At 40.1% G+C, this 72,089-nt stretch overlaps 2 protein-coding genes and 1 pseudogene across 6 annotated transcripts; 2 read left to right on the top strand and 1 right to left on the bottom strand.

Moving 5' to 3' along the window:
* Positions 1-19,679: 19,679 nt before the first annotated feature.
* SCGB3A2 (secretoglobin family 3A member 2) lies at positions 19,680-22,711 on the top strand. The gene is made up of 3 exons (XM_055284766.1): positions 19,680-19,827; positions 21,968-22,170; positions 22,549-22,711. Exons 1-3 carry the CDS (start codon positions 19,773-19,775, stop codon positions 22,570-22,572), a joined length of 282 nt encoding a protein of 93 aa, XP_055140741.1. The 5' UTR covers positions 19,680-19,772; the 3' UTR covers positions 22,573-22,711.
* An 8,998-nt stretch (positions 22,712-31,709) lies between these two features.
* On the bottom strand, positions 31,710-48,076 carry C7H5orf46 (chromosome 7 C5orf46 homolog). Of its 5 annotated transcripts, none has more exons than XR_008658885.2 (5): positions 47,970-48,057; positions 43,197-43,341; positions 38,551-38,608; positions 37,098-37,576; positions 31,710-34,176 (listed from the first exon to the last, which is right to left on the bottom strand). XR_008658885.2 is itself a non-coding variant. In XM_055285728.1 (4 exons), the coding sequence occupies exons 1-3, from the start codon at positions 48,037-48,039 to the stop codon at positions 38,560-38,562; spliced, it is 264 nt and encodes an 87-aa protein (XP_055141703.1). In that variant the 5' UTR covers positions 48,040-48,076; the 3' UTR covers positions 31,710-34,176; positions 38,551-38,559. The 5 variants fall into 5 exon arrangements, 2 of the variants coding, with proteins under 2 accessions (XP_055141703.1, XP_055141702.1); XR_008658886.2 differs by having other exon boundaries at positions 37,098-37,233; XR_008658884.2 differs by having other exon boundaries at positions 37,098-38,608.
* A 14,376-nt stretch (positions 48,077-62,452) lies between these two features.
* LOC129485726 (elongation factor 1-gamma-like) lies at positions 62,453-68,903 on the top strand (annotated as a pseudogene).
* Positions 68,904-72,089: the final 3,186 nt, after the last annotated feature.

The raw sequence follows: 72,089 nt of genomic DNA, 5'->3' as shown, positions 1-72,089 counted from the left end.
CAGAGAGCTCCTATCTGTTTATGGCATGGTTGTGATGGTGAGGGATCTCCCTCATGTGCAGAAAGTCAGAAATGGATACTTCCTCAATGACCAGAGGGGCAACTTTGTGGGAGGACCAAAAAGTGAGTGAAGTTTTAAAATTGGAAGACAGGGGAAAGGAGAGTGTTGGAGGTAAATGTTGAATACAAATATATGAACATAAATCTGAATTTAAATAGTAAATGGAATATATTTACATAAATCTGGCACATTCCTGTTAACAATAGCTCGGAACAATCTCTAGTGTACAGTAGCCTTTTTGATCCCCAGTTTGCTTTTCTTGGTTTCAGTTACCCATGGTCAACTGGAGTTCAGAAATATTACATGAAAAATTTCAGAAATATACAATGTCCAGGACATAAACTTAGTTCTGTCCTTTCTAAATGCTTTCCACAATTGTTGATGATAATATGTTGGAATTTCTGGAGTTGGCACTCATGGACTAAGGAATACAGGGAGGGCTGAATAGCAGCCTGTGTCGACCAAAATGTCTGTTGATTTATCAAAATCCTAGTGTGACAGAAGGATCCTGAAGGTCCCCCCCTATACTGCTAAATATTTTGGGGATGCTATGAAATCTCCTAAGATTAGAGGCCTCCAGGTCTTCAAGGTACATCAGCCAATTTCAGTACTTTGTCTTTACTCTTAAATTCTCCATATTCCCAAATCCAATATAAAAGTTTCTAAGCCTGTGAGTTTCCCCATAAACCCAAATTCAATATAAAACGTCCTAAGCCTTCTGCAGCATTTGAGGTAGTATTTCTTTTAGCTGGCTTATCATCTGAGAAGTAAAACAAAAACTAAAAACAATATTTCTTCCTCCTCTTTAAACATATATATTTTTTTCCTTTTTCAATTCATTATTTTCTTCTAGCACAGGATGTGGCGCAAAGATGGCCATCACTAACATTGCCTGTTAGGTTGCTTTTGTTTTGTAAACTGTAGCACAATCCCTGAAATGGCCACAAGAGGGCATTTGTGCACCACTTTGAAAGTTACTCTTGTTCAACATCACATTCCACAAACATTCATAGTTTCCCATGGTTTGAACTTTAATAATTCCACCCTGAAAGAAAGAAAATGAAGCTGAAGTCATATCAGACATAATATAATCCATATTGTCATTCCAAAGATTCCAGATCTCAGGACCTGTGATAGCATAACTCTTTAAAATATTGAAGCATTGTGAATTATTTTAAATATTTCAAAAAAAGAAATGTTTTAAATATTTTAATTAGTGTTGAGGCTTAAGTAGCTGTACTTTTGACTTAGATTATTATAGATTTGACAGTCAAAACCTTAAAATATTGAGACCCATGGGCAAAAATAATGTGTGCATCAACATTTATTGAATTTGATAATTTTTGTGATAGGGTCCCAGAAATTATATGTGAGAAGCTTAATCAGGTTTAAAGTGCTTTGTTTGTTGCAGTTTTAAGTATCTTCTTCTTGAATTAAATCTTAGGTTAAAGAGGCTGTTGGAGTCATATGATGATATTATGGTGCAAAATTAATTACCTTTGCACTAACCTAATAGACTTGGAAAGCATAATGAAGATAATCTCATCCATCCTTATCTATTACAAGAGCCTATTCCACAGTAAATTTGGTATTAGCTAACCTTTATTCGTAGGATTCAATACGGAGCCATTAAACTTTATTTTCTTGTAATTTCTAGTCACATTTCAAACACCTCTCAAATTCAATCCTAAATTCAAATCTATTCTTGCTTCATGATGATAGCCCTCCAAATATCTGAACAATCTCTTAAGGGGTTCTTGGTTTATCTTCTCTCCAGGCTGATGTCACCAAGTTTATTAACTGTCTCTCATATGATCCTTCAAAAGCCTGGATAATCTTCTTATTATGGGTTTGTTGTGAATTAAATATGACCACACATTCTTTGCAATTCCTCCCACCAAGAAGTAGAGTTTATTTTCTCTCCTCTTGGCACTGGGCAGGTCCTATGGCTTCATTTGAATAATAGAATGTGGCTGAAGAGATGCCATGTGTCTTTTGAGGCTAAACATTAGGACATCTAGGGTTTTAATTTTCATATCTTGGAATGCATTTTCCTGGAACTCATGAATTACCAAGATGCTTTGCAAACTGCCCCCACTGAGCTCATAGCCAAAGCCAATCACAAATGCCAGTATTCTGGCTCTCCAGCCATCCCAGTGCCCCAGTAAACATCAATCAATGAAACAGATGAAGCAACCATATGGTATTTTTAAAGAATCATGAAAAAAGTACACTGTGCTTGTTTTGAGCCACTGAATTTTGGAGTATTTTGTTATATAGCATTAGACAACTGAGAAGTCCAGGTTGCAAATGATCTCACTGGGTTGAGTTCAGATCTAAATAGAATGTGTTGACTGTGACTAATAACCTGTAAAATAGATTTTTTTCTTATTTGATTTTGATGGCACATTTTCATAGTAACAGATTTTTTAAGCCGTGCTTTCATAACCTGTGATATTTGAAATGATTTCTGAGACCAGACCTGTTGTTGCTTATGTTGACTTAAAAAGAAAGACCATTGAAATGGAGCCTGTGACTTTTTCCCCAGTTCCTCAGTTTTTTCTGACAGCCAAAAAATAAATCCTGAATTTTTCTAGACTTGATGGAATGACAAACATGATTTCATTAATACAATACTTAACTGTAAACCAAGGGTTTGCACATACATCATCTCAATTAATCCACACAAACATATATGGCAGCATTAATAATCCTTTAACACACACTGAAGTATTTGTGAGTGATAGGACATTGGCTAGCAATTTACTCTCCAATGGTTCTGAAAAAAAGAGTTCTATGTACTGTATTCAAATCTTTTCTGTAAGCTTGAAATTGGCTCAAATTTAAAACCTTATACCAAAAAAAATCTTATAATTTGTTCACTGGATGCAGTGATTATCCATTCTCCTGCTTCTATTCTGTGTACAAGCTAAAGAAAGGTAAAATTCTTTAAAGAGAAATTATAAATTAAACTCCCCAAACATCACTCAAACTTAAAGTGCTGAGAAGTAGTGTTCATGAGCTTGGTGATGGTGGCTGCTGTGACTGAGGTTACAATTATGAAGCTGGAGAGCTAAAAGTAAAGACAGAGAGGGGATAATAATAATAATAGTCTAACGTGTCTTGGGTGTTCATTCCCAGGTACTAATTTTTGTAAGCATTTTGCATATGTTAACTTATTACTTATAGCACCCTTAGAAGGAAGAAAGTTTGTTAGCCCAACTATAAAATAGTTGATAAAACTGAAGCCCAGCTAGGTAAATAACTTCCCCATTGGAAAAGCTGCGCCATGAATACAGACAGGCTGGCTTCAGCACCTGTGCTCTTTGTCACTGAACGAAGAACAAGGGCACTCAAAGCACAAAAGAGCAGCCTCAACCCTAGAAAGATGTGGAGAAGCTGGAGACAGTGTTTAGCAAACATCAAACTTGTCAGGAGCCCACACACCTCAGTAAAAAGGCCTCCTCCACCCTGTACTGCCAAAAGAATCATAGTGCGTGTTGTTAAAACAAACTAAATATGGCCTGAGAAAGCCTCCATACTTCCATATTTGAGTCCTTGTGGATGAACTATAACCACCTTAGTAGGTAGACAAGATTGAAGTATGCTTCTGTAACAATAACTGCGTCTCAGCCAATCCCAGAAGCTATACTTAACCACTCATACGCCGCTGACTGTTCAAACTATGCTCAAATAAGGCATGCACCAAGCTGTAACCAATCCATCTGTTTCTGTACCTCACCTCTGTTTTTTTATATATCACTTTCCTTTTATTGTTCTGACCATGAGGCATCCCTGGAGTCACTCTGAATCTGCTTTGATTCTGGAGGCTGCCCAATTTTTTTATCTTTTTTTTCCCTTGCTCAATTAAACTCTGTTAAATTTAATTTGTCTAAAGTTTTCTTTTAACAGATCTGGTGTCAGAGTGAGATTAAAAGTAAAACTCCAGCAACCCCCAGGAACACCAGGTGACCAGGCGAGGTACCTGAGGAGCCTATTGCGCTCACTGCTCTCTTGATTGTAGCTGGGGGTCATGGGTGAGTTTGCTCTCAGATTCTGAGCTCCACCAACTTGTGTTCTGAGCTCTATGTGTTTATTTGAGCAATAGTTAGGTTGGACTGAGTCCAGGATTGAACTGGATTTGATAATTAACTGAATTGGATTCAATTAGAGGTCTCAGGCCTCAGGAAGGTACCTTATTTTTAAAATGGGATCATTTGAATCCAAAGAGTCTGGGACTCCACCTTCCGGGACCCCATGTAAATTTCATGTATAAAAATTATGGACCCAGAACATGTGTATTTTTAGAAAAATGGATTAACCGCACTAGAGAAAACTTAGAATTAAAATGGCCACAATGGGGAAGTTTTAATTTCGATAAAATTATTTGTGAGGCACATTAGAAAAAGGGGGATCAAAAGCCCCACGAAAACAGTGGGACATATTCTTTCATTGGTATGCAGAGGCCTCTAAAAGACGACATGAATCAAAAATTGCTTCCTTAAAAGATTCTTTGCAAAAAACAAATGAAAAGCTTAAGCAACAGACCAAGAATGTGATGAAAGAGGACTGTACTCTGACAGAACTAACCTCAATGATTCCTTCTCTTTATGCATCTCTACCTACATAGTCTGAGTCCACTAACCTTTTTTGGTAAATTACCATTTCACCCTGAAGATGATGAAAAAAAAGAAATCAGACAAATGCCCTACAAAGTGAGACCTTCTGACCAGCCGGTCCTGCCTGCTGTAACTATTTTCACTCCATGGTCCAAAACTAAGCTTAGAGCCATTGTGAAGGACTTCCTTGATCCAAGGGAAAATCCTCAAAACTTTACTGAGGAATTTAGAATCCTCATGGGAGCTTACAATCCAGGACTTCCTGACCTTTATCAAGTTATTCACATGATGCTGGGGCCTGGTGAATCTTGGGAATGGATGGCAGCAGCAGACTGCGACAAACCTGAGGCGGATATTAAAGACACCTCCAAAAGTTCTTCATGAGAAGGACAAAAAGTAGCTATAAAAATTGGTAAATACCCTTTAAATTTAATTCCTAAAATTTGTCCACAAAAAAACTGATTGGCCCATCGTACAATCTTGTAAACAAAAAAAGGATGAACCAGTTTCAGATTACAGAACTCACTTAGAAACACTGTGAAACATGTAGGGCTCAAAGTATAGCAAGGAGTATTTCCTGCAGGGACTGAAATGGCGTTTACTGCTCTGTTCATACATGGACTCCATCCTGAACTCAACAGTTTGATTAGAACACATAAACTGGAATAGGAAGTTACAGGAATGACTGAATTGGTGGTCTTAACTGAACATTTGGAGATGACTCCAGAGCAAGAAAAAACTCAAAAGGCTAACAAACTTTTGACCCTTCAACTACAATAGTTACAGGGGCTGGGAGCAAAGGTACCAAAGGGACCTTCTCATTCTTATTTTAAATCACAGCCAAAAGGACCTAGAACAAGAAGTTCTTTACCCCAAGATGTCTGCCTTCATTGCGGACAATCAGGGCACTTGAAAAGAGATTGTCTGCTTTTATTTCAGTATGCCAATAAGCATCCCTTTAGGCCGACTGCTTCCACCCTAAAAAGAACCCTAGAGACCTCAGCCTTTCTGACAAAAATCAACGTTGATGAGGCTCCAAGGAATTCTCTGGTAAATTTCTCCCTATAATACCTTTAAATAAACATGGAGAAACAAAGGTTAAATAAATGGAGAGTCATGTACTGTCATGGTGGATACCAGAGCTACCCTACCTACCATAAACTCCACTTCAATAAGCCAACAAATCCCTTGGAGTAAAAAGCTCATTCCTGTGGTGGGGGTTTCAAATCAAGTACAAGAGGATCTCTTATCTGAACCCATCCAATTAACTTTGGGGCCTTTTCATAATAACACACTTTTTACCGTGTGATACTGCTCCAGTAAATTGGCTACGGCGAGATTTACTTTCAAAACTAAAAGGGCACAAGCAATTTTCCTTGCTCCTTTCAAATAGCTTCTCCTGAAAATTCTCACGGTAGTACTTGTAATCAGAGGCCAAGGGTTTTAATCTTTATATTTTTTCTAGAGGCTTTCCAAGTTATTATGGCTTGTATTACCAGGGTAACAGTAAAAATGAGATCCTCTTTAAATCAGGCCACTTTACAGAGCACTGTGATCCTTAACCGCTCTCACTCTCTTAACAAGGACTATGACCGATTTGACCCTAAGACTGTTGAACTGCTTATATTGTCTGAACCTTCACTTGGTTAATTTGGTTCAGTTCATTTTCACAAGAATTCCTGTTAAGAAGTAGGGCTTGGTATTTTGGTATAATCCTCTTCCTAGTCCTAATAATTGTCCCCCTGGTGCACTGTATTCTCTCAAGTCCTAAATGTCTCGTATGTGGCTATCCATTGAGAGTTAAATGGTCTCACTCCAACTGTGTCAGCAACAACATAAAGAAACATTCAGCTGGTACAAAACTGCGACTTGTAAATTTCATACTGACATTAAAGAAGACTTGTGAATTCCGTAATGAGACTGAAGAAGTCTTTCATGATGGTGATAGAGAATGGTGTCAATTCCTAAAGTTTGGTCAATCTCTCTAAATGGAGAGGCCGACCAAAAATGGGGAATTGTTAGATGGAACTAAATATGGCCTGAGAAAGCCTCTGTAACTCCATATTTGAGTCCTTGTGGATGAACTGTATCCTACCTTAGTGGGTAGATAAGATTGAAAACCTAACTTAGGAATATGCTTCTATAGCAACAGCTGAGTCTCAGCCCATCCCATCAGCCATACTTCAACCACTCATATGCTGCTGACTGTTCAAACTGTGTTCAAATAAGGCATACACTAAGCTGTAACAAGCCAGCTGTTTCTGAACCTCACTTCTTTTTTCTCTAAGCCACTTTCCTTTTTTTTAATCTATAAATTTGCTCTGATCACCAGGTATCCCTGGAGTCGTTCTGCATCTGCTGTGATTCTGGAGGCTGTCCAATTCATTAATCTTTTTTTCCTTGCTCAGTTAAACTCTTTTGAATTTAATTTGTCTCAAGTTTTCTTTTAACAATGTAGATATTTAGCAATGGGGAAATGATTTGTAGCCAAGACACTAATCCTGGACCTATAACTTGGCAAAGTACAACATGAACTTTTGTTCTTCTTTGAGTTGCACCCACATGATGGATGTGTAGTCTGGCATTTTTTTGGAAGGGTGTAGAGCTCACATATACAAGACATTAGGGCGAAGGTCAAAGCCTGACTGATTACACTGGTAAAGATGCAAGAAGACATCTTTAGATTTAGCCAGTTTATTACTTAGATAGATATCAAAAGAGTCAACCAAAAGTGCCAAGCCCCTGTCATTCATATTCCACACATCAGAAAAGACCACACCCAAACAAAAGGGCCCAATAACTGCACTGGGAACTGCTGCTGCTGAGGAGCGAATGGTAGACTGCAGCTAAAAGGTTTTGGATCAGTAATGGGTGGGGCCAGAGTCTTCCCGGACACTGAAAAATCTTCCTGTCTTGTCTTACACTAATCTGCTTTATAATCCCCATGAGCAGATACTCCTGCTTGAGAATCCATATTTCTTCCCAGTGATCAAGTCATTCCAGATCAAGGACAAAGCTCATCAGTCAATCAGAGTTTAGAGTTTTGGAGCCACACTCTCCCATCTAACTCATCTTATACACTCTTGGCTTGTCTGATTGTAAACTAAACATTGTTCGATAACTGTCATGGGCAGATGCTATGCATGAAGAGTGGTGGGCATAGAAAAGTGAAAGACACTGTCCCATGCAGCTTTCTTGGCATACTTTATTGTCTCTGTTTGTTTTCTAAAATAAGCCTTTGTGAATTCTAGTGTTATTGCTCATCTCTCTGCCTATCAAATATTTGAATTCAAGAACCATTTGAATTCACGAGGCCTTCAGTGAAAAATCCAGCCCACATTGATAGTTTATCTCCCCTTCGAGTACTCTCTAGATTTTGCTTTGTTTCTCTCTTGATTTATTTGTCATTCTGTGTTTCATCCTCCCAGGCTTACATTCCATTTGAATTTCCCTGCAACAACTAGAAAGTGGCTAAAGGTTAACCAGTATCATTAGATGATACAGATTTCCACTAAACAGGATTCAATCAATATGGAAAGCAGCGTTGATAAAAAGAATCAAATTCTGTAAAATATTTAAAAAGATTTATTCTGAGCCAAATATGTGTGACCACAGCTCATGACACAGCCCCAGGAGATTCTAAGAACATATGCCCAAGGTGGCCTGTCTATGGTATGGCTTTATACAATTTAAGGAGACATAAGACATTCATGAATACATGTAAGACATATGTTGGTTTGATCCGGAAAGGTGGGACAACTCAAGGGTTGGGGAGAGGTGAGCTTCCAGGTCTTAGATTCAAATATTTTCTCTGGCAATTGGTTGAGAGTTTATCTAAATACTTGGAATCAATAGAAGGGAGTGTCTGGGTTAAGATAATAGGTTGTGGAGACCAAGGTTCTTATTATGCAGATGAAGTCTCCAGGTAGGAGGCTTCTGAGAGAATATATTGTAAAGGTTTCTTATCAGACTTCTCTCCTGGATCAGGAAAAAGACCTGGAAAGAGAAAAGGATTCTCTACAGAATGTGTATTTTTTCCACAAGAGACAGCTCTGCAGGGTCATTTCAAAATATACCAAAGAAATATATTTTGGGATAAAATACTTCAATTTTTTTCAGGGGCTGCTGTCTGTCATGTTGGTATCTCATTGCTAAAATGAGTCTGTTTTATAGGTCTGAAGGCCTCTGTTTTAATGTTAATGCTGGTCAGCTGTGCCTAAATTCCAACAGGAGGAAGGTATAATGAGGCTTGTCCAACCCTCACTTTCCATAATGGCCAGAAATAGTGTTTCAGGTTTACTTTAGAATGCCCTTGGCCAAGAGGAGGGGTACATTCACTTAGCTGTGGGGCTTAGAATGTTATTTTCGGTTTACAAGAGTTAGAAACAGATTGTTTTGCCTTTCTCCAAATTTTGTGAGACTGATGTAATGAGCTGTGACTTTTGGCTATATTTCATATGCTTGTGTTTGTAAAAGTAAGTTTAAGACTCTTCCCCTTTGTAATGTAGGCCTAGGTGGAGGCCCCAGTGGACCATGCCTTTTGCAGAAAATAAAAGAGAGAAAATGAACTCTACTTCAAAGTCTCCAAAGTCACTTCTCAAACACTGTCTCCTTTTCACCTGGAAGGAAGGCTATTAGTGATACAGGATCTTTTGCTCCTTAATTCAGCTAAGATCTAGGTTCCTATCACATGACCAGGAAAATTTAGGCACACAGACACATTGAAAGGTGAAGAGAGTGGAATTTTTTTAAAAAAAGTTCTCAGCCAGGCACAGTGGCTCACGTCTGTAATCCCAGCACTTTGGGAGGCCAAGGTGAGCGGATCATGAGGTCAGGAGTTTGGGACCAGCCTGACCAACATAGTGAAACCCCGTCTCTACTAAAAAAATACAAAAATTAGGCCAGCACAGTGGCTCATGCCTGAAATCCCAGCACTTTGGGAAGCCGAGGCATGCAGATCACAAGATCAGGAGTTTGAGACCAACCTCACCAACCCTGTCTCTACTAAAAAGTACAAAAATTAGCCGGGCATGGTGGCGGGTGCCTGTAATCTCAGCTACTTGGGAGGCTGAGGCAGGAGAATCGCCTGAACCTGGGAGGCAGAAGTTGCAGTGAGCCAAGATCGCACCACTGCATCCCAGCCTGGGCAACAGAGCGAGATTCTGTCTCAAAAAAAAAATAAAAATAAAAAAAGTTCTCAGCAAGGGAGTCCTGCCAACAGGCTCCCACCTCAAAGACTGAATACCAGGCCACCATGCATGAGCTGAAGAGGCCAGGCTCCTTCCCCCTGCATAAGGCATGAATCCCTGGTGGCTCCACCCCATTCTCCCAGTGTGGAGGTGGGCCCCCAGTCCATTGCAGGCATGCCCAGTCAAGGCCCTGGACAGGTTCCTTAATCTTCACAAAAGCATCTGATGTAAACACCTGTGGGTGGGTCAGATATTCTCTGGGAATCCTCCCCCTTATCTGCCTTCTGCGTCTATCATTCCCCCATCTAAAGAAGTACATCTAATTGCCATTAGAGTAAGGATAAGGATAAGGATGAAGACCAATCTTAACTGCTCCCTGCTGACAGAAGGCGCTGTTTGGGGACAGTCAGATCTCCCTCAGAGGCCTCTCTAAGGGTCCCTGGTACAAGGGGCCATCGTCCAAGTCTGAAGTTGCATGACCTTTTGGAGTTTGATGGCCTGGAAGTGAGAAGAGACAAACCAAGTTATTAGAAAACATGTATCAAAATGAAGCAAGAGAGATGGCTAACGACAGCTCAAAAATCTGGAGGCCTTTTACTGGTTTGCACAGGGAGAAGGAGGCCAGAAGCCTGACTGGTAAAGAAATAACAAACTTGGCCAGGCGCAGTGGCTCATGCCCGTAATCCCAGCACTTTGGGAGGCTGAGGGGGGTGATCACGAGGTCAGGAGATCAAGATCATCCTGGCTAACACAGTGAAACCCCGTCTCTATTAAAAATACAAAAAAATTAGCCAGGCGTGGTGGCAGGTACCTGTAGTCCCAGCTACTCGGGAGACTGAGGCAGGAGAATGGTGTGAACCTGGGAGATGGAGCTTGCAGCGAGCTGAGATCACCCCACTGTGCTCCAGCCTGGGCAACAGAGCAAGACTCCATCTCAAAATAAATAAATAAATAAATAAATAAATAATAAATAAATACAAGAAATAACAAACTTTTACCTTTTTGTCAGCATGTCAGCCTTCTGGGTTCCTTTCCTCTGAGCCTAATCCTAAACCAACCAGTTTAAGGTTTGGGAAATTAACTTCTCCCAGTTTGGAGCATGCATCAGAGGGGAGTGTCCTATAGTACAAAGACACAATTACCTATCAGTGAAGAGAGGGCAGAGGAAGAAAAAGGAAAAAATAAGTGTTTTTTTTCCAGAGGAGTCCCAGAGGTTCAGAATGCATTCAAAAGGGTACAGAGTGAAGATGAATGGCTACTCATCTAGAAAGAGGGGAGCAAGGCATCCCAGATTGCTTTCCCTTCCTATTGAATATCTGGGGTACATGAGGGAGAGAAAGTGAGGTGTCCATTTTTTTTCTTCATCCTTATAACCCCGAGTCGTGGCAACCATGACAGGCTGCTCCCCACAGGTGTCAGAGCAGTTTTCACCCGTGTTAAGGGGGGCCTAGAGAGTGGGAATATCTGCTCTTACCCACATATGCCCTATCTCCCATGCCATCAGTAGCCTTTGAGTTCCGTAGGCCTCATTTATGCCATAGATACTAGCATGGCCTTTATCCATAAAATGGGAGACTTGGCTTAATTGGCAGGAATTAGTCATGTTCACCTGCACTGTGCCTTTTAACTACCATTAACTGCCTCTGAATCTCTCAGATCTAGTTTTCTTTTCTAGGGCTTTGACTCAGAGCTTGGAATTGAGTTTGGGACAAAAATGTGTCTCAGGATGGGTTGCATGAACTTCTTATCATAAACCAAATGCTAAGGTGAAGCTGTGGAATTGAGTTCTCCTCCAACAAGGGAGAGAAAAGGATGTCCTGTGACATGCCCAGATAACTGGTAGCAATAGTTATGCTTGCTAAGATTTGGGTACATAGTGCTTGGCTTTGGTTAGCTCCCTTGGTCTTACTTTCCCAAAAAGGAAACCTCTGGGTTACAGGCACCCTTTTTATTCCCTTCACCTGGCAGGATTTGCTGGATCATTGCTCAGAATTAAAATGTTGATTCAGATTTTTGCATTACCAATCCCTTTTGTTCCTTCTGAGCTGCAGTTGGAGATTGTTGGTTGGCTCACTGGAATAAACAGCATTAGTCTAAAATGTAGGCAAAAACTTAAAAACAACTAATAAGTTTAGAATTTAATGACAAATGTATGATAAGTTTTGAAACAAAATTTGTCTCTCTCAAGTCTTCCTTTTTGTTAAAAAGCAAATCATAATAAGACTGAGTTGTTTGCAAATTAGACTTGAGTCTTATACTTGGACTGATTATTTGCATAAACTGCAACAAGAATAATTATTTTTACATAGACCTTTTATACTGGCTTTGATGGAACCCTGTTCCACAAGGAATCTCAGACAGGACTTTCTAAAGCCAAGTTCAGCCATGAGTTTTTACCCTCAAATAACTGTGACTTGGATAAACTTTCTTCTTGAGGTCCCAAGAGCATAGGGTTCCTGGGCCTGTTACAAATTAATATTCTTTAATCACTTCAGGTTAGAAAACCTGTACGGGGACTGTGTTGACAAGATATGAAGCCAGTTTTCCCAAGGGCTTTGATCGGCTCTGCAAGTTGAGTCTGGCTCCTTAAAGGGATGCATACCCTTCTAGTCAAAGCCTTGGTGAAACAACCAGTTTCTCCAATTGAGTCCAATTGCAAAAGAAAATGGATTCTTATTGCATGGATGGAAACAACTATATTGCTGTAAGTTAAGAATCCTCACAACTAGTTTCTAAATTCTGGAGACGTCAAAGCAGAGAGATAGAGACAAACATGCTCCAAATTTTGTTCACAGGAATATAACTTACTCAATTATTCAAGGCTGTAAATAGCTCAAAATAAATTCCCTTGATTCTGAAAAACAAAAGAAGGATCAGCAATATTCCAAGCAAAAGTCAAAAAGATTACTTCAGTTTTCTATTAGTTCAATCCATTCAGTTAACTCTTGTTTTGCTTGAACATTTCAGCTCTTCATGAGTCTCGTACATTTTTCCTTTATTCCAATGTCAAAATCTCCAAAGTTATCAGAAAGCTGCATTTGAGAGCACCTGTCAAAGTTCTATAGCTGATTATAAACCATCTTTTTAAGAGGATCAACACAAGACAACAATTGTCTGTGAATAACAAAATGTCCAGGGTGATTACAATCAGAAACATGGTTGACAAAAAAATGTGATTGTCTCTGTGGCTTACAATAACTTAGTGTAACAAACGTAATTGTGATTGATAACATATACTGAGACATTATAATTTTAGAATCCCATACAGTTTTGGAACATATATTAATATATTCCATAAAATATAACCTGAAGAAGATTAAACATCATTTTGGAAATCCCATGTACCTAAACATGTCACGTAATCCTGTTTACCTCTCTTCTGGATTCTCCCAGGGCTCTCAGCAGCACCTAAAAACTAGGTGTTAGGAAAGATAATTTTGAAACTGAAGTTTGATTTTGGGAAGCCTGATAAATCTTAGAGGTTTAAAACACTTGATGTTATGAAATAGAATTCCAGATTTCCACTAGTTATTTATTTTGCCAAAATCATGACTCAGAAATTTTTTAAAAACCAAAAAAAATTTATAACCTTTTTGAATTTCGTCAATCTTTGCAACAGAATTCCTTTTGCAAGATTAATTTTATAGAAACCTTCCATAACTTGTTTAAACTGTTAGCTCTATCTTATCTAATTCAAAACAATCCTTTAACCTTAGGCAAAAATTTACATTTTGATGACATCTGCATTTTACTAATAATCTTTAAGGCTGTTTTTATTTCTCAAAGATTAAGTTCATGTGAACCAAAAGGTACCACTGCTTTTATCTTTCCTTTAAAAAATATTTTGTCTAAGTGTTTATCCTTCTTTAAGTCAATTAATTAGAGCTCTTTTTATAGACATCACACACACAACTACATAGACAGGCAGAAGATCCAGTAGCTATAAGATTTTTCATTTGCCAATATCCTAATTGGATTACAGGCCTCTGGGTAGAGCCCTTTAAGAGCAAGGCTAGGAAAGCATGCAGTTTCTAGGGGCTAATAAACAGGTATGAGTGGAAGACAAAACAGATTTTGAGAGGGATCCATCTACCTCTAAATCCTGGGGCTCTGTGAGAAAAACAGAGGTTTCTCCCAAAGTGAAATTCAAGGTACCTCTTCTGTTTTTCCCAAGAAGTCACAGGCCATAAGAAATTATCTTAGGGCCTCTCATGCAAGCATTAAGACTGGCAACACAAAATGGAGAAAAATAGTTTAGTCAACGAAGAAGAATCCTTTTTCTGGCAAAACAAGATACAAGAAGAGAAAAACATAAAGGCCTTTTAACTATACCTATAACTTGGATGTCCACTTTTAATTAAGCTGAGCGCTCTTTAAGAAAATCCTTTTAAATCCTGTATTACCTGACTTTAGCCACACCAAATGGCCAATTTTCAGGTTTCCAAACTTTACTAAAGGTAACCTCGCAGGTGCTCAGAGAAAGGAAAATTCAAGACAGTTCACTGAGGGAAAGAAAATCAACAAATGGCAAAGGTCACACAGATATCAAACCAGAAAGGACTCATTCCCCAAGCCAGGATTTAACCCGGGTGCCATTGTAGAATGATGGAGACTAAAAAAAAGCATTGCCATGAGGTTACAGGTCATGCTCACAAGGATGTAAGACAAGATGGAGGCTTGTAGCAAAGTTTGCTACTGATAGAAAGGCAAAGCACATCAGATTGGCTACAGCTTATGAACAACTTCAAAAATTCTTTCTCATAATTAAAACTTTACAGAGAATATAAATAGTGACAGCTGGGGTCCTGGCCTAGTAAAATATCATCTAAAAGGAAGATAAAAAGCCTTTCACATAACTCTTGACCCATTGGAAAGAAGAAAAAAAAACCCAACTAAAAGTGCAGGGCTGTGTTAACTGCTGACAGCGTTGAGAAAAGGAAAAAAAAAAAAAAAAAAAACCCTCAAAGTGCAGGGTTGGAAAGATGCCTAAGGGAAAAAGCTCTTATTCTTATGCAAATGGATTTCTCCAAGAGGGAGAGAAACTTAATTGCTGTTTCTTCCCTGGGCTTCACATGGAGCTGGATCCCTCAGCCAGGAGAGGGGAAGACACTGTGGATGTGTGGCTAGGAACACTGGCCAGCCTGCCACACGTGGCCTTTGGGCCATGAGCCCCAGTCTCATCCGGAAGGGGAGTGGGGCAGAGAGCTGCTGCTCACCTGTTCATTCCAAATAAATTAGGAAAATGTCATAGAAAGCCTGGCTTGGACTGAGGTTGATATCACCAGCCACCAAGAGTGATGGCAGGGTGGGGGACAGTTTCCTTTATCCTCAGAAGAAGCCTGAGGGAAGAAAGACTCTGAGACAAAAGGGAAACAATACCCCTACTTCCCCTTCTTGCCTGGGGACTAGAATGTCTTTGTAGGACTAACAAATTAGCCATAAGATTAGAAATTATGGTTTAGCAGTCATGTACCTGGAGGTTACAAGATTCTGATTCTCCCCAAATTGCCCGTGGGGATAACATCACTATTGTAAAACCTGGGATCAGTGCTTGAGATATTTTGCTGACCCTGCACTTGATGGATCAGTTGGCACCACCCAGATGGATAAACTGGCTCATCTGATCTTGTAGCCCCACCCAGGAGTTGATTCAGTGCAACAGGGCAGCTTCACCTCTCTGTGGTTTCATCTCCAACCTAACCGATCAGCACTCCTGACTCACTGGCCCCTCACCCACCAAGTTATCCTTAAAAACTCTGATCCTTGAATGCCTGAGGAGACTGATTTCAGTAATACTAAAACTCCAGTCTCCTCCACAGCCAGCTCTAAGTGAATAACTCTTTCTCTATTGCAATTCCCCTGTCTTCATACATTGGCTCTGTCTAGGCAGCAGGCAAAGTGAATCTGTTGAGTGGTTACAGTAACAATACCATAACAAAGGCATAAGAAAAGGCTACATGGCTGTTTTAAAATGTAGGTTCTATTCTTCTTCTTGTGAACAGATCGGGAGTTGACTGCCGTTGAAAAGAGATTTTAGTGTGCTCAGATCCCAGTACAAGGGGCCATGACACACCATGGGGCTGGAGGCACACGGGAAGCACCAGGGTTATTCAAGAGACAGATGGAGTGGAGGAAAATGTGAGCAGGAGTCTTTATTGTGGTTTCTGAAGGAAGACAGGAGAGGTGGGGTAAGCAGGTTTTAAATGGGCTAGTTTGAATAATTTTGGTGGGCTCTGGGGTCTTGGGGCTGTCCCTAGTTGGTCATGGGATGATTAAGGCATGGGAATAATGGCCCACAGTGCACAAGCCCAATAGAGGTCGTTGGGGCTTTGGGCTCTGGATTGGTTAATTTGCATATGAAAGGCATCCTCCTGGTGATATCTCTAGGAATTAGCTAGTCCTGGGAAGGGCAGTCCTTTCAAGGTCAGCAAGGCCCCAAGGGGTCAAAACACCAAAAATACAGAATTAAAAGACACGATTAATACAATGGCTCAAAACATAGGAAGCACAGAAGTGAACAAATCCAAGTCTGTTTTCAATTCTGAGCATATCCCCAATCCACTTGTTGTCTATCACAGCTTTCTATTTGCTTCTTCACAGCACTAACCACTAGTGTTTTCTGTTTGTTTACCTGTTTCTTGCCTGTGTATCTCACTACATTGTCAGCTCCAGGAAGGCAAGGAATTTGCTTGCCTGGTTTTCTGCACTAGTCCTAATTGCTGACACAGTGCCTAGCACACAATGGATACTCAATAAACATTTGTTGAACAAATGAGTGAAAACAATAGTGCTTGATGGTTATGTGTGTATGTATTTGCGTATACACACAACATACATACTAGTGTTCATATATGTATACATATGTGGACATTTGTGGGTGCTTTTGAGTTGATGTTTTTCATGTAGGTTCCAGTCAAGACTGCATGCCTGGCTGACTGCTAGATAGACCCAACAGAAATCTATTTGCCCAGGGGTCTCAGAAATCTCCTGGAAAGAACTTGCCCTCTAGGACCAGCAGAGAAGCCTGATTCAGTACCAATCATTTCAGAGGTTAAAAGAGAGAAGGATTTCTGCATGTATAATGCTATATTTCACCTGGGGAGGCCTCAGTCCTATCTGTCATGGATTTATAACTTGGCATTTATAAGACAGAAGTCAGTTTAGAAACTGGAAAACCTGTTTTTTATTGAAAGCACTACAACATTTTAGGATGCTGTGTCAGTCAGAGTCCAGCCAAAAAGTTGAAACCATACCAAGTGACCACATAGAAAGAATTCAAAATGGAGGGTAATTTACAAAATGCTAGAAATGCAGTTAAAGCAACCAAGCAGAAGATGAGTCAATTATGAGATTAGAAAATGCAGAAAGTTGTTACTCCTTCTAGATCAGGAAGGACAGTGATGAGAAGGTGGGATCTAGGAGCTGGGGCCATGCAGTAAAAGCTGGAACAATGTTGGCCTGCGTGGCACAGGGGGAACCACAGATAAAGGACCTTTCTGAAAGAAGATGAGCCTTGGAGAGGGTACAGCCACTACCCAAGATAGCTCCTGAACTGGAGAGAGGGAGACATATCCCATCTCCTTTTCTCTCTCTCTCCACTCTTTCACCTGTGCCTTCCACTGGCTTAACTTAATCAGATGCAGCTGGCAAGGAAGCCTGGAAACCACATTTTAAAAAGTCAGCTTTCTATAATACAGAGCCAGGAATGAAAGTGAAGAGAAAGGATTTAAAAGCAAGCAAACAAATTTTAGGGCAGCACTGGTTTAGTATTCCAAAAGAGACCATAATAAAAAACTAAAGGGTGGCATTGTGGCAGGCTGGATCTCCATAAGCAACGAAGTCTCCATAAGCCCTTTGCTGTAATGATGAATGTGTAAGTTAAACATTGAAGAACTGGAGAAACTGGTGCCTGAGTAGGAGAGCTGGAACGCAGAAACAAACCCGTTAAGACCCTACCTGGGCTTTCTCATCCTCAAACCTGATTGAGTGATAAAAGCATTCATGCACATATGAACCATACCAAGACCCATGTAAAATTAAGAAACTTTCCAGCTTGCAGACCACTAGTTAAAGATTAGATTTAGGCTGAGTAGAAATACTCCTGCATGTAGGCATAGAGCTTGAAATTCATTTATATATGCTAAAGGAAAAACTCATAACTTTTAGTTGGTCTGGTAAATTACTCCAACCTTCTCCCTATGGTTGGTTACAAAAATAAACTCTCTTCTTTCCCAGTTCACCTGTATCTCATTATTGGAGCATGAGAGCAAGCAGCTGGACCCTGTTCCTCTGGCAATGGCGTCAATCTTACCACCACTCAGGCACACAACCTTGGCTCTTTGAGGGGCTTGGTATATTAATATCACTGGCATCAGTGGGAATATGTAGGAGAAACGGAAGCAGTACTGGTAGAGAAAGAAGGAGAAGCGGCAGGATTGAGGTGCATGGCAGGCATTCATGGTGTCTTTCATGTAGTTTATAAAGTAGTTTATAAAGTAGCAGAAAGATAAAGAAATGACAGTTACAACATGGTAACATAAAAATTAGTAAAATGTGACATAAATTCGATATTAATTTTGGTTTGGCACAGCAGAATGCTCTGTCTGCATAATTTTATTAGATCCTTATTACAGTACCACACCCTCAGATGAGGATAAATAAAGCCCCAACCTCTGGCCTTGCATCTTAAGGTGTGTTTTCTCAAAATTTTCTGGGTTCCACTTTGGTGGTGGGGATGGCTGGAGCCAGCAGTACCACGTGGCTGGGGAGCCCTGAGCTGGTCCTGTGACCATATGGACTCTGCTTTCTATTTCACCCCTTCATGGTTCTTTCTTACTCTCTTCCTTGCAAGTTGGGCCCACTCGATGCCCCAAAGAACTCCAGGACTTGTGCTCACAACTGAAGTTGTCCTGAGGTCTTGTGGCTGAACCCTGGATCCAGAAAGACAGCCTTGGAGACAAATTACTACGCCTGTAGCCAGCACCTTATAATTATGTATTTTTGAATGATTTTATCGGATTTGATTGCCAAAGAATCTTGCAAAAACAATTTTTGCCCCAAGCTACACAGCTTATGGTTGGTCATGTTATTTATGTTCCCATTTTAGATGACAGGACCAATATCCTGGATTAAAAATGTCAAATCCAAGATTACATAAATAATGAAAATTAAATCCCAGGTTTTTCAAAAGGCACTCTGATTTTAGATCTTAAGCCTATTATTCTATTCAAAGGCTCAGAGAAGACATGCTCTGAACATACTCAAAATAACTGACACTGGAAAAGGTAACAGAGGTGTGAAACTCTTGCCATAGTAGATGTGTGAGTGGGCTGGGGGCAGGTGAATTCCAGAGAAATGTGGCACTAAATGTCATTAAGCTGACTCTGTATTATACCAGGGTGGCCTCCAGATTGCTTTCACAACTGGGTAGTTCATTAGCTAATGTGATTCTCCAAACTTTAAATGAGTAGAAAACTGGAGGAAAATATAGAAAACTAGAGGAAAACACTCCTTCGAATCCCAATATAAATTCTTCACTTCTTTTCAATGTTCTTCCAGGACAAGGATTCTTTGGGCTCTTTGCCTTCCACTTTTATTTCTGTGCAAGGGTTTATGCAAGAGGTACTTGAGAATGCTATGCTGTAGAGCTTTGTTTCTCACCGGAACACAAGGGAAAGCGGAAACCCCTCCAAATTGTTTAGTGAGAAAACATAACCTTTATCCCTTTCTTTGGTGGGGTGAGTCAAGTGGTAGGGACTAGAATTCAGGTCTTCAATGGGCCTATAAATATGTGTGTGCAAAAGCAGCCATCACACTTTGTATGGCAAGTGGAACCACTGGCTTGGTGGATTTTGCTAGATTTTTCTGATTTTTAAACTCCTGAAAAATATCCCAGATAACTGTCATGAAGCTGGTAACTATCTTCTTGCTGGTGACCATCAGCCTTTGTAGTTACTCTGGTAAGTAACTGGAATACATCTGGAATATGTGATATTTCTTTACTTTTCTATTAATAAGAGCACAACTAGTAAGCCTTGCCTCACTGACAGTGGAATATGGTGGTAGGAATTTTATTTTTTTTATTTTATTTTTAACTGACACATAATAATTGCACATATTTGCAGGGCTGGAAGAAGTTTTGGAACCACAGAAAATGGTGATGTTGGAAAGTATTTCAGATCCCCACCATCTAAGCTCTAGCCCAATATAAGTATTCTAATACATCCTACATAGGAAGTTAGCCAACTTCCACGGAGGGTCAACAAAGCACATTTCATTGCTGGATATTGGTCACCATTGGTTTTTCTTGTTTTCCTCAATTTTGGGTTAAAATTTGACTTTATAATTTCTTTTGTGCTTTTGAACTGTATGGAGTCATTCTTGCTATCATCTCCAGTTACCCAATTTGCTAGCTTGGTTCTCCTGAGATAGCTACATTCATCTGTTTATCCACTCAATGGATATTTATTGAATGGCTACAATTTGTTGGGCACTGGGTAAGCATTGGAAGATTTAGACATGAAGCAGTCATAAATATTGTTCTTAAGGTGCTAGTCTGGTAGGGTAGATAAGGCTTCTACCAAAGTTACTGTAATTGTAGACTACTGTAAATGCACTGTGAGATATCCAGATAGAACTCTTAGTGTATTGGTGGGTGATGAGTTTAATTTTCAGGTAAGGGTATAGAAGCTGGTTTCTTGGAGGAGAATGGGAACTGATTTATTTTTTTGGAAGGAGTCTTTGTAACTATCAGGAAGACAGTTTGGGTACATGGGAAAAAGAGATTTCATAATAGCCACTGCTCATTGAGAGAACAGAAGTCTTTGAAGATCTTCTCCCAGGAAGCTGTAAATACATACAGAGAAGATATTAACCAAAATGTCTGAAATAAGAAGTATGGAGATTAATAATGAAAAATTGATCACTGCCCACACCTACACTGGCAACTTTGGCTTGTGATGTTTATTGAATTTCTGAAGGAATTTGTAACTTCACCAGTTTTGGATATTTCAGTTTTCTCTAGCGTCCAGGGACAGGTATCTATGGGCAAAGATGGCAGCAGAAAGGAGGTGGGGAAAAGAAATATCACCCCCTCTGGGTGAGAATTTTGGAAGGACAATAGGTGATTGAAAATGAAAAAATATATATACAGGCTCCATTTTAATAATTTGAAAGGGGAAATAATAGGTTTCCAAAGGAAAATAAACTATGGCAGGTCTTAGCCAGTAGGAAGATGTGTGTTCTTACATGTGTGCTCACATGCTTGTGTGCATTTATATATCTGCACATGTTTTTGTAAAAAATATATCGTACATGTTTTCCTCAATCTCTACTTTTTCCCACCATTCATCTTCTATGGGAAAGTTATCTTCCTAAAGGAAAAGATATAAAATGTAATTTTCCTATGTAAAAGCCTTGATAGCGCCCCACTGCCCTCAGGAAAAAAAAATCCAAACTCCTTTGTGTGACATCCAACACTTTAAAAAATCTGACTTCATTCAACTTTTGCAGCCTCACTCCCTTTATCTTCCATCCTTTGGTCATAACCTATTGGAAATCTGCACTCCAGCCTTCTGGGCAGAAGGCTCACCATCCTGTGTATGCACTTTTATCCTAATATTTCCGTGCCTTTATTGGTCATGTTTCTAAAATGCTTCTCCTCTTCTTTACCTTATGATTCTGACATTTGCCTCAAGACATAGCTCTAACAGCACTTCTGGAAAATTCCTGCAGCACTCTCTCATGTTAGAATTAGTCATCCCTTTCTTGTGTTTCCATGGAGATTTGTCCAATAATGTTAGCATAGCACATGCTACACGGTGGCGTGTACAGATCTTCTATCGCCAACTGGACTGTGTGAAGTCTCTGAATGGGCATCCTTGTCTTGTCTATGTATCTGCACAGACTAGCATAAAGTTGGTGCTCAATTATGTTTGTAGTGTTGAGTTGAATTGGTTGGGAGCAGTTTCTTCGGCTGTGGTTGGGTCCGTTCCCGTCCTTATGTGGAGATTCACTATGGCATCTCTCCTTTAGCCTCAAGGGAGGTCATAATCTGGGCCCGGATGTGCCTGTCTCATCTGGTTTCTCTTTTTCCTGCAGCTACTGCCTTCCTCATCAACAAAGTGCCCCTTCCTGTTGACGAGTTGGCACCTTTACCTCTGGACAACATTCTTCCCTTTATGGATCCATTAAAGCTTCTTCTGAAAACTCTGGGCATTTCTGTTGAGCACCTTGTGGAGGGGCTAAGGAAGTGTGTGAATGAGCTGGGACCAGAGGCTTCTGAAGCTGTGAAGAAACTGCTGGTAACCACAGCTTGGGAGGCTAATCTGCCGAAGGGGAGGCATACTCACCCTGAATGTCTACCTCCTCTTCTTGTCCCTTGTAAATGTGCATTTCCACTTTACTGATTATACTCATAGGAAGTTTTCATGTCCTGGAATCTCAGGAAAAATACGATTTCTACATTTCCAGGAAGGGTTTTTGAATGACAGTGACATGTGTTATAGTTGTGGCATTACCATTTAGCACCTTCGTGATTTTGGATGAGATGTAATCACTCTGAGTTTTTGTTTCCCCATCAGTAAAATGGTGGCCAAACAGGATACTGAAAGTGAATATTTTTTGAAACATGCGAATTACATGTAAGCTGCTCTAATTTTTCTTGTCCTTCTGCCTTTCAGGAGGCGCTATCACACTTGGTGTGACGTCAAGATAAAGAGTGGAGGTGGATGGGGATGGAGGATGACGCTCCTATCCTCCCTGGCTGATACCTGTTCTACCAATTATAGACCAAATGCCCTAAAATGTAGTGACCCGTGAAAAGGACAAATAAAGCAATGAATAGATTTTCAGTCGTCCTATTTTTATTTCTGGGGACTCTATTCAGAAGGACATATCCAGATTAGTTTTCCCTTGATTCACAAACTCAAGAGAGCCTGTTTTTATAAAGAAAACCTGGAATCTTAAGTAAGACGTAATCATTCCTTCTCCTTTCCTTATCTCTAAGTTAAACATCTCTATTTTTCCCAACTGTTTTTTATCTGACAGTGTTTCCAGACCCTTCATTTTCCTATCCCCCATCCTAAATAAATTTTTACATTTAAAAAATGAAAAAATAATTTTCCAAATATTGTCTGATAAGACTAGCGTCTTACTAACTTCATTGGTTTGGCTTCTGTTTCCCTAGAATGCTATTTTTTATTAAGTTTGTAGTTAAGCTATGGCCACTCAATAGCTTTCACCAATCCTTCCACCAAGTTAGGCCTTTACTACATCATCCTTAGGCAAATGGGTGATGAACTATCTTTTCTTTCCTCTACTCTGTCATCTACAGTGATGACATAATTATCTTTCCAAGGAATTTTTCTGGTAATATCATGACAGCCTGTAGAGTAGATTCCAAGCTTCTGAGCATGGCATGCAAGGCTGTTCATGATCTGGCCTTTGGTTACACGTCTGGTCTTATCTACATTCCTTTCTTTGCATGAGCTCTACTCCAGCCACACTGAACAGATAACTAAATCCTTTTCCCTCTAACACTCTTACACCTTAATGAAAAATCAAGTTTCTTCCTACCTAGAATGTCTGCCACCATCGGCCTTCAGACCTGGCCTGTGTCAGTCTTTGGACTGTTTGCTGTCAGATCCATTTCCCACACTTCCCCTGCTCTGCTCTACTCTGCTCTGCTCTGTGTTGAGGGAGGATAGGAGACATGATACTGATTGCTGCAGCTTGCATTTCTCAGGTTCCCAAATCAGCTGACATTTGGGCTCTAGGTTCTGCCCCTGGGAGGTGCAGGCAGTAGATAGGAAGTAGGAAAAGAGGAAAACTATTGTATGACCCTTTCTGGCTCTGTATTAGGGAGAAGTCTTTGGAAATGGCTGTACCAAGTCTGAGGCTCCAGGTCCTGCTAGATAGGCCTGCCTTGGTCCCAGCTTTTGCTGGGTGAGTCCAGCCTCTAGGCTTTGGTTACACCACCTCCTTTCTTTTTCTCTCCAGCTGAAGTTAGTGATTTCCTCCTGTTGTCAGCTTCCGGGTGCCTTACCATCACCTAGTTTACTTTTAGCTCTTCTAATGTCTATTCAATCAATCCTTTGCATTACATTCCTTCTAAGTACTTTGAGTAGTTTCTGTTTCTTAATTGGTTTCTGACTAAGATGATGTTAAATGTTATCTCTAGGGATATTATCTTAATTTCCTACCATTGCTTGACTTGCATTTTTTGGCAACTAAAATAGTTTTCACTCTGTGAAATTTCTTATTTTATTTCCTTATTTTATCTATGCCTATAATGATAGATTAGGTTGCCCAGCTGCAGTAATAAATAATCCCAAATCTCAGTGGCTTACGTGCACAGTGTATGGCTTGTTCCTCACACTATGTGGCCATCTTTGGTTGGCTGTAGCTATGTATGATCAATGTTTTATGAATTCTATAACAGTAGCTGATGGAATAGTCTCTCTTGAGCATTTTGCTTATTGTGTTTACAGGGAAAGAGAACTTGGTGAACAATGAGCTAACTCTTAAAGCTTCTTCTTAAAAGTGAAGTATATGACTTCCAATCATGTTTAATTGGCCAGAGCAAGTCATTTGACCATGTTTGACTCCTTTAGGAAGGGGATGTATAATTATCCTATAGGAAAGAGCAGTGCCAAATATGATTAATGTAATGTAATTGACAACATTACTTGATGACTTCAAAGTAACTGTCACCTTAGATGCCTCTATCGTACTTGCAATTTTCTTTTCTATTGAATTACATGCCATCTTTCCTCCTACCTTAGTTTTCTGTTATTTGACCACTATTTTTCAGTTTCTTTAAATGGCCCTTATTATTTTTGACTTCCCTTGAATGTTGATACCTCCAAAGATACTAAACTTGATTCCCCTTCTATTTTTACTCTGTGTATAACCTTTATTGGAGAATCTTATGTACTACCATGGATGCCAATATAATCTTTGTGTTAGGAACTCTAAAATCAATGGCTACAATCTGTATCTGTTTTTTTTTTAAAGAAGAGATTTAGTTACCTATAAGACACCTCCAAGGGATGCTCTTTTTTAGGTTCAACTCAAACATTTTTACCTGAACTCATTGTCTCGCTTTCAAAACCCACTCCTATGTTCTAATTTGCTATTCAGTTTACAGCACAGATATTTTCATGGTTGCCTGAGACAGAAACTTGGGAATAATCCTAAGTACTCACTGTCATCAGCCTCCTTTCTGATTGGTAAGCAAGCCTTATCAACCCTTTTCACAACTATTGCACACATTTTTCATGATCACCACTGGTACTGTTCCTAAAACTTTCTTTCTTTTCTTTCTTTCTTTCTTTCTTTCTTTCTTTCTTTCTTTCTTTCTTTCTTTCTTTCTTTTCTTTCTTCTTTCTTTCTTTCTTTTTCTTTCTTTCTTCTTCTTCTTCCTTTCTTTCTTTCTTTCTTTCTTTCTTCTCTCTCTCTCTCTGCCTCTCTCTCTCTCTCTTTCTTTCTTTCTTTCCTTTTCTTTTCCTTTTTTTGAAGTGCTATGGTGCCATCACAGCTCACTGCAGCCTGGACCTCCTGGGCTCAGGTGATCCTCCCACCTCAGCCTCCTGAGTAGCTAGGACTATAGGCACATACCATCATGCCTGACTAATATTTTTTTGCATTTTTTTAGATAACATGTTGCCCAGGCTAGTCTTGAACTCCTGGGCTCAAGCGATCCTCCTGCCTCAGCTTCCCAGAGTGCTGGGATTAGAGGCATGAGCCACTGTTCCCAGCTGCAGATCTTGTCATTTCCCTTCAAACTACTGTGTTAATCTAAGTGACTTTTGTGTTCCCAAAGGTCCCCTTCTAATCCATCAGCCACACACAGAAGGAGACTTCCTAAAATACAGAAATTATTCCCCAACTTCAAATTCATCCATAGTTTTTTAATGCCGATTGAAAAAAAAAAAAGAGTCAGACACTACATTAAATCGATAGACACATTAATAATATAAGTTTAAACGTATTTGTTTTCATACTTATTTCAAAGTCTCTTTTCTAGACTGTGAAGTTAAATGGTTAGTGACTGTAATGTACATGTCTGTATCCTCAGCACATCGCACAGAGCCTGAAGATAGTCGGTGTTGGTTCTGTTGAATAAATGGGATTGTTTCTGTTAAGTTGTATCTATTTGGGTTGGTCCCTTTGTTTTGTTCCACCAGTCATATTATTAAGCCATTCATTGCTCTCTCTCCTAGTGTTTTGCATATTTGAGAAGGATGCCTCTCTATGCCTTCACCAAGGTATTAAATGGAAAAGATTGGGGATAAAGTTCTCTGCCACTGTACTCTGAGTAATAGCAGTAATCTGACAATTTACTGGGTTGGAAGGTTTTTTTTCCAGGAGTGTATCAAAGAGAGTGATTAAGAAGGAATCTGGGGACAAATTATGTTTGGGAAGGCAGGCAGAAACTGATGATAAACATTATCATAAAAGTGACAACACCAAATGCTGGTGAGGATGTAGAGAAGCTGGATCACTCACATATTGCTGGTGTGAAAGTAAAACAGTACAGCTACTCTAGTAAAATAGTTTGACATTTTCTTTTTTTTTTTTTTTTTTTTTGAGACGGAGTCTCGCTCCGTCGCCCAGGCTGGAGTGCAGTGGCGCAATCTCGGCTCACTGCAAGCTCCCCCTCCCGGGTTCACGCCATTCTCCTGCCTCAGCCTCTCCGAGTAGCTGGGACTACAGGCGCCCGCCACCATGCCCGGCTAATTTTTTCTATTTTTTAGTAGAGACGGGGTTTCACCATGGTCTCGATCTCCTGACCTCATGATCCGCCCGCCTCGGCCTCCCAAAGTGCTGGGATTACAAGCGTGAGCCACCGCGCCCGGCCGACATTTTCTTAAAAAACTAAACATGCAACTACCATAAAACCCAGCAATTGTACTCTTGGGCATTTATCCCAGAGAAACAAAAACTTATGTTTATGCAAAAACCTGTACACAAATGGTCATAACAATTTTATTTTAGTAGCCAAAAACTGGAAACAACACAGTTGTTCTTCAGTGGATGAATGGATAAATTTTGGATATCTTTGTAAGGAAATACTATTCAACAAAAAAGGAGAACAAACTATTTATATACACAGTAACTTGGATGCATCCTTAGAGAATTATGCTAAGTGAAAAAAAGTCAAACCCCAAAGGTTAAATTCTGTATACTTTTATTTATGTAACATTCTCAAAATGACAAAATTATAGAAATAAAGAACAAATTTGTAATTTCCAGGGGTTAAGGAGAGGGTGGGGGCAGGAAGGAAGTGAGTGTGTATATAAGAGCTGTATGAGAGATGCTTATGAGGACAGAAATGTTCTGTGTTTTACCTGTATCAATGTCAGCATACTGGTTTTGATGTAGTAGCATAGTTTGGCAAGATACTACCATTGGAGGAAACTTGGTAGAAAATATGCTGGATTGCTCTGTATGATTTCTTAAAACTTCATGTGAATCTATAGTTATCTTAAAAAGTTTAAAAATTTGGCTGGGCGCGGTGGCTCACGCTTGTAATCCCAGCACTTTGGGAGGCCGAGGCGGGCGGATCACGAGGTCAGGAGATCGAGACCACGGTGAAACCCCGTCTCTACTAAAACTACAAAAAATTAGCCGGGCGTGGTGGCGGGCGCCTGTAGTCCCAGCTACTCGGAGAGGCTGAGACGGCAGAATGGCGTGAACCCGGGAGGCGGAGCTTGCAGTGAGCCGAGACTGCGCCACTGCACTCCAGCCTGGGCGACAGAGTGAGACTCCGTCTCAAAAAAAAAAAAAAAAAAAAAGTTTAAAAATTATTTTAAAGATCATCAGAATATAGAAATATATAATACACATATAATTATATGGAATATAATTAACATAAGTTATATATAATTATAATATATACAATTATAATTATGTATAACTGTAGTTACATATATGCATATAAGTAACTTTCATTCTCTTCATCCATAAATTCCACAAATTAGAGGAAACCACTGTTCACATTTTGATGTGCTTTTTTCGAGACATTTTCTAAATATTTACAAACATATATGAATGATGCATTGCACATATGAATGACATATGCCTTATTTAAATTGTTATCTATGTGAATATTAATTTAATTTATATAATGTATATTATATTGTTTCTAATATCTAATTATATTTTTTGTTATTATAAAAAGTGCTACAGTGAGCATGCATATTTTGCACATATTTTTGTCTTTATGTATTCAGAAAAACCTTGAAAGTGGAAGTGCAAGGTCCAGAATTATATGATGTCTAAAATTTTGATAACTAGTCGCACATTTCAATTGGGAAGAACAGTTGGTATCTCAGGTGACTGAGGTCGGAGAAGTGTCATTTCCAAAGATGGGATTAGGGACCCAAGACAATGCCTAGGGTATGATCGTTCTCCCTGAGCTAGCTGTAAATCCCTTTATATTATGTGCTGGAGGGTCAAGCCATGCAAGGTATGAACTATATGATTTCTTAGTTTCATGTCTAAGATAGGCAGCACAAACAGACAGGTACGTACAATTTATTTGCTACATTATTTTTTATTTTAGAAAGCAACCAGATGAAGAGCTCACAGGCTATTGAGGCAGATTAAAGACAGCAGAGGGCGCTCGTATGTTATTAGCAAAATCAAGGAAACCATTTGTGTATATATGCAAGGTAGATAATAAGAAATATCAGCACCTTCTATTGCATTAAATTTTTCACTGGGGATTCACAACTAAATGGCAACTACCTGATGCTCCCCCTTTCTAGTAACTACCTCTGACTTCATTTCAAGCATTGTTAAATGGTGCATTCTTTGTTCTGTCCTTAACTGTCTCATTATCAAATGAGAACTTGCTTTCTGATACTGACGATGACCATAATAACAGTTATAGCTATTGGTCATTAATTGTTTCCTCTATATATTTTTGATTCAGCAAATAATTATTGAATATTGGTTGCAGGATCTTTGCTGGACAGGAAGCATACAGTAATAAATTGTCATGACCCATATCTCCATAGATTTTACAGTGTAAAGGGAGAGATAGAAACCACACAAATAAACATGGGTAAAAGGATAATTATAAGTTATGATAATAACAATAAAGGAAAAAAACAGGATCCTAAGAAAGGTAATAGTGACAAGAGGTTTCCTGTTTATTTTAGGTCATGTCTATGGACATGCCGAGTTGGGACTTGAGGTTGAAAGAACCCATCTTAATCAAATAATTTTCTGTGTGGAAGGTACTGAGTGCATGAATATCCTGAGGATAAGGAGAACTTGGCTTCTTCAAAGAAGTGAAACACCGCCTGTGTGTCTGTAGCCCGGGGAGCAGGAGCACAGGGACACAAGCCAAGGTCAAACCATGCATTGGGTGTCATGGTCATGGCCCTGTATTTATCCTTACAGCCCAGGAAAGCCTTGGGAAATTTTGTATCCAATGTTCTCCATATACCTGAGTGGCAACACTGCATATGCAACCATATCCACTTGCATTAGTCAGACTCCTACGAGTCATTCCTGATACTTCCCTCTCCCTGACACGTCGTATTGAACTAATCACCATGTCCTGTCAACCTAATGTCTTAATATTCTCTTGAATCCTTCCACATGGTTCTGTCTGCATTGACCCTCCCTTGCTCAAGAGCTTCTTGGCTGGCTTCTTGCTTTACTCTGGACCCCTCCATCTAGCCTGCACAACAGCCAACTGATATTTTTAAAATGCAGCAATGATCATATGTGTTCCAATGCTCAAAACCCTTTGGTGGCTTTCCATCGTTCTTGGATTTAAGAATAAAATCCTGACCATAACCTATGAGGTCCCATAAGACTTACTTTCTTCCTTCTTATTTGCTTTCCAGCCACGTTGACGTTTCTTCATGGCTAGAGCACAGTATACCTACCACAGGGCTTTTGCAAATGCCATTCACTCAACTATAAATGCCTCTTCTCCTTCATTGCCTTATGAATTTTGTCCTATACAACCACTTCATTATTTCTCTTTTGGGATCTCAGCACATGTCTCCCTTCCTTAGGAACCTTCCCTCACCCAGTTGATACACATTTGTGACAGCTTCCAAGAGAACCATCTTCCTTCCTTCCCGAGCAAGTCTTTCAAAACATAATTATAGGTTTATGTAGGATTATTTGATGATTATTTGTATCTTTGATGATTATTTGTGAGCTCCAAGATTGTTCAGTATTTAAATTGTGTGATTTTGGGAGTATATACATATGTTTGAATTATTTAAGTGTACACTTTAAATGCATGCAGTTTTTGTTCATTAGTTAGAAGTTTAGAAAATTGCTTATATGCTGTGAGTCAATAAAGTGTCCATTTGGGCCAATAAGGGAGTGGCTACATTTTGAAGGCTTTTTCACAATGTCCATTAGCATTTTTAAAAATGTCCTTTGATCTTGCAATTCAATTTTTGAAAATCTTTTATAAAAACATTAAATAAAAATGTTTATATATAAATATTAGTGCATGTGCTTATACATATAAGCTTGTTTATTGCAGAATCCTTTGAGAAACTGAAAAAATAGAAACAATATGAAAGTCTATCATAGGGAAATAATGAGATATTGAATAGTTTTCAAAGATTTCTATCTCTTTACCTAAACTAAATGCCATGAGAAATTATTCAATAAGACCGTCAAGCTGCAGAGTAAAGCACTCACCCAAATCCCACTCTACAGGTGAATATGTTTGGATATGTTTGAACAGGCAGGGACAACAGCATCAATGTTGGTTGCTGATATGGCTGGTTTGGGAATAATGGGATTAGTGTGGGAGATTGTTAACTTTTAGAAGTATACACACATTTCCATATTCCCCTCATTTTTCCCTCTCACATGGTAACATATGCCACTTTAATAATTTTTGGATCTAAATTTTGAAGAAAACATTTTGCCAATTAGTACATATTAAAAAGTAATTCTTCTCACCTAGGTAGTGGGTTGATAGATACAGCAAACCACCATGGCACACGTTTATCTATGAAACAAAACTGCATGTCCTGCACATATATCCCAGAACATAAAATAAAATTAATTTTTTTAAAAAGAAAGTAATTCCTCTCACTCCCAAAATAAATACAAAAGGAAATCAGTCACACAGACTTTTGTTCAAGTTTGGCTCCAGTGTTACTCAACTGGGTGATCTTGTCAGATTCTCAACTGCATCATTTCAAAATGGAATGATCATATCTAATTTTTGTACTAAGTATGAGGATTCAATGAGGTAACATTTATGCAGGACCAAGCATGGAAGGTATCCTAATGAAATCTGTTTCTTAAAAAAGGTAGGTAAGGCTATCCTTGAACGTCAAGCATTGCCATAGTCTGAGGCTTGGTTTAAGCTTTCTTCTGTGGTTGAAATGCCCTTCCTTGTCCTTCTCCATGTCTTCAAATCCTTTATCATCCATCAAGTCATGGATCAAATATTATTACATCAGAGAAATCTTTCCGGATTTCTGAGGGAGCATGAATGGTTCTTTGTGTTGGTTCCCACGTTCCCATGTCCGTGCCTCTGTTATGCTGTACCGTGTTGCGTATGTTTAGTTGGTTATGCACGCATAACTTCTGCATCAAGACTGTGAGCTACTTGAAAGCAAAAATCACGGGATATTCAACTGTGTACCCTTACTATCTTGCCCTTGGATAGAAGCTCTATCATTTAAATTTCTTCACTTCTTGCAAAATACAAGAAACATTTGCAGAACAGCTGCTCTCTGCTAGACACTGTTCTAATTGCTCATGATTGCACCAGGAACATTGAACAAAAGAGGCCAAATTCTTGCCTCTTGGAGATTACATTTTAATGAAGGTAGGCAGAAAAAGGAATGAAATAAATAAAGTTTTAACATTCTGTTAAAAGATATATATTAAAAAAAATATATCCATAGGAGGAAAAATTAAGCAGCCAAAGAAGATAGACACATTAGGGCAGAAGACACAGTTTTAAATAAAATGATCAACGAAGGCTTCACTGAGAAGGTAATATTTAGGAGAAGACCTTAATAAATGAAGGAGCAAGCCATGTGGCCATCTTGGGAAAGAGTAATTTAGGCACAAGGAAGAGGAAATTTAAGGCCCTATAAAAAGAACATACTTGGACTGTTTAAAGACTGACAAGGATCCCAATATGGCTGGAGTGAAAAGAGAAAGATAATGAGTAGGAGAAAGGAATGGAAGTGAATAGCTCAGATAGGATCTTTGACACCATTGTAAAGAAATTTTAAAGTGTAGTGTTTGCTTCAAATGAGATGGGAAATGGCAGAAGGAAGTAATCTGAATTGAATTTTATTTAAATAGAATTACTCTATCTACTCAGCGTTTCTGTAAAAAGCCAAGTGTAAATTCCCTCAAGTACTTGAGTCATGATAGAAAGTTTGGGATTTGGGACAGAATAGTGATGACGTAGATTGTGTCCTCAGCATATCAGAGGGGAATTCCCTGCTGGGAGTTAGACACACCTGGTTGGAGTTCCCATGTAGCCTCTACCAGTTTTGGTATATTAGGCATGATACCAATCAGCCTCCCAGAGCCTCAGTTTCTTCACCTGTCGTATACAGAAAACAACGCCTCCCTAATTCACTTCAATCACATTGCGGTTATGAGGTTACAAGGAGATGATAGTGGGAAAGAGTCGCAAAAGAAAAATTCTATGCAGATGAAAGAGATTCTTGATCTTTAAGAACAGGTGTACCTGCTGGCTGAAGACGTGGGTCTTCTTGGAGGGTAGGGGAAGAAGGCAATGAAGGGGAGGAAGAGGAAACACACATTGTAAAGCAAAATCTTCAAAATCTCTATAGATCATTGGAGATCCTTGTCGGTGACCTGTTAGGAATTTATCAAATCCCGTATTAATATGGCACTTTCCCAGCCCTCAACATGAAAAAGTGATTTCAAAATGTACAACAGATAGGTGAAGATAAAGGCAGAAAAGTTCTGGTAGAGTGTGTTTCTCACATATAGGTAGTGTATTAATTAATATAGTTGTAGTAAATGTGTTGTCCAGGCACAAATCAGTGAGTCAATATCGGAAAAGAGATTTTGCAGCCACATTTGATGGGGAGAAGCAGTTTGTGTGCCAGATACTGAATATAATAGACATTCTAAGTATTTAGTTAAGTGGGATGTGATATTTGAAATTGACACAATCCCTAGAAAATGCAGAGTGTGAGTTGTCTGAATTTATTGTAGAAAGTAACATGCATTTGTCAACATTTAGTAGGCATTCACTCTTGGTTTATCTACCTATATTATTAAAATTCTTTGTGCTGCTTACAGACCTCTTCTGGCTAAGTAAAAACAGGAAGACAGACAAACAAACAAAAGATTTATTAAACATACATTTGAGTTACTTTCAGAGTTTATGTGTTTGGGAAGGACAAAACCCAAGATAGCTTTTGAGAACTCAGTAGAAGCAGCACGTAGAAACTTTATTCTAGATTAGAGCACTGCTTTAACTGCCATCTTGCTCTACGATAAGATTTCAGTCTTGTCTTACTGTCCGCATTAAACAATTCTGGGAGATTACTGTATTTCTAGCTCTGCTATGTCACATTTTACTTCTGGTAAGTGGGCAAGAACCACAGCCATGGCTGCAGAGGATCCACCTCTGTGTAATAAGGTGGTGGCATGAAAGGGCTGAAACTAAACATTTCAATGACCCTTCCATCTCTGACACTGCTATTCTGTGAGAAAAATAGTGACTCTTTAATTTTAAACAGGTCAGTTTTTAAGTTTACTAGCGTAGGAGAGTGGGCTCAGATAGTTTAAAAATACTTTCCAAAAAAGATGTGTAAAAGTTTTAACTCTGAAACTGCATACATTTTTAGGAGTTGAGAGCTTGTTTTGAGGTCAGATTTTAATCTTGTTTCTGTCACTTATTGGCTCTGTGAATTTGAACTTGCTACATTATCTGGGCTTTAGTCCTCTTATTTTGAACCATTCTTTGGTTATCCTGTTGAATATATAAATATATAAATATTCACCAAGAGATACATATATTTGTATCATTAAAACTTTAAACATGGCCAGAAAAAATTATTAATAGCAACACAAATCTTCTCCATCAACTATGTGATCCCAAAGCACCATATTTATTCTAACTTTCTAAAAGCAAAAATGCAGTCAGGGTGTTCAAAATGAGTTCTGTTTGGCTGAAGCCAGAGCCTGAATCCTGAGAACTCGCTGGGAGTTGCTTTGAGGGCTCTGTCCTGGAGGACTTGTGAAGCAGAACTGGAAAAGCAGGATTTGGCTGCTTTTGGATTGTCCAGGAGCCACATGGGTGTGTCCTTTGAAACACAAACCAAAGAGAGGAAAACAATTATCAAGTAGAGAGGGTTTAAGATGTTAAATAAACCAAAGAACTTTAAACCTTTCCTTAAAATTTTTATGCTTCTGCACTTTAAAATAGAAGAGGTTTCATAATAAAATCAACTATAATACATATGTGAGGAAATGAGCAACAACAACAAAAGGAAAAATTCAAAGTATATAAAGAAAGAATCAGAAACAAGAATGCAGGGAGAATGTACATTGAATAAACTCCTAAGGATAAGTTGAGTCACCAGCTTCACTGAGTTTCTGGATAGATAGGTGATGAAAAAGAAAAAACTAAGTCACATAAATCTTATCTTTTTTTTTGAGACAGAGTCTCTCTCTGTCGCCCAGGCTGGAGTGCAGTAGCTGTGATCCCACCCAGCTCACTGCAGCTTCTGCCTCCCAGGTTCAAGTGATTCTTCTGCCTCAGCCTCCCGAGTAGCTGGGACTACAGGCACCTGACACCACACCTGGCTAATTTTTTATATTTTTAGTAGAGACAGGGTTTCACAGTTTTAGCCAGAATGGTCTCTTATTTCCTGACCTCATGATTTGCCAGCCTCAGCCTCCCGAAGTGCTGGGATTACGAGCCACAGTTTCGCTCTTGTTGTCCAGGCTGGAGTGCAGTGGCTTGATCTTGGTTTACGATAACCTCTGCCTCCCAGGTTCAAGCGATTCTCCTGCCTCAGCCTCACGAGTAGCGGGATTACTGGCATGTGCCACTATGCCCGGCTAATTTTGTATTTTTAGTAGAGACGGTGTTTCTCCATGTTGGTTAGGCTGGTCTCCACCTCCCGACCTCAGGTGATCTGCCCGCTTGGCCTCCCAAAGCACTGGGATTTGGTAGGCGCCTGTAATGGCATGAGCCACCGTGCCCAGCCATCACATAAATCTTATAAGCAGAAAAGAGGAATCTGACTTTAGGGAAGGCTTTTTTTTTTTTTTTGCCTAATTTCTAAAAGAAAAATTTTCCATAAGACTTCATGAAAAGGTAATCAAGTGACACGAAAAGGTAATCAAGTGGCCATGGGCAGTTTTGCTCATCGGGTGCATTGGAATTTCCTGTCTGACTTACTTATTCCTAGATCCCTCCCTAGGAAGTTGTGACTGAGCAAGTCTAAGCATAAAAGTCTAGTGTGTCCTATAGTAGATTTTGCCTTAATCCGAAACACTTGTATAAAAATTAAGAATTCATAAAGTGACTTTCTATCCATTACCTCTTTTGATAATTTTAGTAATCCAGTGAGGTTCGTCCAAATTTGTTTTTATGCAGGAAAGAAAATTTATACTTAAAATATCAAATGACTTAAGACACAAATAAAGGCCGGGCCCGGTGGCTCACGCTTGTAATCCCAGCACTTTGGGAGGTCGAGGCGGGCGGATCACGAGATCAGGAGATTGAGACCACGGTGAAACCCCGTCTGTACTAAAAATACAAAAAATTAGCCGGGCTAGGTGGCGGGCGCCTGTAGTCCCAGCTACTCGGAGAGGCTGAGGCAGGAGAATGGCATGAACCCAGGAGGCAGAGCTTGCAGTGAGCTGAGATTGCGCCACTGCACTCTAGCCTGGGCGACAGTGCGAGACTCCGTCTCAAAAAAAAAAAAAGACACAAATAAAGATGACTTGAATTCATATGGTTTTAAACAACGCAGGACAAGTGGAGTTAAAATTTTAATTTTATTGAAAATATTAAGGCCAGTAAAAATCATGCCCATGTTGTTCAGTAGGGGCTGAGAGGTTCTCAGATGAACCAGGTATTCAGTTATTGGATACTTTTCCAAATACTGTACCTCTCTCTACTCATCATATCAGGTTGTGTGTAGAACCTCTTCTCTCAGAGTTCACCTTATTTGTAGAGCATTCATAATGCTTATCCCTTCCTCCAGATACTCCTTCTTATCTTTTCCAAGGCATTCCCAAGTCCCCTTTATACATAACTTTATCATTTCCTTCTACAGTTATGAGATACACAGAGCTATGTGATTGCTGAGTCCATAAACTTCTCAATAGCCAGCTAGTTATTCATTTTAGTAGCATTGGCTGATTGATATAGTAGGTGTGGATTAAAGAAGCATTAAAGAAACGTGTAAAAAAAAAAAAAGGAAGGGATCAGCCAGGTGTGGTGGCTCACACCTGTAATCCCAGCACTTTGGGAGGCCAATGGGGGAGAATCACTAGTTCAGGAGTTTGAGACCATCATGGCCAACATGGTGAAACCTCATCTCTACTAAAAGAAAATACAAAAATTAGCCAGGCATGGTGATGTGCACCTATAGTCCCAGCTACTCGGGAGACTGAGTCAGGAGAATCGCTTGAACCAGGAGGCAGAGGTTGCAGTGAGCCGAGATGGCACCACTGCACTCCAGCCTGGGTGACAGAGTGAGACTGCATCTCAAAAAAAAAAAAAAAAAAAAAAATCAATGTTAATAAGAGAAACATAAGATCTATCTATCCAACTACCTGTCTTAATTTAGGAAATGCTGGCTGCATGCCATGTCTCATGCCTGTAATCGGAACAGTTTAGGAGGCTGAGGTGGGCAGATCACTTAGATCACCTGAGGCCAGGATTTCAACACCAGCCTGGGCAGCATGGTGAAACCCTGTCTCTACTAAAAATACAAAAATTAGTCTCTCCCTTAGTTGCTTCCTTCTCCCTAGTTTAATGTTTTTTATATTACATCCCTAGATTGAGCCATTCCTCCCTGCTCATCAGGGCATCTTAAGTTGGTTCATGCATCAATTCCAAGTTTTTCATGTGCAGTTAAAAAAGTTACGGCATTAAGATTCCCTACGTTTTAAAAATTCATAAGGAGAAAAGTGGGGCTCAGGCAGCTAAAGTGGCCTGACCATGGTTACATAACCATTAAGTGGCTGATTTAGAAGTTGAACTTACATCTTGTCTATGTCTTCTGCTCTTTCTGCTCCTCCATGTGGCCTTGGCTATTAGACTACATCATAGACCAGACCTGTAGGATGTACTCCAAGGATTTGGGGTGTGGGTACCAAAAACTATAGGTGTGTACCAGAAGCTGGAATGAAGGCAAAGTATTAGGACACCTGCAAGAAGAGGTAGGCTGTTCTCGGAGAAGATGGGAATGAAAATATACAAACATAAGTGACTGAGTTTAAAAGCTTAATTGGCCTTAGGGTAAGAGTCAGGAGAGTCTGGGTTGGGCATGTTTTGATTTCAATGCTCAAGCCTGATTCTCATCCTTAGAGGCATATGGGAATGGGTGGGCTAAGTTCCGGGGAAATATAATAGTAACTTTCTGAACTTACATTAATCATACCTGGATTATGAAATGGAGCCAATGGGGAAAAGGAGCATTTCCAGACAAGATCACAAACAGAAGCTGGGAAAGGCCATGCTTCCTGAATATGCAGATAAAGTAACTCAACTAAGCAAAGGGGTAGTGTTGTATTTCTATGAACATCTTGAGGTATGACTTAGATTACTTAGCTTAATCATTATTCTCCACTGCCTTCTCCTATACTATTCTGCTCTGTTTCCAGTAGCACTATGGCTTAGAGATACAGCACAGGCCTTGGAATCAGGCTGCTTGAATTCAAATTCTGTCTTCCTCCTTTATTAATATAGCCACATTAGCAAACCTCCCTGGGCCTTTATTTCCTTATTTATAAAATTTAAGAATAATAATATCTATTGTGCATAGTGATTATGAATTAAATACTACAAAGCACTTAGTCATTAATCACTTAGCTTGATGCCTAAAACAGAGTAAGAACACAGTTCATACCAGCTACTAATATTACTACTTTTCCAGATCTAACACTTTTGTTTTTGTATTTCAATATGCATTTTCAGGAGAGACCCGAGTAGGGAAAAAGCAAGTATTTCTGAGCACTCAAACTATATTGTTTGCCCATATATCTAACTGCATGAGATAGAAAGTTTGTTATCCTTTCTCTTTGAATTAGGTTCAGCAAATTTCACTCTTCTCATGAGTAACTAACTGCATGATTACGTGGGTCCTTAGATTGTTAGTGCGTGCTAGTCCCTCATTTCACAGGCTGAACTTGTACAAAGCAAGTTCCTAACAGATTTGTGACAGGAACCATGTCTCCAAACTTGCCATCCTTATTCACTTCATCTCACAGTTGTACCTCCTCTCTTAAGAAAATTTTATTATTAGAAACTTGTACATGATAAAAATACATTCATTTAAAATTAATTTAAAAAACTACAGTAAGAATTTTTAAAAATGTACTTTTTCTGCTTGTAGGTAGACATGGGTAACCAAAATTATTAAATAAAACTAGACAGACTCTTTTTCCTTTGTCCAATACACTATTATTTCAGTTGTAAATTTTAAGTGAAAAATCACCTGAGGATGTCACTTTGATGAATGTTTTCCTTCGCTATCATCAAATTCCATAAATCCTCTTGAGAAAAAAAGAGAAAATAAGAATTACAATTCGGACTGAACAGGAGTGTTAGAATGATCACTAAGGTGCTGTATAATGTTTGAGCCATACTGTTCTTCTCTAGATTTTTCTATGTCAGAAAGAAATAAGACCTAAAATATCCACATAGTTCATAGTGGATGAGTAATTTATGCATAATTATCTTTTTGCACCTGCCAACAAACCCATTAGTTAGGTATCTATTCACACATAAAGTCCATAAAGACATATATTTTGGTATATTTTTCCAGTAATATATCCCCAGCACCTAGAACAGTGCATGGCAAATAGTAGAAATTAATAAATATTTGTTGAATGCATCTTTATTATCTCTTTTTATGTGTGAGAAAACCTTTGAAGCTTAAAGATTAAACAACCTGTCCAAAGCACATGGCTGGTAAGTTGCAAAGAAAATTTAAAAACTGAGGTCTCCAGAGTCATTACTAAATGCTAGAAACATGATGCCCTATGGCTTAAAGACTGGGTACCAGGGTATCTGCTGAGATCGTAAAAGATAACTAAAATATGGCTTGTGAATTATACTCTAGTGGAGAAAACAGACAACTCAGATACAAGTAATTTAATACAATGTGGGGATAAAAGTTGTTATGATGATTTCTGCAAAGGATTATGAAATCCCTGAATATGAAAAACTGAAATTTCTGATGTTAAGTGTCTATGACTTTTTTACAGAGTTTGTTTTTGAATTGGGCTTTAGAAAATGATTAGACTTGCCAAGTGAACAGAGTGGGGTTTTGGCTTTGGGGCTAGGCATTTTCAGCAGAGGGAAAAATCACATGCACAGATATTGGGGATTTATACAAACATGACCTGCTTTAAAATGAAACTCATTAGTCATTGGGGCTTCAGGTTGCAGAGGTGAGAAATGTGACTGAAAGATACATTGGCATCAGAGAAGGACCTTTGACATCAGCCTAATGCATTTATGCATTTGCTTGTATTTTGGAAGCAATGGAAATTCGTGAAAAACTTTCAAGCGTGGCAGTGATATGACCAAATTTACATTTTTCTGATATAAGTTCTGGTAGTAGGTAGAAGATGAATTGGTGAGACAGAAAGTGGAACTTATTAGAAATCCAATAAAAAGAGAGACAGAAAAGAGTGGAACTTTTTAGAAATCCAATAAAAGGAAATTGGGAAAGAGATGATGAAGGGCTCAACTTGACCAGCTAGTCAGTGGAGCTGAGAAAGAGAAATGTATATAGGGTGCATATACATATACCCAAGGAAGGTATATATGGTTGAATATTCAGCAATTCGATAAAGGTGGTGATGAGCGGGAAGGATTTGAGAAGATCCTTAGGTTTCTGGATTCTAGGTGGATGATGATGTGACTTAATGAGATATGGAGGAAGGTTTTGAGTGAGATGATGGGCTTGGGTTTAGACCAGTGGAATTTGAAATAGTGGTAGAAAAACGATGGAATTTTGTAGCAAGCAATCAGTTATTCCATCTGGAGCTCAGGAAAAAATTACAACAGAAATGTGAATTTGAAACTCATTAGATTATAGGCAGTATTCCCAATGTGTAAACTGCAATGTGAAAAACCAAGCATATTTGGAATTCTGAGGAACAATGATATTTGGAGGGCAGGTGCATGAAGAAAAGTCAAATAAAAAGAATGAGAAAGAATGGCTAGTGGTAGAGAGAGAACCAGGAAAATACATCATGGAACCCAGAGGGGAAAATATTCCCAAGAATTAAGGGCTCTCAAAGGGTGAGACAAGTTAAGAATATGTATATTTTTCAGAAAAATGATGAGCAAAATGCAGTCTAGGTAGCTCCAAGGTGATCCAAAAGCAAGTGGAGAGAACAATCCAGTCTATTCACTGTCCCAAAAGCATGTCTCTAGCATTTACTATGCATCTGACACACCACTTAGGCATCAGACATATTGGAGTAAGTAAAGTAAAATTCCCACCTTTATGAATCTTTGTTATTCCTCTCATTGTCTCTTCCAAATCAAATCTTGTTCAGTCATTCAAGGCCCAAATTACATCTTGCTTTTGCCATAAACACTTCCCTAAGCACACTGGACCCATTGATAACTCCTTTCGCTGGAAACTGCCTGTGATCTTTGGCTGACATTTACCTTGCTAGGCATTTTTAGTTATTGCATTGGTTTAAGTAATTTTACCATAAGGACTGCAAATTATTTGAGGAGAAGGGATTAAGAGCCTAGACTTTTCCTTCACAATCTGTGTCCCTGCTTTGCACATGTTAAGTGCTTAGCAATACTTTCTGATGTCTCCTCCTATCCTCCACCCTCTATTTTGCTTATGGTCTTCCCTTGAACAGGGATTTATGGGTATGTCTTAGGTCCTGGCTCTACCACCCACAGATTTATCTCTTGAGCAGATATTGCTGTGTCTTTGAGCAAAGATCCTTCAGGATTTCTCAGTCAAATTGAGGTAGATGGGCTTTAGGTCTGATCTGCAAGATATCTTTCCATAATTAATTAATTCAAGTGCCTGACACTGTATGCCAGGTACTGTGCGCCTGCAACCAGTCACGTGATCTGGTCTCTACTTTCACTTGCTACTTGATTAAAAATAAATAAGTCATTTCAGATGGTAACAAATATTATGACACTGTAGCAAGGTACAGTGATAGAGAATAGCAGGCAGTGGGAATGGAAGAGGACAGTATTAACAACAATGGTCATAGAATAGTTTCTGAGGAAGTGACTTTTAGATTAGCTGCAGGCTCAAGAACTAGTCATGAGAAAAGGAGAGTATTTTAGGAAGGAGGGAGAGTAAGGGAAGAGAGCATGAGATGGTAATCATTTCTAGCAACAGAAAGAAGGCCATTTACTCAGAATATAATGAGGGAAAGGGAAACCAGTAGATGAAGGGCCATTTCTGAGCGTAGAGCAGACAGCAATTCTTTAGCATATCAGAGAGTCGACTCTTATGGTTAACACAGAGAAAAATGTCCTATGTTATACTTGGAAAATTCCCTAGGGAAGGAATGAAAAGAACTATTAATGTTCTAACTCCTTGCTTTGCTGTGTGAATGTAACAATACTAATTCAACTGGAGTCTAATCTTTAGTTTGTATCTAATGGGTGGTGCTCCTATTGTTGGCCTATGACTTTCCTCCTTGTTTACATTAACAATCTAGGAAAGATAACAGTTGCAAAAGCAACCACATTAGGAAATGTAACAATTAAAAAAAACACCTGTGAGTTTTAACAATTTGTGGAGAAGGATTGCCTGTAGAACACTGCCCAATCAGATGACAATCTATCCCTTTAAGCAGATCAGAGATTACAAAACCCCTGATTACTCCCACATGGAAGTGGTTCTTAATCTGCTATTGGTTAAAGACCCCTTTGAAAATCTAATAGAAGTCATGAACACTTTCCCCGGGAAAATGCAAAAAAAAAAAAAATAAATAAATCACACTGACACAAAATATTAATAAAAATGTAAAGGCTTTGTGGATCTTTAAGGCCCATCCATGCAACCCAGAACATCTGATCAAGGCATGGCTTTTGAAAATTTCTGTATATCAGAATTACTTGAAAAGCTTGTTGAAAACCATATCCATGGCCTTGTCCCCAGAAAGTTGCAAAATGGGATGCAGAAATCTGCATTTTTAAAAATAAATTCCCCCAGGGGATTCTGTATCAGGTGGATATACCACACCCAGTCAAACTCTGCTTAAGGATCTATATGGGAGAAAATTAGAGAGCAGAGGCTTAGAGCAGTGGAAATTGAAAGCACCTGGAAATTCGAAAGAGTGAATTTCATCTTGGAGCACTGAAATTTGGGAGATTAATATGGGGAGGATAAAGCATACAGTGAGGTAGTAGTGTCAAATCAGAACTATGTAGGCAAAAATAACGTATTGGGAATTAGACACAGGCTTCGAAGTAGGCTGAGAACATTGGGAAGACTCTGGGATTGGTGATCTGCCCGAAGGCAGTCCCTCATGATGAAAACCAACACTCATGTTGAGAGGTTCTCTAGATTGTCTTTAAAGAGAGGTTATCTACTGTCTCTGCTAATCTTCTTGAGCTACTCAAGCTAGAAAATATAGGCAGGACTCATCACACCCATCACTAATGAACGTATCACTACCTCTTACCTTCATCACATAATCACAGTGCTTACAAGGGGTGGGCCATCTATTATTTTAATTTTACAGTTAAAATATGAGCAAATAGAGTCCTTCAGAGTGGGAGGGCCTTGTTCAAGACCACCTAGTAAAATAGCAACTGAGTTAGGATCAGAACTTGGCTTTTTGTTTCTTAGTCTAGTGTTTTTCCTCCTCCCTATTTGCTCCTGAGATTAAAAAAAAAAAAAAAAAAAAAAATCGTGTATGGAACCACTTGATGGGAATGTACTTTCCCCCAAAAAGTTCAGGGCAATTGATTCAGATGCAAAATATATTTTAAGTAGCGCAACATTTTTCAACGAAAAATAACACATTTACTTATGCCACAAATTTTGTTTCTCATATATTTTAATGCCATGTGGTCATTGTGTGGTCATTATCAACAGAGAACTGGACAAAAAGCAACGTTTTTCTCAGTGCTTACGTGCTCCTGGACATGGAGCGGAGGATGAACTCGACTGCATTCTCAATGATCTCTGTGCCCAGGAGGCTTAGGAATTTGGGGAAGTCTGGCTTTGGGTCTTTGCCCGAGTCGTCTGGCTTGTTGTCTGTCTTGTCTGGTTTGTCATCTGAAACACAGAACAGAATCTCAGAGGTGATTCTCAGCAACAAAGAAGGAATCCTCCTTTTTGTGGTGGGAACGCTTGGGATTCTTTCTGACCCACTCACTAATTTCATAGCCTTATATAGTTATATTCATTGAACATTTAATGCCTGTCTGGATAAAATATTCACATGCATTATCTCATTTATTTGTAAAAATAAACAAATAGACAGACTGATATTGATATTTAGGTAGACACTGGCACCGCCTTGTGAGTGAGAAAACCAAAGTTCCCAGAGGCTAAGTACTTATCCCCGAGTTAAGCAGCCAGTAAGTGCTAGTGCCAGGACTGACATACAGAATGTCTGTTTTTCCATATGATCTCCATGCCCATGGTAATAATAATATTAAAGATAAATTATCAACTGGGTGAGGTGTCTCATGCCTGTAATCCCAGCAGTTTGGGAGGGTGAGATGGGAGAATTGCTTGAGGCCAGGAGTTTGAGACCAGCCTGGGTAACATAGTGAGACTTCCATCTCTACAAAAAGTAAAAAGTAGCCAGGTGTGATGGTGCACACCTGTAATCCCAGCTACTTGGGAGGCTGAGGCAGGAGGATCTCTTGAGCCCAGAAGATAGGGCTGTAGCGAGCCATGATTGTTCCACTGCACTCCAAGCCTGGGTGACAGAGTGAGACCCTGTCTCTAAGAAATAAAATAAATAAATAAAAATGAAATATCAATGGGTAATATTTGTTGAGTACATGCCTATGATGATCTACATGGATTATCTTATTTTATCCTCATAGCAATTCTACAAGGTAGGAGCAATTATCCCAATTTAAAGGTAAAGTAATAGAATTTGAGAGATGTTTAGAAACTGGTTGAAAGTCACACAGTTAGTAAGTGGTAGAAATACAATTCAAACCCATGTCAGTTTGGCATTAAGATTTGGATTCTAAAGTACTCTGATGAGCTGCACAGTCTTTGATGGAAAAGTTATGCAATTTGCACTTCTTTTGGAAGATTCAAAATAGTATAACGATAATGATGACAAAGAAATTTTATCACTTGCATATCACCTAGTAGTTTCATAGTGATTTTACAAATGTTGTGTAATTTTATCCCCTGAGCAATCTTACAAAGTATGCATTTTTTAAGCTCACTGAACTGAAAAGTGAAAAGATTAAGAGGCTTACAGAAGACCTCATAGAGAGTAAGGAAAATGCTGGGACGATAACTGCAGGCCTCTTACACTAGATTCTTAAGGGCCCATTGGAATGAGGGCCAAGGATCCAGAGTCTGTTGATTATATTCAAGATCTCTTGGGGGCTTTTTGACTTTGCTTGGTTGTCTTTACTCCCAGGAGATGAGAAGAGATGGAAGAGTGACAGTAGCTACATGTGGTCGCCCCTTTGAGCCCTGGTCACAGGATAAAGTGGGACCTTTATTTTTTAATTGTATTGTACCCTGACAAGTAATGTTACCAGACTGGGCAAATAAAAATACAAGATGCCTAGTTAAATTTAAATTTCAGATAAACAACAAATGCTTTTCTGGTACTATAAGAAAGATCTATGCAATAATTAGGACAGACTGATGCTAAAAGTTTATTCGTTGTTTGTCAGAAATCCAAATCTAACTGTGTTTCTTGTATTTTATCTGGCAAACTCAGCACAAGTTTTAACTCAAGAAGTCCCAACTTCTAGACAATGTACCCCTGACTTTGGATAAAGGAGATATAACTACCTTTTGTGTGGAGGCTGCCAAATTATGTCAGAAACTTTACATCTATATTATATCCTAAAATGGAAACTATTAGTAAAAAAGATTGGCAGGCAATTCTATGAGCATTTATTGTTTACTATGACACAACTAAAGATTTGATAGAAGCACCAGTTTGGGACTTATAACCAAAATCAATATACTAATCATCACCTATTCATATATCCGATTGTTGGTTCCTTCATTCAAATAGTATTTTTGAGCCTACATTTTTAATGTTTTATTTTTGAAACAGGGCTTCACTCTCTCGCCCAGGCTGGAGGGCAGCAAAGTGATTACGACTCACTTCTGGCTCAACCTCCTGGGCTCAAGACATTCTCCCACCTCAGCCTCCTGAGTAACAGGGATGACAGGCTTATGCCACCACAGCTGGCTAATTCTTGTATTTTTTGTAGAGATGGGGTTTCGCCATGTTCCCCAGGCTGGTCTCGAACTCCTGGGCTTGAGTGATCTGCCTACGTCGGCCTCCTGAAGTGCTGGGATCACAGGTGTGAACCATCATGCCTGGCCTGAGCCTACTGTTATGTGCATAGTTATGCTAAAAGTCAAGGTAAAAAAAAAAGAACTATAGATATGACCTTCACATAAAGTGCTGGGCAACCCAGATGCTCAAAAGGATTGGTTTGTTTTTATTGTGGGAAGGAAGTGGAAGCAGAACTCATGTGTAAGGTGCCTATTGTGCAGGTACGGCATCAGTGCTTTCAGCACATGCCTTAATCGTCATTCAGCTCAGCAGTGGTATCACAGTTACAGGAGAGAAGACAGATGATCAGGAAAATTAAATGACTCACCTGAAATCACTCATCTAGAAAGTGGCTGACCCAGGGTTTGAACCTAATTTTTTTTAACTCCACAAAGCACATTATTCACATTGTATAATACAACCTCCAAACAATTGTTCTGTAAAGACATTTGCCGAGTGCAAAGCAGTAATTTCTTGCATGAAAGATGAGATTTTTTCTCCCGTGTTTCTATCTGGCTACTTGCAAAATAAATTCTATTGTCTTGTTATTTCAATATGACACTAAAAGCTGGCTTTTCAAGATACAAGAAGCCTGGGATTGGAGTGGGTGGAAATCAAAATCTTGGCCTTAGCTTGTGAACCCCATATGTATTGAGAGGTATTAAAGTGTGGTGGATTGCACGCTCTGGAGTTTTATAGACCTGTCTGATTCCTGCCTTTAACAAAAAATTAGCCATGTAAACTTGCACACAGTGCTTGACTTTGCGTCTCTCAGTTTCCTCATATGTTGTCAGGATTGAAAGATATTTTATAAATTATATATATACACACACATACATATATCTATATTATATATACATACATATATCATATATATACAGCTTTTCACAGTACCAATCCCAAGATAAACTTACCTTATATAAATAAATAATAAATGAAAGAATGAATAAATAAATGTTCTCTGTCTTATTGTTACTATTAATAGTAATAGCAACAAAATGATTTATAATTCACTTTCTCCTCTAGTGCTTTAGAAGATAATATAAATTTAAAAAAATGCTATTAAAATATCAATTTATATCCTAGAAACAATCTTCAAAGCCAATAGTTTAATATTTTCTTTTTTCAAGTATTATATGGGATAGCCTTTATTTACAGTAACTACCTTGTTGAGTTTCTTAGTGAATGTGAATATAATGTTCTTAAGAAACAGTATTGCTGATATTTGTACAGTTTTAATAGTTTACAAAGTAATTATAAAAGCATATTCATTTGACCTGGTGAAGTTGATAGTATCCCATTTTACAGATAAAGAAACTGAGGTTCAAAGCAGTGAACTGATTTAACCAGTTTCAGAGTTTATAAGAGACAGGGTGGTGACTGGTCTTGGTATCAAATCTCTCCTTTCACTTCACTGTAGTGATTTCTTTAGGAGTAGAATGGACTTAATAATCTCCGTGGCCATATCTAGAGTAATTCTGTTGTAATGTCTGCCTGTGTGTTGTTCAGCCAAATTACATTCAAAGGATTCTGTCACTAAATGTTTGCACTGTCTCTGTTTTCTGGTCTATCATTCTGAATGGACCTCACAGTCTTTTGCAGATAAACAATAAATTAATTAATGAGAAGGCAGCATAGAGCTTCTATGTGCTTGGAAAAGGTGGGAAAGAAATACTTGCTCAATAATAGTAGAAAGAATCTAGGAACCTAGGTTTCACTCGCAGGTGCCACTTCCACCTGTATGTATGCTCAAGTAACTTGCCCTCTGCAACCTGTTTATTAACCTGTAAAAAGGAAAATGATAAAACTGTACATGTTTACATCATTGGATTACTATGAGAACCAAATGAGATTATACATGACAACAATAGCAGGTAATATTTATTGCATGCTTATTATCAACCAGGTACCCTTCCAATTTGTTTCATTCCTTTTATTTAATTTTCATGATAACTTTACAAGAAAGTTAAATGTCCCCAATTATATGTGAGGCCTAGAGAGACTGCATAGCATTCCTAAAGTCACATTTCTGGTTAGTGGTAGAGCCAGGTCTAGGAGTTTTGTTCCAGAGTACATATTCTCCACCATTGAACATTATTAGGTATAATTATCAAAAAATAAATGCCAGTCAGCTCCCATGGAATTTATACTAGAATAGTGTCATTATATCATAAGAGCACATAAAAAATTTCAAACTTCATACATCCACTGAAAATAGAGGCTAGGTTTTTGTTAAAATTCTACTTTCTTTGTGTTAGAAGATACACCTCTTGTCTCCCAGGCCAGTGCTCTTTCTGGAGTGCCCAGAGACCCCTTCTTTCTTTTATGTTCTGAATCAGTGCCATCGGCTTTCTCTAGTCACTGCTAACTACTGAACAATTCATGGGCTGTGATCAGAAGCACTTACCTGCATAGCAGGTCAGGATTAAGACAAGCAGTCCCAGGACAACTGTCAGGCGAAGTACTGAGACAGCCATTCTGGTAGCACGGGGTATTGGTGCAGATAAATTGTTCAGATACATGTGAAACAATGCTCCATTTATAGGGCATAGATAGGTGACATCATCTGCTTTGGAATTTAGATTGTTGCACAAGATGTCTGCACAGCTTGCTTTTGGATCTGTACTAATGAGCCATACCCAATCATTCAAACCAAACATTTTTCTTATAGGGAAAGAAAAACCCTCTTGATTTTTAAAATTTGTATCTATAAAGGGTTCTGGAGCGAATCTATTGAGGCTAGTTTCAAGGCCAGCATTGATAATTAAAGGGATATCAGGTAGAATTACTCGTCAGTGTCAAGCAGCAGGCAACAAATTAGATTGGCAAGGCAAGCCTATGCCCTCCCTGTACACTCTATGCCTTCCCTCATGCTCTGGGACAATCCCTTGTTTCCACATGGCCATGCCCTTTCACACCCCATGCCTCTGCTCTTCCTCTTCCTTCTTCCTCAGCTACCCTCCTCCTTGTCTCCCTTCGGATCACTCCTACGTATTCCTCAGTTCAAATGGTCCTTCTTTGTGATACCTTCATGATAACCACTCCACCCTTCTCCAGGCAGAGTTTGTTACTTCATCATCTGTCCTATAGCACACTTGACCCCATTGTATAAGAACTAAGTGTTGGCTGGGCGCGGTGGCTCACACCTATAATCCCAGCACTTTGGGAGGCCGAGGTGGGTGAATCAAGAGGTCAGGAGTTCGAGACCATCCTGGCCAACATGGTGAAACCCCGTCTCTACTAAAAATACAAAAAATTAACTGGGCGTAGTGGCAGATGCCTGTAATCCCAGCTACTTGGGAGGCTGAGGCAGGAGAATCGCTTGAACCCTGGGAGGTGGAGGTTGCAGTGAGCCGAGATCACACCACTGCACTCCAGCCCGGGTGACAGAGTGAGACTCTGTCTCAAAACAAACAGGCAACAACAACAACAACAAACTGTCTTATTTATTTTACTTTTATTTTTCTCTTTTTTTTCTGTCAACTTTTATTTGAAGTTCCAGGCTACACATGTAGCCAGCAGGATGTGCAGGTTTGTTACATAGGTAAACATGTGCCATGATGATTTGCTGCACAGATCAACCTGTCACCTAGGTTTTGTTTGTTTTTTTGAGACTGAGTCTTGCTCTGTCGCCAGGCTGGAGTGCAGTGGTGTGATCTCGGGTTCACTGCAACATCCGACTCCCTGGTTCAAGGGATTCTCCTGCCACAGTCTCCCAAGTAGCTGGGACTACAGGCATGCGCCACCATGCCCAGCTAAGTTTTGTATTTTTAGTAGAGATGTGGTTTCACCATGTTAGCCAGGATCATCTCAATCTCCTGACTTCGTGATCTGCCCTCCACGGCCTTCCAAAGTGTTGGGATTACAGGTGTGAGCCACCGCGCCCAGCTGGCACCTAGGTATTAAGCCCAGCATCCATTAGCTATTCTTCCTGATGCTCTCTTTCCCCTTGAAACCCTGACAGGCCCCAGTGTGTGTTACTCCCCCGAATGTGTCCATATGTTCTCATAGGAGAACTAAGTGTTTTAACAGCTCTCTTCTCTTTCAGCTTATGTATCTACTTATTTGTTTATTGGCCAAATATTGTACATATTCATGGTGCACAATATGATGTTTTGAAATATGCATATATTGTGCAAAGGCTATATCTGGCTATTTAATACCCATATTACTCTACTTATCTTTTTTTGTGTGGCGAGAACACTTAAAATCTGATCTCTTAGCAATTTTCAAGTATACAATACAATGTTATTAACTATAGCCACCATGATGTACAATAGATGTCTCAAACTTATTCCTCCTGTTGAGCTCAAATTTTATATCTTTTGACCAGCATCTCCCCAATCCCTCCCACTACCCAACTCCCAGTCTCTGGTAACTATCATTCTTCTCTCTGCCTCTGTGAGTTCTTCTTGTTTAGAGTCCACATGTAAATGAGATCATGTGGTATGTATTTGTCTTTCTTTGTGTTTCAGTTCCTGGTTTATTTCATGTAACATAATGTCCTCCAGGTTCAACTGTGTTGCACATGATAGGATTTCCTTCTTTTTAAAGGCTGTATAGTAAATAGTATTCCAGTGTATACATATCATGGTTTCTTTTTCTATTCACCTGTTGATGGACACTTAGGTTGATTCCTAGCCTGTACGTCTCAAGAGAAGAATGTTTTATTACTTCTGAATCCTCATGGAGCCTACTCTATTGCTTGGTCTTGGTCTCACCTTTGACTTCACCTCCTCTGAAAGTTTGTTCCAGTTTTTCCAAACAGAGATAGATGATCCTCTGATGTACCTGCTAGGTCCTTTTTTTTTTTTTGAGACGGAGTCTTGCTCTGTCGCCCAGGCTGGAGTGCAGTGGCGCCATCTCGGCTCACTGCAACCTCCGCCTCCCGGGTTCACGCCATTCTCCTGCCTCAGCCTCTCCGAGTAGCTAGGACTACAGGCGCCCGCCACCACACCCGGCTAATTTTTTTTTGTATTTTTAGTAGAGACGGGGTTTCACCATGGTCTCGATCCCCTGACCTCGTGATCCGCCCGCCTCAGCCTCCAAAAGTGCTGAGCCACCGCGCCCGGCCTAGGTCCTTTTTAAATGTCTTTACCAATAGGCTATAGGCTTCTCGAAGGCAAAACTATCTTTTTTAGAGTTGAATACATATTAACCAAGGCACATGGCAAATACCAAACACACACACACACACACACGCACACACACACACACACACACGCACACACACACACACACACACACGCAACAAAACAAAACAAAACAAAAAAAACAGAAGAAGAAGAAAAAATAATTTGGGAATCAAGACCAATCTTTCTCCCCGACTGCCAGACTCCATTGCCGTGGTCTCTATACCCATACCCATCACCATGCTTCCCCTTGAATAAAGTCTACCTTACCATCTTTTTTTAAAAAAAAATAATTAACTGGGTTAAATATATTTGCACTTGGTGAAACAGAATATTGGATTTGAGATGCTGCTATGTATTTCAGGTGTAAAATAATCTCCCTTTGCAATACACACAAAAGAATAAAGTTTGGTTCAAGTTTAGATGATATTGGTTATCCTGAGGAATGCTATAAATTCAGTTAATTGGAACGTGGACTTGGGAATACCTAAGCTTATTGATTTACCAATACTTATACTTTGCATGTGTCAAAAGACCATTTTATAAATGGGAAAATTAACTAAAGTATGGACAAAAGGAGGTTCATCCAGCATCTTAGAGCCAAGGCTATGGCAATGTTTCTTACTTACTAGTTAGTACTCTTCACAAGGCACCAAACCACTTCTGGAAAGTAATCAGGGAGCTCTACTTGCACCTTGTGTGGTGTGGTCTTCACAGGCCTCCCCAGCCTAGCTTCTCAGGAAGACACTGGTCTTGTCTCTCTTGTACAAAGGGTTGAATCTAGACTCTAGACTCTAGATCACCACTGTTTGTATAGGACAGACAAGGCCAGAGCCTCTAATAAAATCTAGACATTAGAAGGCCTTCACTGAGGTAGATTTATGTCATCAGGGTCACTACTGATGACTGAGCACTGTGATTGTCCAAGAGGCTAGTGGGGGAATGACATTCAAGTGTCCTCTATCAGTTAGGCCATGGATCCTGACACAGTGCCGTGTTTGCTGGGAAAGGGTGCATATTTTTCTAATCATCAAAAGGGCACTCTATAGATAAGAGAAGGCTGTTGATACAGCAACTTAAGACAGAAATTTGCTGGCTTCTTAGGAATAGCAGCTGGATAGGGCAAGCAGACAAATCCTAAATCAGCTGCTTTTGGAGGTCTGGTGTCAAAAAGCTAGCACTGTTCTGAGTGTCAGCGTAGCTGGCCTCGATTCCTGTCAGTAACACTAGCTCATTGCATGGCCCAGATTCAATACCCTCCGTTTTCCCTGCTTGTTGTTCTTATTCTTTCTCTCCTCTTGGTTTGTTCCTCATAGCTTCAGGTCTCAGCTAAAATGTGTTTTCTTTGGTGAAAACTTCTGTGACTCTCAAATCCAATTCAGATCCCTATATGATTAACTTTTCTACACTCTGTATTCTTTCTTCTCAGCACTTAAATTTTGATGACTTAATGTCTGTCTTTCCAAGAAATGTTAAAATATCAGGGGGAAGCATTCTGATCAGTCTTCTTCAGGGAGATGGCTTTGCTGTCTAGGATAGTGCCTTGTTTGTAAAAGATACCCAACAAATATGCATTGAATAAATGAGCTAATAAATAATTCTGAGAAGAGGAACCAGGTTCTTTTGCTTATTATCTGTGTGACTCTGGCAAATGACAGATACTTTCTGGGTCTCAGTTTCTACATCTGTAAAAGGGACATAATATAAATTTCTGCCTATATATCAGCACCATTGTAAGAATATAGGAGATAAAAATGAAACACCTGATAACTGTAAAGAGCCCTTAATGTTGGCCATATAAATAACAGTTAAAAAGCTGTGATTTATCTTCCACTGCCATAAGCAAGTGAATTTGCTTTAGGTTAGATGAGAAACTGAGATTATGAAAGAGGGTTTTCTCCAAGCTGGGAAGAAGAAGAGAACCTACTTCTACAACACTATTCTAGCTTGGTAAGAAGGTATAGGAATGAAGGAAATAAGAAATGTTTTAATTCCTACAGACTTTTCCAGACTTAATTAAAAAATCACCTGAGTGTTTTTTTTCTCAAGGTAGAAAAGAATTACAATTTGGGTTGGCAATCTCATGGAGAGATTTCAATGTATGCATTAGTGGTTAAAAGCATGGGTTTGGGGATCATACAGAACTGACTTTGAATTTCAGATTTGCCCGTTACAAGATGTGTGACACTGTAACGTTAAAATATTTTCTAATTTCTCTGTGCTTGGGATCCAGTGTCCATAAAATAGGAATAATGATACCTCTTGGTGTTGTTATAAAGATTATATAAGAAAATTTGTAAAACTAGCACAGTGCTTTGCAAATACTAAGTGAAAAATAAATAATAAACTTGTCTATTCCATTCTATTCTATTCTATTCTATTCTATTCTGTTCTACATTGAGTTGTCTTAGAGGAGGGTGTGACATTTTAGGACCACCACCACCACTACCACTAATAATAATAATAATAATAATAGGCTGCCTCCTCTGGTCAGGTACTGAGTTAGGAGCAATGTATCAGTAAAATCATTGAGAGGCTACCATTTCCTCATTTTATACAAGGAAATTTAAGCTTAGAGGAGTTTTCCCAGGGTTACAAATCATATATGAGCCAGAGCAGGGAATTGGACACATGAAGGTGTGATTCCAATGTTCCTGCTTTTAGCTATTCTGTTAAGTTGTACTGTCATATGCTCATGGTTGCTACTGGCAAAATGCCTGGGCCAAGCAAGGAACACCATGTTACCAACCTGTTTGCCCACAGATTCATCTGTGCCAACTCTGCTTTTTTTCATTAGCCTCTGAATAAAGTTCTGGCCTATTTCATTCACTATATTTTTGCTCAGTTTGATATAGCAAACATGCAGTTTACACGGTGTCTTTTATATCCTCGGCAGAAATAGGACTGGAGATAGGGCTGTAGGATAAAATACATGATGCCCAATTAAATGTGAATTTCAGATAACAATGAGGAATTTTTTTAGGATAAGTATATACCAAATATTTCACCAATAATTTCACAACAAAATTATTTGTTGTTTAGCTGAAATTAATTTTTTCTTACATTTTTAGCTGAAATTTAAATTTAGCCAGGCATCTGGTACTTTTATTTGTGAATCTACCTGGAGAAGCCTTCATAATTCTTTTCTTATTAAAAAACCCGTGATCAGGAAGTGCAGAATAGGACTGAGAGAAGTTCCATAAAGGATTGAAGAATAGTATGTAAGAAGCTGAAATCCTATGAGGAAACTAGAAGTCCTTAAAGGGCTCTAGTTCCTCTTTAACATCACATCTGGAATATGTTTCCTCCTTGCAAGCCTCATAAAGAAATCATAAACCCCTCTCTTGTTCTTGGTTCATTCCACCTCAGGTTTCAGACTAGTCTTGCAAGGGATGCATGTGGCTTCAGCTAGGGGTCCCATTCCCACGGTGTCTACATGCTGAGGAATGGTCACACTCTTTGTTACCCTAATCACCTTCCTCTATGTAGCTTATACATTAGTCAATCTTCATGCCATAGATCAATTTAACAGTTGGTTTTTCAGTGAACATTTATTTATTGAGCTTATACTATTTGCCAGGTACTCTGCCAGGCACTGGGGACAAGAAAATACAAAACAACAGTCCTGACCTACCTTTGTTGAGGTGGCAAACACGTAACCAAATAGTTGCAATTTAAATATGAGAATGCTAATGGAGTTGTGAACAGATTCCTGTACAAGACTATCAGGGAGTGGTTAACGTTGCCTGCGGGAGGGGGTCATGGGCAAATCATTGTTTGGGCCTTGAAAAGTGATTGTGTAGGTGTTCACTATGCAACTAAGGTGTGGAGAAGACACCTCAGGTAGGAGGAATGACATCTGTGAAGACACAGAAGCATGGAAAAGCACAGCATATTTCTAGGAATGAACCTCAAATTCTTTGGTGTTATTAGAAGTGAAGATTGAAGTGAAATAACTGAATCTCAAAATTTGTTTTAATTAATGAACATGTTGGAAGGAAAAAAAATGGAAGGGAAAGAGAAGAGAGAAGGAACAGAGAATGTTTGGGAGTGGAGAGTAAAAAATCATTAAGTATTTAAACTCATAGCTAGGAATTTTTTCTCTCTTCTGTTCCCTAATTAGAATTTCAGATAAGGACATTGCTGTGCATCAAATTATGTTAGAAATGTGAATTTTCTTTACCTTTTATTACCACAGAAACAATTTTCTCACAAAGTGCTATCAATTTTCCTCTTAAATATCCTTAAAATTTATCAACTTCTTTCACTTTCATAGTAAGTGTCACAGTTTGGGGCTTCGTCTTGACTCTTGCAATAACAATCTAAAGTCTTTCTGATGTTTGCCTCTCCCCATTCCAGGCTGTCTTCCACATTGCTGCCATTTTTATCACTCTATAACATAATTAGGTTTACATCCTCTGTCATTTCTCTAATAATTTCAATGGCTCCTGATTGCATATAAATAAGGCCTTTCCTACTTCATTCACAATCAATATCTCTAGCTTCACTTTAGTAGTATAATCTTAATGCACAAGTTCTAGAGCCAGGTAGCCTGCATTCAATTTCTGACTTCACCAGGGCTGGTATTTACTGGGCATGTACTGGGATGCTCATATCCAGTCTACCAGGCTGGGTTGGTGTTCGCATCGTTGTTGAATAATTTAATATCTTCTCAGCTACTAACAATGTGATTTGGCAGTTTGCTTATACTCTCTAAACTTTAGTTCTCCATCTTCAATATAAAGATAATAAAAGTATCAGTACCAAAAATTTTAATAAATCTGAAATAAAATATCAATGCAATAAATAAATTATAAATGAAATCATGCTGTAAAAAGCTTAGCATCATGTATGTTTAACAAATGCTGACTATTTGCATTATCGCCTCCCACCACTCTCTAACCATGTTACCTCCTGTTTTACCTTACCAGGCATGCTCCAGAACTTGACTTATTTTATCACTCTACTTGTTCTGCTTGAACCAATTCATCCCCACCAATTCATCCTTCAAACATTAAATCCTTCGGAAAGACATTGTAACCACATCCCTGACTTAATCCGTGGTACAATTAATCTCTTTTCCTGTGTGCTCACTGTGCACACATCTCTATTATATAAACAATAACATGAATTATTGTTTATATATCTGCCACTGCCATTAAGTTACGAAAGCATTCTTTGCATCATTTCAATTTTGTTAAATTTGTTGAGGTTGGTTGAATGACTCCATAAAGTCTATCCTGATTAATGTTTCCTCTGCACATACTAAAATTAATATTTAAGTTGGAGTATTTTATAAAGGTTAATTAGGTCATTTTTCATTAATTGTGATAATCAGGTTTTCTGTATCTTTACTGATTTCCTATCTGTTTATTCTATCAATCACTGAGAGACTAGTTTTGAAGTCTCCAACTAGAATTTTAAATTTGTATACTTCTCTTTTCTTGTCTGTCAAATTTTACTTTGTAGATTTGAGAATCTATTGTTACTTGCTTATACATAGAGGATTGTTACGTTTTCTTAGTTAATTGACTCCTTTCTGATTGCGCAGCATTTCTTTTTGCTTGTTTGTTTGTTTTTTTTTTTTTGCTGGAGACGGAGTCTCGCTTTGTCGCCCACGCTGGAGTGGAGGGTTATGGCGCTGTCTAGGCTCATTGCAACCTCCGCCCCAGGAGTTCAAGCAATTCTCCTGCCTCAGCCTCCCGAGTAGCTGGGACTACAGGCGCACCCTGCCACACCTGGCTAATTTTTTGTATTTTAGTAGACACTGGCTAATTTTTTGTATTTTAGTAGAGATGGGTTAATTTTTTGTATTTTAGTAAAGACTGGATTTCACCATGTTACCCATGCTGGTCTTGAACTCCTGAGCTCAGGCAATCTGCCCGCCTCTGCCTCCCAAAGCGCTAGGATTACAAGCATGAGCCGCCGTGCCCCGCCGCAATGTTCTTTTTTATCTCTGATAGTATTCCTTGTTCTGAATACTATCTGTTCTCATGTTAATATAACCATTCCCAGTTTTTTTTGTGTGTTTAATGATAAATCTTTTTGCATTCACTTACTCTCATCTATGTTTTTATATTTAAAGTGGATTTTTTTTTGTAAACAGCATAATCTGACTATCTCTGTTTCATAATTAATGTGTTTAGATTGCTTACATTAATGTAAATATTAATATAATTGCTTTTAAATCTACAATGTTGCTAGATGTTTTATTTTCCATCTTTTGGCCTACTTTTGGATTAACTGTTTTTTACGGATCTGTGTTACCTCTATTATTGACTCAGTAGATAAACCTACTTTAATTGATCACAGTTACTCTTCAATTTATAGTTTTCGATTTATAGTTTAACAATTTATAGCTTTCATATCAATTATGTATTTATTACCTCATTTGGTCCTACAAAAACCTTGTCATCCTTCCTTCCTTCCTTCCTTCCTTCCTTCCTTCCTTCCTTCCTTCCTTCCTTCCTTCCTTCCTTTCTTTCTTTCTTTCTTTCTTTCTTTCTTTCTTTCTTTCTTTCTTTCTTTCTTTCTTTCTTTCTTTCTTTACCTCTCTGGCCCACACCACAATCTACTCGGCTTGCTGCTGCCCGCGCCGCGGACTGCCTGGGACTGCCGGCGCACGCCACCGCTGCCTGCCTTTTCTCCTTTGGATGCAGGCACGCGTTCGCCATCTTGGCCACGCTGCTCGCCAGCTCCTGACGCCGAGTGCTCTGCCCGCCTCAGCCTCCCGAGGTACTGGGACTACAGACGGAGTCTCGCTCACCCAGTGCTCGGTGTTGCCCGGGCTGGAGTGCGGTGGCGTGGTCTGGCCTCGCGGCAGCCTCTACCCCCCGGCCGCCTGCCTTGGCCTGCCAGGGTGCTGGGATTGCAGCCCCTGCCCGGCCGCCGCCCCATCTGGAAGGTGGGGAGCGCCTCTGCCCGGCCGCCCTGTCTGGGAGGTGAGGAGCACCTCTGCCTGGCCGCCCCGTCTGGGAAGTGAGGAGCGCCTCTGCCCGGCCGCCCCGTCTGGGAAGTGAGGAGCGCCTCTGCCCGGCCACCCACCGTCTGGGAAGTGAGGAGCGCCTCTGCCCGGCCACCCACCGTCTGGGAAGTGAGGAGGGCCTCTGCCCGGCCACCCACCGTCTGGGAAGTGAGGAGCGCCTCTGCCCGGCCACCCACCGTCTGGGAAGTGAGGAGCGCCTCTGCCCGGCCACCCACCGTCTGGGAAGTGAGGAGCGCCTCTACCCGGCTGCCCCGTCTGGGAAGTGAGGAGCGCCTCTGCCCGGCCACCCATCGTCTGGGAAGTGAGGAGCGCCTCTGCCGGGCCACCCATCGCCTGGGAAGTGAGGAGCGCCTCTGCCCGGCCGCCCCGTCCGGGAAGAAGTGAGGAGCGCCTCTGCCCGGCCGCCCCGTCCGGGAAGAAGTGAGGAGCGCCTCTGCCCGGCCGCCCCGTCCGGGAAGAAGTGAGGAGCGCCTCTGCCCGGCCGCCCCGTCCGGGAAGAAGTGAGGAGCGCCTCTGCCTGGCCGCCCCCGTCCGGGAAGAAGTGAGGAGCGCCTCTGCCCGGCCGCCCCGTCTGGGAAGTGAGGAGCGTCTCTGCCCGGCCGCCCCGTCCGGGAAGAAATGAGGAGCGCCTCTGCCCGGGCGCCCCATCCGGGAAGAAGTGAGGAGCGCCTCTGCCCGGCCGCCGCATCCGGGAAGAAGTGAGGAGCGCCTCTGCCCGGCCACCCACCGTCTGGGAAGTGAGGAGCGCCTCTGCCCGGCCACCCACCGTCTGGGAAGTGAGGAGCGCCTCTGCCCAGCCGCCCCGTCTGGGAAATGAGGAGCGCCTCTGCCCGGCCACCCCGTCCGGGAAGAAGTGAGGAGCGCCTCTGCCCAGTCGCCCCGTCCGGGAAGAAGTGAGGAGCGCCTCTGCCCGGGCGCCCCGTCCGGGAAGAAGTGAGGAGCGCCTCTGCCCGGGCGCCCCGTCCGGGAAGAAGTGAGGAGCGCCTCTGCCCGGCCGCCCCGTCTGGGAAATGAGGAGCGCCTCTGCCCGGCCGCCCCGTCTGGGAAGTGAGGAGTGCCTCTGCCCGGCCGCCCCGTCTGGGAAGTGAGCAGCGCCTCTGCCCGGCCACCCCGTCCGGGAAGAAGTGAGGAGTGCCTATGCCCGGCCGCCCCGTCCGGGAAGAAGTGAGGAGCGCCTCTGCCCGGGCGCCCCGTCCGGGAAGAAGTGAGGGGCGCCTCTGCCCGGCCGCCCCGTCCGGGAAGAAGTGAGGGGCGCCTCTGCCCGGCCGCCCCGTCCGGGAAGAAGTGAGGAGCGCCTCTGCCCGGCCGCCCCGTCCGGGAAGAAGTGAGGAGCGCCTCTGCCCGGCCGCCCCGTCTGGGAAGTGAGGAGCGCCTCTGCCCGGCCGCCCCATCCGGGAAGAAATGAGGAGCGCCTCTGCCCGGCCGCCCCGTCCGGGAAGAAGTGAGGAGCGCCTCTGCCCGGGCGCCCCGTCCGGGAAGAAGTGAGGAGTGCCTCTGCCCGGCCGCCCCATCCAGGAAGAAGTGAGGAGCGCCTCTGCCCGGCCACCCATCATCTGGGAAGTGAGGAGCGCCTCTGCCCGGCCACCCACCATCTGGGAAGTGAGGAGCGCCTCTGCCCGGCCGCCCCGTCTGGGAAGTGAGGAGCGCCTCTGCCCGGCCACCCACCATCTGGGAAGTGAGGAGCGCCTCTGCCCGGCCACCCACCGTCTGGGAAGTGAGGAGCGCCTCTGCCCGGCCACCCACCGTCTGGGAAGTGAGGAGCGTCTCTGCCCGGCCACCCACCGTCTGGGAAGTGAGGAGCGCCTCTGCCCGGCCACCCATCGTCTGGGAAGTGAGGAGCGCCTCTGCCCGGCCACCCATCGTCTGGGAAGTGAGGAGTGCCTCTGCCCGGCCACCCCGTCTGGGAAGTGAGGAGCGCCTCTGCCCGGCCGCCCCGTCTGGGAAGTGAGGAGCGCCTCTGCCCGGCCACCCATCGTCTGGGAAGTGAGGAGCGCCTCTGCCCGGCCTCCCATCGTCTGGGAGGTGAGGAGCGCCTCTGCCCGGCTGCCCCGTCCGGGAGGAAGTGACGAGCGCCTCTGCCCGGCCGCCCCGTCCGGGAAGAAGTGAGGAGCGCCTCTGCCCGGCCGCCCCATCTGGGAAGTGAGGAGGGCCTCTGCCTGGCCGCCTCGTCCGGGAAGAAGTGAGGAGCGCCTCTACCCGGCTGCCCCGTCTGGGAAGTGAGGAGCGCCTCTGCCCGGCCGCCCCGTCCGGGAAGAAGTGAGGAGCGCCTCTGCCCGGCCACCCCGTCTGGGAAGTGAGGAGCGCCTCTGCCCGGCCACCCCGTCTGGGAGGTGAGGAGCGCCTCTGCCCGGCCACCCACCGTCTGGGAAGTGAGGAGCGCCTGTGCCCGGCCGCCCCGTCCGGGAGGAAGTGAGGAGCGCCTCTGCCCGGCCGCCCCGTCCGGGAAGAAGTGAGGAGCGCCTCTGCCCGGGCGCCCCGTCCGGGAAGAAGTGAGGAGCGCCTCTGCCCGGCCGCCCCGTCTGGGAAGTGAGGAGCGCCTCTGCCCGGCCGCCCCGTCCGGGAAGAAATGAGGAGCGCCTCTGCCCGGCCGCCCCATCCGGGAAGAAGTGAGGAGCGCCTCTGCCCGGCCACCCATCGTCTGGGAAGTGGGGAGCGCCTCTGCCCGACCACCCATCGTCTGGGAAGTGAGGAGCGCCTCTGCCCGGCCACCTATCGTCTGGGAAGAAGTGAGGAGCCCCTCTGCCCGGCCGCCCCGTGTCTGGGTAGAAGTGAGGAGCTCCTCTGCCTGGCCGCTCCGTCTGGGAGGTCTACCACGGAGGCCAGAAGCAATGTGGGGGCTGGACGTGGTGGCTCACGCCTGTGGTCCCGGCACTCTGGGGGGCGAGGCGGGTTGATCACTTTGGGCTAGGAGTTCGAGACCAGTCTGGCCAACTTGGCGAAACATGAAGAATACAACAGACAAACCAACCAACCAACTCAATGACAACAAAACAGGTCTACCCTGGAGTCATACTCTAATTTTCTCTATTTTCCTCCCTTTCTGATCCTTTATCCCACTTTCTTTTTCTTCCTCTTCCTTCTCCCTCTTCTTTGTCAAATAGAGGATTGAGTTATTATCACTGATCCATATAAAGTCCCTCTCTCATTTATTTTAACTCCCACCCCCATTTCTATTCCCCGACTTCCCATGTGCAACCTTCCTAATATGTTTGATACGCATCTTTTTGTTTGTATGTATTTTTAGAAAATGTTTATTGTTTTTGTATGCAAAAAAATTAATAAAAAAAAAAAAAAAAAAAAAAAAAAAAAAAAACCTTGTCATTTAGGTATTATTATACCCTTATCTGGCATAGATAAATTATGCATAATTGGCATAGAAATATTTACACTATTAATTTTGTACTATGGCCTTCTTAATTTAGGGGGGAGTCACTATTTCCATGTAATTAATTTATAATTTTTTAAAATGTTCCCTTCACTCCCTCCTGTGTACCAAAGTGAGGCATGACATAGTACCTGTTTTGAAATGTTGCCTCCACCCTCAGCCATAGCTCCAGCTGCTAGAAAAACAAAAGCCACTGGACTCTTAACTGCCTTCCTTGTTTACATCTGATTCCTTGGCTTGAGCTTTGGCTATTATTCCTGTGGTACTCTGGAATCACCTCTGCCACTGACATTTTATATAAAACAAATCATACAGTATGTGGCTTTTTGCATTCAGCTTCTTTTACTTATCATGTTTTCAAGGTTCTTCTGCATAATAGTATGTATCAGTACTTCATTCTTTATTACTGCTAAATAATATTCCAGTGTATAGATATACCACATTTTATTTATCCATTCACCTATTGATAAACACTTGGTTTGTTCTACTATTATTTGGCTATTATGAATAATGCTACTGTGAACATTCCTGAATAAGTGTATGAATGAACATATATTTTCATTTCTCATGGGTATACACATAGGAATGGAATTGCTGAGTCATATGATAAGTCATTTTAAACTTCTGAGAAACTTCCAGACTCTTCAAAGCATCTACACTATTTTACATTCCCACTAGCAATTTAAGAGAATTCCAGAGTCTCCATATTATAACCTACCCTTGTTATTGCATCCTTTTTATTCTAGTCATCATAGTAGATATGGAGTGGAATATAATTTTGCTTTTGATGTGCTTTTCCCTAATGGCTAATGATGCTGATCATACTTCATTGAACTTATTGGCCCAATCATTTTGGGAGGCCAACATTACCCTGATGCCAAAATCAGAATGAGAAATGACAAGACAAGAAAATTACAAATTAATATCCCTCAGAAACATAAAAATAAAAATCCCCCCAAAAGTACTAGCAAATCAACTAAGTAGGGTTTATATCTGAAATGTAAATCTTATTCAACATTTGAAAAATCAATAAATTCAATTTATCATATTGTCAGATTAAAGATGAAAAAGCATAAAATCATTTCAATAGATACAGAAAAGTCATTCAACAAGATTCAATATCTATTATATGATATACATATATAGTTATATACATATATATATAAAATAATATGTCTTTATGCATATACCTCTAAGAAGACTAGCAATAGAAGGGAAATTCCTCTACTTGTTAAGGAACATCTATAAAACACTCACGCTTAAAGATTTTAACATCACACTTAATGATGAAAGATTAATGCATTCCTCTTGGATCAAGCACAAGACACAAATATCCTCTCTCCCTATTCCTTTTTGATGTTGAACCAAAGGTCTTTACTAGTGTAATAATGGAAGAAAAAGAAGTAAAAGGATTGAAAAGGGAGAGGTAAAACTGTCTGTATTTACAGAAGGCATGACTGGCTATGTGGAAAATCTCAAAGAATCTACAAAAATGCTATTAGAAATAATAAGTGCATTTAACAAGTTTGAAGGATACATGGTTAACCTACAAAAATCAATTGCATTTGTACATACTTGCATAGAACAATTGGAAATTGGAATTAAAATGCGCCTTTTCTAATAACATCAAACCCATAAAATTCTTAGATATATGTCTAACAAAATAACTACAAATTATGTTTGCTTATAACTATACAGTTCTGTTAAAAGAAGTAAAAAATGACCCCTAAATAAATGAAGATATTTATTGTATTCATGAATTAGAAGACATTGACCCTTCCTAATGTGATCTATAGATTCAACAGAGATCTAATCATAATTCTTGCATGATTTTGTATAAAAACAAGCAAGCTAATTTTAATATTAAATGGAAAGGCAAATAACTAGAATAACAAAAAAATTGAAAACAATAAAACCACGTAGAACGAAGTCTGAGGCACCACTCAAACTAGTATCAAGGCTTCTATAAAGCTCAATGATTAAGACAGTATTATATTAGAGAAAGGCTAGGCATATTGATGGAACAGAAGGCAGTCCAGAAATATACTTACATTTGCATGATCAACTGCTTTTCAGCGAAGGTGCACAGGTCAACCAATGAAGAAAAGATAACGCTTTCAATACATAATGGGAAGCAATTGGACAAAAAGAAATAAGGAATAAATGTTGATCTATATATTGTTATATAAAAAGTAACTCAAAATGGGTCACAGTCCTAAATGTAAAAACTTATACTCTAAAATTTCTTGAAAAAAATATAGAGGGAAATATTTGTATCCTTGGATTAGATAAAGGTTTCTTAGACATAATACCAAAAACATGATTGACACAGACAGAAATACATGTTAAGAAACAGCAAAGACAAACCACAAATTAGGAGAAAATTCATATATCTGTTAAAAGATTCGGAACCAGTATACATAAATTATGGTTTCAAAACTAAGTAATACGAAAACAGCCCAATTTAAACAAAAGGCGCAAAATATTTGAATAGAAATTCGAGTAGACATGTGGAGGACAAGTATATGAAAAGATAATCTGCACCATTTGACATTAGAGAAATGAAAATCAAAACCATAATGAGATGTTGCTACCCACCTATCTAAAACTAAAAAATTAAAAACAAAATTTAAAAAGCTAAAAAAACAAAAACAGAATAAAAAAATAGCAAGTGCTGAAGAGTATATAGAGAAACTAAAACTCTCATACCTTGTTGGTGGGAATGTAACATAAGAAAACAGTTTGGCAGTATATATACTTATTGTATAACCATGTAAGTATTTACCCAGCAATCTCACTCTTAGATATATACTCAAGTGAAATCAATACTTACATTTACACAAAAACCACAGATGAATGTTTATGGTGGCTGTAATAGCCCTAAACATAAGCTCTAGTACGTCCACATAATAAGATATTACTCAGCACCATTAGGAATGAGTCACTAATCTGTTCAACACCAAGAATGAATTTCAAAGTATTATTCTAAGTGGTAGGAGCCAGACTCAAACTGTATAATTCTAATTTCATTTATATAATGTTTTCAAAAATCAAAACTGTAGCAACAAAAAGCAGAACTTTGGTGGTTAGGGGCTGAGCAGAGAGGGGAAGGCTTATTATAAATGAGCACAAAGGAATTCTTTTGGATGGTGGACATTTTGCGTCATGAGTATATAGTCTGGTGACAAAATTGTTCGTGTTTAACAAAACTCACAGAACTTACTTTAAAGGGTAAATTTAAACTGTATGTAAAATATACCTTGATGTTTAACTATGTGTAAATTATACCCTAATAAAGGAAAAAATATATTTATAATAGCCTTGTTGATGGTGGTGGTAGTGATTAGACTACATGTGAAGTGGTGTTTATGTTTACATGCCATTTCTGCAGTGAACTTTCTGCTTAATCTTGAATACCTCTTTTCCCCCTTGCTAGGTCCAAGTTTCATTTTCCAATGATAAATTTGGATGGGATGATGACTAGAGTTTCTTCTAGCACTGGCATTCTGTGATGACTGAAGGGGTGATTTCCGAGGTTGTTTTTATGTTTCCTCAATCTTTGAAACCAATGCTTTTGTTGAGATCTGGGCTGGGCCCACATTCTGAGACATTTCCATACATGACAGGTAGGTGTGTGTTTGTGCATGAGGATGGCTAGAGGTAATCAGGCCACCACCCTTTATCTTTCTCATGCCTCCTTCACCAAGCTGTTTATGACTAATCTGTGAACAGCTGCCATTAACAGCAACCCAAAGCCCGAAGATGAATTTAAAAAAACAAAACCCCCAAACGTCTTGTACACTATCAGGTATCCTGTTGTATCTCTTGATTGAACAGCTCAATAGAGTATAACAAAAATAATTCCCATTCTTAATGCCTGCTCCCACGTGGAAACTCATGCATTCTTCACAATTACCCTACTCACAAATGTAGGTCATCGTGGATATAATTATCCTCATTTTGCAAATATTAAAAAGAAAAAAAACTAACAGCAGCAATGACACAATAAATCAAAGGCATGAACATTTTAATTCACTACCCTATTGTCAATCTACTAGTAAGTGGCAGAGCTAGGACTTAAACTCACTGCTATCTGATACTAAAACCATTAATAAAAATGCATCGAACAGGGTTCCAGTCTGAAAAATGGGAACCCGGTTACTGTTCATATACTTATTTATCTATTCCTTAATTTATGCATTTATTGACAGATATTTTGTAACTGCAAAGTGTCAGGAAATGTACTGTGCACAGGAGATATAACACGAGATTGGATAGGCACTACCCCTGCCACCATGGAACCTACATTTTAGTCGGGGGGAACGAAAAAATTCAGCAGGGAATTATGCTTCAGCATCATAATTTTTACAATAGAATATTGTGGGCAGATAAAGGAAGACCAAAGGAATCTCCTCAAGGAAAGTCATCTGTGCTGAGATGTGAGAGATAAGTAGGTGCTAGGCAAAGATTTACAGGTAGGAAAAAGCATGACAACAAATGAGAAACTTAAGTAGTTCAGTAGGACAGGGACTTGAAGTAAAGTGTCACGGAGCAGAGTAAAAAGAAACTGAAAAATATCTAGGGCTTGACTCATCCAGAATTCCGTGAAGTTTTTAAAATGGCTGGGACTTTTTCTAAGAGCAATATGCAAGGGTTTTAAATGGAGAAGTGACATGATCAGATTTTATTTTCCAGTTTCTTTGATCGGTAGTAGAAAATGAGAGTGAACCAACACTGAAGGCAATGGGACCATTTAGGAAATCATTATTATCATTATAATCACATTGTTATAATAATGACCATAACGATAGTGCTTGGAGATGGGGTTGGAGCCAGTGGTAATGTAACCAAGTGGATGGACTTGAGCAGTAAGTTTTTGTAACTTTATTAGCCCTAATGCTGCAATCTTGACATATCTTTTGTAATATACCTTCCATTCTATTAAAATTAGTAGATAAAATATTCTACTAACACACATAATTTCAGAAGCCCATAAAAAATTAAAAATAATACAAATAAGAATTAAAATAAATAATAATATAATATGTATTATAATGTGGGTAATAATAAATATATAATGTAATATGTATTTTAATAATAATATGTATTTCAATATGTATTTTAATATATGTATTTTAATATGTATTTTAATTTAATAATATAATATGTATTTTAACATGTATTTAATATTTAAATATAATCTTATTTTAAAATAAGAATTAAAATAAATAATATAATATGTACTTTAATATAATAATATAATATATAATTTAATATGTATTTTAATTTCCACCAGGAAATTAAGTCCTCCATAGAATTACAAAGTGCTTCCCTGAAGCATTGCCATTTCAATAGAGAACTACCAGATTTGAATGATATTCAGTCAGTCCCATTGACAGGTGTCAGTGATGACTGGATTTGTTGTGTGAGGGCAGGGAGATGTCAAGTATGTTTCTGTCTTTGGTGGTAGTGTGGTTGTGGTATATTACTCAGCGTTGTGGATACCCAATGAAGAGAGCTGGGGACAAGGGAAAGATCATGAGTTCCGTATTGGACAGGTTGAATTTAAAGTAATTCTGAGACATTTACATTGGATATGATTGGCAATTAAGAATTTTGTGTGAGTAAATATAAACCTTAAGCCCAGAAGGGAAGACTTTACTTGAGAGATGGATTCGGGGTCATCATTTTACAAATGGGGGGAAAAAAGCCATAGAGCAGATGAGACTCTCCAGGGATAGTGGGTAGAATTAGAAGAGTACTTAGGTAGGTGCTTGAGGACCACACATAGCAAGAAAGCCCTGCAGGAGAAACTTCAAAAAGGCTACTCAAGAGAAAAAAAAAAAAAAAAGAGGATACTTGGATCGTGTAGAAACCAAGGAAAGAGACAGTTTATGAAAAGAGGAACTGTTCTGCTGTGTTGGCTACTGCTTAGAGATCTAGGAAGATAAGGTTTGGGATGCTTTACTCATCTAGAAACAAGGAAGTCTTTAGTCACCTACAGGAAAATTGTCAGTTTAATGGTGGGATGAGCCTCATTACATTGGTGCCTGGAGGTAGTAGAAGGCGAGGAAATAGATTCCATCAGGTTCCACATCTCTCCAAGGGCTTGCATATCTGTGAAACCTGTGTGTTGATGTCACCTGTGCACTTCTGAAGTACCTCAAATGTAAAGAACTTCAACATAAAGCAGAATAAGATGCATCTGTAATGCTGGCGTATGTAGGAGAAAGGGAGAAATCATACTCTGCTTTTGCTAATTCTGCTGCTTCCATCGTAACTGTCCTCTTAAACTCATCTCTGAATGTTGTAAAACTACTCCAAACTTAAAGTTCTCATGTTATTGGGAAGGCTAAAATCCCACAGCTGTAATTGTTCTCAAAAATGTTTTCCACCGGGCCAGTGGCTCAAGCCGGTATCCAAGCACTTTGGGAGGCGGAGGCCGGTGGATCACCTGAGATCAAGAGATTGAGACCAGCCTGGCCAACATAGTGAAGCCTCGTCTCTACTAAAAATACAAAAATTAGCTGGGCGTGTTGTGGCAGGTGCCTTTAATCTCAGCTACTCGGGAGGCTGAGACAGGAGAATCGCTTGAACCTGGGAGGCGGAGGTTGCAGTGAGCTGAGATCGTGCCATTGCACTCCACCAGCCTGGGCAACAAGAGTGAAACTCTATCTCAAAAAAAAAAAAAAAAAAAAAAGATGTTTTCGTTTACTTTGCTTACTTTGCTGCAGCGTGGAGAGCCCCACCCCCTTTCTCTGCGAAATCACCAAGGCGGCTGGGAGCCTGAACAGGTCCTGAAAACCGGAGGGCGGGTGTATGCTGAGCAGGCCCTCATTCTGCTTGGTAATTCGGAGCTCAGATTCACGTGCTCTACGCTCACTTTTACTTTGGCCAAACCAGCTGTACCCCTGAATTTCCTTCCCACAAGGTTCTAGCATTTGAGGATGATGATGGATTCTCTGTGTGGGAGAGCAATGCTATTGCCACCTATGCGAGCAATGAGGAGCTGTGAGGAAGTGCTCCAGAGGCAGCAGCCCAGGCGGTGCAGTGGGTGAACTTTGCTGATCTTCTTTCTACCAGGCCATTCCCATTATCAGCTGCTGGTTCCTCACCTACCTTTACCAGCCCCAGTTCCGGACTGTCTTGGGTGGAAATGAAACTGTGTGAGAACATGGCCCACTTTGATGCTAAAATACTTGCAGAGAGCCAGCCTAAAAAGGACACTCCACGGAAAAAGATTCCCGGGAAGAGAAGCAGAAGCCCGAGGCTGAGCGGAAGGAGGAGAAAAAGGTGGCCACCCCTGCTCCTTCAGCGGAGATGAATGTGAGCAGCCCAAGAACACCTTTGAGTTGGATGAATTTAAGCACATGTACTCCATCGAGGACACACTCTGAGGCAAAGACATGTTTTGGAGAGCACTTTGATAAAGATGGCTGGTCCCTGTGGTACTCTGAGTATCGCTTCCCTGAAGAACTCACCAGACCTTCATGAGTTGCAGTCTCGTCACTGGAATGTTCCAGCGATTGGACGAGCTGAAGAAGATGCCTTTGCTAGTGTCATCCTCTTTAGAATCAACAATAGCAGCTCCATTTCTTGAGTCTGGGTCTTCCATGGCCAGGAGCTTGCCTTTCTGCTGGGTCCAGATTGGCAGATGGACTCCGAGTCATATAAAAAGCAGAAACGGATTCTGGAAGCAAAGAGACCCAGACACTGGTTGGAGAGTACTTTTCCTGGGAGAGGGTCTTCAAGCATTTGGGCAAAGCCTTCAGTCAGCACAAGATCTCCAAGAGAACATTTTTTTACCATTGCCAAGCAGCCTGCACCTGCCCTTCATGAAGACGGGAATCATTAAAGGAAACTGAACATTGACGGTAAAAAGACGTTTTCATTCAACTGCTCATCAGCTATTTAGAACCCCATTCTATTGTTTCCCTGAGTGTAATCCAGACTTGGTTTTCACACGTCCAAAGGTGAGTAGTTCACTAGGGCAACTTACTAGGTGCTAGATAGCATGGACTCTGAAATCAGACGAAAGTTGGTTTGGATGCTGCCTCTGCCAAATCTTTGACTGTGATATCTTGAACAAGGAATTTAAGCTAAGAGTCTTTTTTTTTTTTAATGTGAAATGGGAATTATAACACCTAGCTCTCAGACCTGTTAAGAGACTCACATATGATGATGCATGTAAACAGAAAATAGCACAGCCTTTGGCACAGAGAATATGTTAACATATAATAGATTTAAAATTTTTCCATTTTTAATTGAAAAACGAACAATTAAAAAAGAATTATTTAATTGAAAAAGCATTCTTTTCAATTACAAGATTATTTTTTAATTGAGAAGAATTTTAATTTAATTTTCAAGTAAAAAACAATTATTTTCAATTAAAGAAGAATCCTGTAATTAAACAAGAATTCTTTTTCAATTAAAAAAGAATTTTTAATTAAAAATACAAGAAAGATTCTACCAGTCTTTGATTGGTGAAATATTTCTTAATCATTTTGGCTGAAAGCGTCTTTCTCTAATTCCCAAGCATTGGCCATAGTTATTGCTCTTGGACCTGGCCAACAAGTGTTATCTATTTTCCCATTACAGCTCTCCAGTCATTAAATCTTCTCCCCTCCATGGCAAGCATCTCAAATTCTTCAAACTTTCTTAAAGAACATGCTTTAAAGACCCCTCTCTATCATTGTTGCTACTTTTTTGAATTCACTCCAAGGTGTCCCTATTCATCCAGATTGGAGAAGGTGGAATTTGATCTGATAGTTGAAGGATTATTGGATTTTATGGAATATATTGAGAGACTTTAGTCTGTTTATAGATCATCTGAGGTCAGGAGTTTGAGATCAGCCTGGCCAACATGGTGAAACCCCCTCTCCACAAAAATACAAAAATTAGCTGGGCACCATGGTGCTTGCCTGTAATCCCAGCTACTCGGTAAGCTGAGGCAGGAGAACAACTTGAACCCAGAAAGCAGAGGTTGCAGTGAGCTGAGATCTTGCCACTGCACTCCAGACTGGGCGACAGGGCGAGAATCACCTCAAAAAAAAAAAAAAAAAATCAATTATATTCATTTGACAGCAAAGATTCCTCAATGTGTTTGGAGTGGGTGTGAGACATGATCAGATGGTCATTTTGGTGCATTATTCATATGGTGGGTGTAAGGGAAAAGAGAGAGAAATAAGGGAATCGTTCATGTGTATTAATTGAGAATCAGTATTAACAGTAGTGTGACTTGGATAAAGAGACAGATTTGAGGTCTATGTTAGCCATTTACAGGAATTATTTTAACTTTCCCTATTTCCTAGAATATCAAATATGAATATACTTGTCCACTTTTCTCCTTTTAAAACAAATGCTTATTAAATGTCAATTTTTTAAAAAACAGAGCATTATTTATAAATGCCAGGACTTTAGTCTGTTTGTGTTGTTATAAAGGAATATCTGAGGCTGTAATTAAACAGGAAAGAAGTTTATTTGGCTCGCAGCTTTGCAGGCTGTACAAGAAGCATGGTATTGGCATCTGCTTCCAGTGAGGGCCTTAGGAAGCTTCCATTCATGCGGGAAGGTGCAGGGGAGCAAGTATCACATGGTGAGAGAGGAGGGAGAGGAGGAGGAGCCAGGCTCCTTTTAATAGTCAAATCTCACAGAAATGAATAGAGCAAGAACTCCTTCATTATTGTGAGGACAGTTCATGACAGATCTGGCTCCATGACCCAAACACCTTCTACCAGGCCCCATTTCCAACATTAAGGATCAAATTTCAACATGAGATTTGAAGGGGATAAATACTCAAACTAGATCATGCAAGGAATTAAAAAAAAATCAAAAATAAAACATTAGGGATGTTTATAGTTTGGGACAATGTGATTTTAAAAAAGCTTCATAGAACATGGGGCATTTGAACTTTACTTATAAGGATGGTTATGTATTAATTATGTGACAAAAGAAAATAAGACATTCCAAGTGGAAAAAACAAGGTGAGCAAAGGAAGGTGGAAAGAGTAGGTTACAGTCAGGGAAAATTTTATTAGTTTACAGTTGTATTGTCTAATACTGTAGCCACTAGCCATATATGAGCACTTAAAATTAGTCAAATCAAATTAAAAATTCATTTCCACAGCCACACTAGTCACATTCCAAGTGCTTATAAGTTGTATATAGCTAATCGCTAGTATACTGAACAGCACAGCTATAGAACATTTCCATCACTACAGAAAGTTCGACTGAGCAGTGCTGGGCCAAAGAATGATGCTGCATATAGAGAGTAAGAAATTATCAGATTTATACACACACACACACACACACACACACCAGATTTTGAATCTGAATTTTATTGTGTTGGTGTATCAACATCTGTTTTGGTTAAAAGAAACAAAATGTAACTTAAACTGGCTTAAACAACAAATGGAGTTTATTAGCTCAATTATCTGAAAAGTCGAGAAATAACCTTGGCTTCAGAAATAGCTGCTTCAGAGTTTCTGCTGAGCTTTTATTTGATTTTCTCTGTCTTTTTTCTTCTATGTATTGGCTTTATTCTCAGGCTGGCTTTCCGATATAGAAAAATAGCTGAAGGAGTTCTAGGTCTCAAGCTCCCAAATGACACTGTCTTTGTTTTATGTTGCTATAGCAAAATACCTGAGACTGGGTAATTTATAAAGAACAGAAATGTGTTGGCTCGCAGTTCTGGAGGCTGGGAAGTCCAAGATTGAAGGACTGCATCTAGAGAGGCTCTTCCTCTTGCACCATCACATGGTGGCAGGTATTCCGTGGGTGAGATAAAGAAACAGAGAAAATGAGAGAGAGAGTGCCAAAGTCACTTTTATAACAAATCCAGTCTTGTGATAATAAACTCACTCCTGCAATCACATTAATCTATTTATAAGGAAAGAGCCTTCATGACCTAATCACCTCTTAAAGGTCTCACCCCTCAACACTGTTGCACTGGGGTTTAAGCTTCCAACACTTGAACTTTGGGGGACACATTCAAACCACAGCACACATGATTCAGAAGAAGAGAGCT

Source organism: Symphalangus syndactylus, chromosome 7, assembly GCF_028878055.3.
Source record: "Symphalangus syndactylus isolate Jambi chromosome 7, NHGRI_mSymSyn1-v2.1_pri, whole genome shotgun sequence".
NCBI classification, from domain to species: Eukaryota; Metazoa; Chordata; class Mammalia; order Primates; family Hylobatidae; genus Symphalangus; species Symphalangus syndactylus.
The sequence above is the reverse complement of the archived record's forward strand: the minus strand, read 5'-3'. Positions and strand labels throughout refer to the sequence as shown.

Coding starts and splice junctions, on each gene's coding strand:
- SCGB3A2 (XM_055284766.1), top strand. CDS start 19,773: ATGAAGCTGGTAACTATCTTCTTGCTGGTGACCATCAGCCTTTGTAGT. Junction 19,828..21,967: donor CAGCCTTTGTAGTTACTCTG/GTAAGTAACTGG, acceptor TTTTTCCTGCAG/CTACTGCCTTCCTCATCAAC. Junction 22,171..22,548: donor AAGCTGTGAAGAAACTGCTG/GTAACCACAGCT, acceptor TCTGCCTTTCAG/GAGGCGCTATCACACTTGGT.
- C7H5orf46 (XM_055285727.2), bottom strand. CDS start 48,039: ATGGCTGTCTCAGTACTTCGCCTGACAGTTGTCCTGGGACTGCTTGTC. Junction 43,342..47,969: donor AATCCTGACCTGCTATGCAG/GTAAGTGCTTCT, acceptor TCTGTGTTTCAG/ATGACAAACCAGACAAGACA. Junction 34,177..43,196: donor CGCTCCATGTCCAGGAGCAC/GTAAGCACTGAG, acceptor TGTGTTTCAAAG/GACACACCCATGTGGCTCCT.